The sequence below is a fragment of the Pleurodeles waltl genome, chromosome 2_1 (assembly GCF_031143425.1).
Source record: "Pleurodeles waltl isolate 20211129_DDA chromosome 2_1, aPleWal1.hap1.20221129, whole genome shotgun sequence".
NCBI classification, from domain to species: domain Eukaryota; kingdom Metazoa; phylum Chordata; class Amphibia; order Caudata; family Salamandridae; genus Pleurodeles; species Pleurodeles waltl.
In genome coordinates this window covers 613,778,539-613,850,627 of record NC_090438.1, presented here as the reverse complement: position 1 = coordinate 613,850,627, position 72,089 = coordinate 613,778,539, and positions in this window count along the sequence as shown.

Sequence of the window (72,089 nt, the reverse complement as noted above, 5' to 3'; positions counted from 1 at the left end):
ATCGATACTGAGATTTGAACCTTCAGCCTAGTTAGTGACACAATGGGGCATATTTAAGAGCCCCTAGCGCCACCGGAGTGTCACTTTTCAATGCCCTGCACCCTGCACCATGTTTACAAGGTGGCGTGAAGCCACCTTGTAAATACGGTCCCTTCACACGCAGTCCCTTGCGTGGAAGCGGCATGCAATGGGTGTTGCTGTGGGTGTGCCACAGCAACACCCACTGCATTTCGACGCTGCCTCAGATTTATGAGGCGCAACGAGTAGGAATACTTTTATTCCTCCTCGCTTTTTGCTTTTTCTATGTGTGCTGCATTCTGCAGCACGCATAGAAAGAGCAAAATGCCAGAAAGATTGTTTATGCGCAGGAAGGTGTCTCTTCCTGCACAAAAATAATCATTTCAGAATGACACTTTGACACTTCTGTGTGTGCTGCATGCCACTAGTGATTGTTTATGTGCAGGAAGGGACACCTTTCCGCAAATAAACCATCAAACCCCTCAATTAGGCAGCTCATTTTAGCGCCACCGCAGGGGGAAACCCAGGGGTGCGCCGTATTCTAGTAGATACAGTACATCCCTGCATTTCTAAAGTGATGCTGTGCAGCGCTGCCAATTTTGGTGCAGCACACGCTGCGCCACTGTTTAGTAAATCTGGCCCTATATAACTCAGATCAGGAAGACAGAAGTGACTCTACTCTGCTCTTCATCAAGATGTAACTATAACATTCGTGTCAACCATCTTGCTAGTCTGACCCTTTGAAGTTATTGTGTGGAGAGACCATTGCAATAACAACCTCTCTCTCTCTCTTCCATACCATTGTGGGATAGAAGTGAGAAAGAGAGAGAGACAGATAGTGAGGGATTGAGACAGAGGGGCAGAAATTAAGAGAAAACGATTGACAGAGAGAACTTGAGAGAGAGAGAGGGAGAGACTTTTTTTAGGCTTTGATAAATGAAATATGTAGAATTAGATATTTTTGGGACAAATGAAAAAGAAAAGTGTATTTGCCATTTAAAATGAGTGAGATCACCTTTCAGCATTAGCCTTAATCTTTTGAAGTTTAAAAGGAATTATGGAAGGGAAATGACCACAGACACAGCTGGAGAAGAACCCTCAACTTTTATTCTGAAGGTCTGTAACCTTAATCATTAGGCCACAGGTGACTCCTTCATGTTTTGTTTCCAGACATACCTTTGACATGCAATTCACAGAAGTGTGATAGGAAAGAAAGGTGAATCTTTCTTCACTAGGAACGTTTAACAGAAAAAACACTACAGCACAAGACCTTGACCTTTAGGCAGAAGTGACTCTGTTCTGCTTTGTATCCAGACGTTACTATAACATTTGTAGCAAATATATTGCTAGTCTGAACCTTTGAAGTCATTGTGTGGAGAGACCATTGCAATAACAATCTTTCTCTCTCTCTTCCATCTCTTTATGGGATGGAAGAGAGAGAGAGACAGAAAGTGAGAGACTGAGAGAGAGAGAAATTCAGAAAAAGAGGTTGACAGAGAGAACGTGAGAGAGAGAGAAGGAGAGAAGATTTTTAGGCTTTGATGATGAATGATATCTGTAGAATGAGATATTTTAGGACAAATTAGAAAGAAAAGTGCATTTTGTATTTAAAAAGAGTGAGATCCGCTTTCAGTATGAATCTTAAACTTTTGAAGTTTGAAAGAAATTAAGATAGGAAATGACCACAGCCACACCAGGAGTGGAACCATCACTCATAGTCTGACCCTTTGATGTCATTGTGTGGACAGACCATTGCAATAACAATCTCTCTCTCTCTCTCTCTCTGTTCCACCCCATCATGGGATGGACAAGAGAGAGAGAGAGTCAGAAAGTGAGAGACTGAGAGAGAGAGAAATTAAGAGAAAGAGAATGACAGAGAGAACTTGAGAGAGAGAGAGAGAGAGAGAGAGAAGATGATGAATGATATACATAAAGTTAGATATTTTGGGATACAAATAAAAAGAAAAGTGTACTTGTCATTTAAAATGAGTGAGATCCCCTTTAAGTATGAACTTTAAACTTTTGAAGTTTAAAAGAAATCAAGAAAGGAAATGATCCCGAACACACCAGGAGTAGAACCATCCTATCTCAGTGTGAGGGTCTGTCACCATAACTATTAGGATATAGGTGACTCCTTACTGTGGTGCTTCCAGATATATATATGACGATCAACCAACATTTGTGATTCAAAAGTGTTAGAAAGTGCCCTTTTTTGGATGGTCACCCCCTAATATTTTCTGTCAGATGCTGTGTTTTTGACCTGTTATTGTACTGAGGCATGCTAACCAGGGCCCAGTAACAATGCTCTTTCCCTTTAAGTATGTGTCAAATTTATTAGGCCAATTTGAAAGCACCTTACCAACCCTGTAAGTCCCTAGTAACTGGTACCCAGGGTGGTAAAGAGGGTCAGCAGAGCTGCAGCACTGATTGTGCCACCCTGAACGACCCAAGTAAAAGTTAGACTGCAAGGCTGCCGAGTGCAGGCAGCATCCCTGTTACTGCCCATGGACAGGCCAGTCACCCTTAAGGTAGGCCTCCTCTAGCCCAGGAGTCAGGGTGCACTGTTCTATGAGTGATGGCATATATGCCAGAGCACGCATGCCCCTGTGCTGGCATTTAAACTGCAATGCTGGCCCGAGTAACCAGTGGTTTACTGAATAACATGGGCTGGCATCTGAACACTGCTCCGATGTCCAGCTCTGCAATGGCCAGCAGAATCCTGTTGTGTTTTGTATTAAACACTGTGCTTTTTAACCCTGAACATGATGCCCATGTTTATGATTAAAAATCAGATGCCCAGGTGGCACCCTTAGAGGGTGCCCACCAAGTTATTGAGTCCTGAACTGTTTTGGTGGGCTCCCCTGAGCCTCTGCCACCACAGATAAGAGTCTGACCTGCTGGTGGTCCTATCACCATGCCATGTTGGAGGACAAGATGCCTGGGCAGGAAGGAAGTCACACCTCCTCCCTCTCCCAGGCTGGCTAGTGAGATAACATCAGGGCGGTGAGCTGGGCTTCCCCACCTTTGATGTGTAAGTGGCTGTCCCCCCTGTGGAGGACAAAGCCTTCCTGCATTGCCTGATCAGGCAGGCTGGAAATCAGCTATGCAGGAGGTGTGCACCTCCCTCAAACTAGCTGTAACTTTAAGGTGGGCTAGGAGGTCTGCACAGCCAAGGAATGGTTCTGCCACCGTGGCAGACCCTCAGAATAGTGGGTTCTGGGTAGAACAGTGATGTACTCCCACAGGAAGTCACACTGCAGGGGTGGACTAGCCATAAGGACAGAAGCCCATTGCCAACTTGCCCTCACATCCTTAAACATCCTCTAAACCAGGATTTAAGGGTCTCCCTGGGCATCAGAACTCAGATATTTCCTGGAAAAGTAAAGAGAAGCACGAAGAGACGTCTGCACCAATAACAAGAATGGGACCCTAGCCCAGCATGGAGAAGAGGACACAGCGTGACATGAGTCACTAAATGACACTACATGACCTTGACCATTAGGCAAGAAGTGATTCTGTTCTGCTCTTAATCCACACGTAACTATGACATTCGTACGAAACATCTTGCTAATCTGACCCTTTGAAATCATTGTGTGGAGAGACCATTGCAATAACAATCTCTATCTCTCTCTCTTCCATTTCATTATTGGATGGAAAACAGAGAGACAGAAAGTGAAAGATTGAGAGAGAGAGGGAAAGAATTTAAGAGAAAGAGATTGACAGAGAGCACTTGAGCGAGAGAGAGAGGGAGAGAAAATTTTAAGGCTGTGATAATAAATAATATACGTACAATGAGATATTTTAGGACATTTTAAAAATAAAACCATTAGGCCAAAGGTGACTCCTTACTGTTCTGCTTCCAGACATACCTATGATATGCAATCCACAGAGTGTGATAGGACAGAAATGTAATTGGTCCATCACATGAAAGTTTAACATTCAAAACACTGCTAAATAAACATACACACTGCCAAGTGACACTAGGATTTGAGTGACAGTACAATATATTGTCCATTAGGCCAGAAGTGACTGTGTTCTGCTTTGTATCCAGACGTAGCTATAACATTCGTACCAAACTTTTTGCTAGTCTGACGCTTTGAAGTCATTGTTTGTAGAGACCATTTAAATGGCAATCTCTCTCTTTCTTTCATCCCATTATGGGATTGAAAAGTGAGAGAGTGAGACAGAAAGTGAGAGACTGAGAGAGCGAGTGAGAAAAATTATGAGAAAGATTGACAGAGGCGTCTTGAGCAAGAGAGAGAGAGAGAGAGGTAGAGAAGATTTTTAGTCTTTGATGATTGATATTCATAGGCGGAGATCATTTAGAACAAGTTAAAAAGAAAAGTGTATTTATCTTTTGAAATGAGAGAGATCCCCTTTCAGTATGAATCTTAAGCTTTTGAAATTTAAAAGAAATTAAGATGGGAAATGACCAGGCATACACCAGGAGTACAACCATGAACTCTCAGTGTGAGGGTCTGCCACCCTAAGCATTAAGAAATGTGACTCCTTATTCTGCAGCTTCCAGACATACCTATGACGATCAACCCATGCATGTGATAGGAAAGAAAGATACATCTTCCATCAATAGGAAGGTTTAACAGTCAGAACACTACTAAATAAACATACACACTTCAATGCTACACTAGCATTTGAACCTTCAGCTTACTGAGTAACTGTACAAGACCTTGACCATTAGGCCAGAAGTGACTCTGTTCTGCTCTGCATCCACACGTAACTATAACATTTGTACCAAACATCTTGCTGCTCCATTTGAAGTCATTGTATGGAGAAATCTGCCCTTTTTGGAGGATATGCTATCTTCGCAAGAGGGCAGGGCCCTGCTCTCGAAACTGCACATGCTCTGCCTTCATGCATGAAGACTGAGCAATAGCAGTTTACAGCTTTTGTCCTTCCTGAGGAAGTCTGCTATGTCATTCTGGCAGCCTACAGTTGGGAGAATTTTGAGGCTTAATGTGTGTCCAAAAATGTTGTTCCTCTTTCTGCACCTTTATTTGAGGTATTGTCGCTTGTTGTACAATTATCTCATCAAGGCTTTGCTTTGTGTACAGTTAAAGGATATCTTTCAGCCATATCAGCATTTTTGCAGTGGCCAGGCCAGCCCTCGCTGTTTTTCCAAGTCACACTGCCTTTGAAAACAGGTACCTCTTTCCTGCCATAGGTAGTCACACCTTTTAGGTTAGGCCAACCCATCACACTGGCTACATTCTTTGCTCCTCCTCACCCTTCTAACGAGGAGGAGAGACTCCACTGTCTCAACCCAAAAAGAGTGTTATCTTTCTACATTGTTTGTGCCAAAGAGTTGAAGGAGGACGATCAACTCTTAATTGAGTTTGTTGGGGAAAGAAAGGAAAAACCATGCAGAAATTAACCATTTCAAGATTGATTGTTCTCTGCATTAAAATCTACTGCTCAAATGCTAAAAAGCAACCCCCTGATGTTGTGCTCAGTCTACCAAAGCCAAACCTGCTACCACTGCTTCAGCATGCGGAGTCCATGTCCTGGACATCTGTCAGTGGGCAACATGGGTATCTCTGCACACAGTTACCAAGCGCTACTGCCTGGACAGTTAGGTCCAGCATGATGGGCACTTTGCCTGTACAGTCTGGCAGGATTTTCTGGTCTAAACCCGTTTGCAGTCCCTCCTCTAGGGAGGTATTGCCTAGGTATCAATATTAAGGTACAGAATATGTGGCTAGATGTCTCTATCAGATGAACAAATTACTTATCTTAGGTAACGCCTTATCTGGAAGAGACTCTATCTAGCTGCAGATTCCTTAGGAACCTCTCCATCCACCCCGCTCTGTCTATGGATTCCTCTACTTAGGGTGACCCTTACACATCCCTAGTGTCTGCACAGTGATCCATCAGCATTCTGTTGTGGCTAAGTGCATAGAAATGTTACAAAAAGAAACTGATGTCACCATGCTGGGGTGGCGCAGTGTATGTCATTTTCTGAGTGGCCGACGCTGAGCCGAACATCAAATGACTGGTGTGCGGAGGTATTGTTCAAAAAATTTCAGAGCCAGTCTGATACCTGGGGAGTATTCAAAAGTAAGGAATCTGTGGCTAGATACAGCCTCTACCAAATAAGGTAAGTAACTTCTTCTTCTAGGTTTTGAATCTCATGTTTATTAAATCTGTTTATTAAAAATATGGAGACCGGGGCGTGGCCAAGGCGTCAAGATGGCGGTCGCACTTTCGTAGTGATCCGGACCCCTCCGTCATCCGCCTTTGAAAAAACGCATAATCCTACATCATCTGCACTGCAAAAACAGACCCCGGAGACCCCAATACCGCGCTGAGCTCAGCAAGACTCGTGCCAGCTGTTCCACCAAACCGTAAGCAGCTGAGCCGCAAATAACCATCTGAGGTCAAGATGGCGGACGGAGGACGGAGACGTGAATCAGAACACCGGTAATTGAGGAGGCCGCGGTGCCAGCGGATCGTGGGTACCCCGCGGCGGTCCCTCTGGCGCTGCGGAGGGTCCGGAGGTGAGAGGCGGGACACCGAGTTGCTGGTGGGCACCCGGGGAAGCCGCGGCACGCAGAGAGGGCGGTGACCGGAGCCCGGCAGTGGTCGCGGGCCTCGTGCGCCCGGTAGTGGTGCGTCGGAGCTGTGGGGGACAGGGCGCCTGCCCCCTAAAATAAAAAGGGGACAGGGTGCCAGCTCGGACTTGAAAACGAGGCCCACCTGGGGACGTATCGGAGGCCCCCCGTGGTGGCCTGGCCCCGCAGCCTGCGCCCCTGGGTAGCTGGGAACCAGTGGGCATCGACCCGGGGCCTCCCCCACCAAATTGGAGGACTCACCCGCTGGAGTCTAAAGGCAGGAGAAACCTCTGGAGAGGTGGCGTGCATTGAAACGACTACCGGTTCAAGAAAACAGAGGCACAGCTGAGATGAGGCCCCCTACTGCACCCGCCAGGCACCCCTCCAGGACGGAGCAAACCCCGGGTGGGCTGGCAGACTCAGACCGGGGCGGTGACCGACACTCGCTCTCACTGGAAACCTCTGCATTGCCGGACAAGGCGGCGTAACCTTCAATATTATCTGCCCGTGGGCCCACTCACAGGAAGTGAAGATAATAAGCCCTGCCGAGTGAGAGCAGTGAAGGGAATAACTGCAGGCGTGGGAAGGTGGGGACCGTCGTCGGAGCAGAGTCCTCTTCCCCACACAGCACTCAAACTATACCGGCACATCTGGGCCCGGGGAGAGGCCCGTTCTCCAACTGCGCCCCACCAGGCAGGATAACCGTAACGTTGAAGCCCCTGGGGCTCCTACAGAACTGAGCAAGTACGAACCGGAGGTTATGACCCGGGGTCCCCGACGCCCTGCACTCACAAGGCCGTCCCCCGGAGGTGAGAAGGTCCATCTGTTTTGAGCCCCGGGCGGCGTCGCCCCGGCCCGTGCTGCAGAGAAGTGAATTTAGCAAGCAACGGCTAACCAACTCGCCGAAGGCTACGCGGAAAAGAGAAAGGGACCAAACTACAATGGGCAAAGACAAGGCCACGAGGCAGGCAGCGGCCCAAACACGCATGGACCAGTTCACCACGAGCACAACTGGTCTCCGGATGGAAGACCGTGCCCCAAGTGGAGGGGGTGACCCCCCAAACGGCGTCCAGCGATCTGACAACGATACTCCAGGTGATACAGGCATCCCAAGTGGCTGTTGAAATGAAAATAGGAGAGGTGAGGGTGGACGTAGCCTTGATTCGACAGGACCTCCAAAATGCCACAGCCCGAATCACTGAAACTGAATCCAGAATCTCCACAATGGAAGATGACATGACCGCTCTTAAGGCCCAGGTCTCCGCACTGAACACACGCACTTCTGAACTACACAGGAGAGCAGAGGATGCTGAAAACAGGTCGAGGCGTAACAACCTCCGTGTGGTGGGCCTTCCTGAAACCACAACAGAATCGTCTCTGGCCAGTTACCTGGAGGACTGGTTCTGCTCCTGGATGCCGGCGGACCATCTCACGCCATGGTTCACAGTCGAGCGAGCCCACAGGGCCCTTCATTCGAAGCCCCCGCCCGGTTCCCCACCCAGATCTGTTATACTGCGTCTCTTCAATTTCAAAGATAGGGACGCGGTACTACAGGAGGCACGCTCCAAGGGAAATCTCATCTGTGACAGGGCGAGGGTCCTCCTCTTCCCTGACTATACAAGGGAGGTGCACCAGCAACACCGCTCGTTCATAGAGGTGAAACAGAAACTGAGATCGATGAACATTCAATATCGCCTCCTCTTTCCAAAACGACTCTGGGTGGTCCACAGCAACAAAACTTACTTCTTCGATCAGCCAACCATGGCCTGGACCTGGTTGACAGAGGAGGTCCCCTTGGGTCCCTATAGAGATGGATCTCGACTCCAGCAAGGGGCGGCAGTCCGATCGCCGCGGCTGCACCCGTTCTAGGCGGCGCAAGACCGACCGCGGAGCTCTCCCGGATTCCCCCCCCGGGGCCCTCCGGACGGGGTCGATGAGCCCGCGTCGCTGGGAGACCCGGAGGACCCCCCCAGGGCCGAGACCCTCAAGACACAAACCGAGCCCGATCCGGATCTCCGGAGGACACAGACCTATCTCGTAGCCCAGTACTATGATCTCGCGGAGAGGTCCCTAGACAAAAACATCACTTTGCCAAGCAGATAATAACAACATTAGTCATTAGACTAACATGTCCATTGTATTCTTGATCTTGATCCGACTTTATGGAGGGGTCCACCACCACTGCTACCCTATTAGTTGATGTTCCGCCTCACCAGTTCCAAAAGGGAGGCGCAACACCTGGGCGACTGATGCTTCTGGGGGGAAGTATGGGGTGGAGCGGGAGTTGGGGGCAAGGGAGTTCCAGCCTAGTTTCAAAGGCAAATGTTATAGTTCTTTTATTACTATCACTTATGGGCTTTCCATGTAAAGTACAGAGCAGGGCCAATAGTGATTTAAATAGATACAACAGAGACGCGCGCTGGCGAGGACGTGAACGACATGGGGAGTCCCCACTATCCCCAGGCTCGGAAACAAGAAAGATTGACGGACACCACAAGACGTTTCTAAATACCCATCCACCATGACTCAAACACAGGTAATCTCATGGAACGTTAACGGCCTCCTAGATAAAATTAAACGGACTGCTGTATTCACCTTCATACACCGATTTAAACCGGGAATACTCCTGTTGCAGGAGATGCACCTCCTGGGGGATCTTTGCCCCTTCTTAGCCCGCAGGGGCTTCGACAGGGTATATCATGCCGGATTTATGCGTGGATCTCGGGGGGTCACCATACTACTACACCGTACCTTCCCTCTGACAAACATCTAAGTCCGGAGGGACCGACAGGGCCGATACGTAGCCATCACTGGCAAGATCGAAGGAGTCACGACTAACATAATCAGTGTTTATGTCCCCCCCCACTGTTTCGGAAAACTCTCAACAACCTTACTAACCTACTTGCTGACCTTCCATCCGGGAGTACGATGGTGGGAGGGGACTTCAACGCAACCCCAGACCCAACTCTAGACGTGGCCGGTCTGATCTCAGCACATAGACAAGTAGCAGCTGCGGGAATCACGGGTTGGCTCTCCGCGACGGGGCTCTGTGACGCCTGGCGGGTGTGGCACCCAAGATGGCGACAATTCACACACACCTCTGTGGCCCATGGGTCACACTCCAGAATCGAGCTGGTGCTGCCCCCGAGCACGGACTGCACAACCCTCTCCCATATTGAGATATTAGATAGGGTAGTCTCCGATCACGCCCCACTTCGGTTTGTCATAGGTCCCACCCGATCCCAATTTCACCCCATGTGGCGCTTAAACGCGTGGTACCTTCAAGACAAGACCCTCACAGAACAATTGCGACGGCCACTGCAAGAGTACTTCGTGTTGAATGAAGGGTCGGTGACCTCGGCGGGTACTTTGTGGGCAGCAGGTAAAGTGGTATCAAGGGGTACAGCCAAAGACTTGATACGGAGACAAGAACGTGCACGAACCCACCACATTGAACAACTAGAGCTTCGTGCAATGAAGCTTGAAGAACAGAACACAATAGACCCAAGCGACAGAACAGAACAACAACTAATCCTAATCCGGGAGGAGATCCGAAACCAGTCCCTGGAAGCAGCAAAACACCTGTGGAGAGCCACCACGGTGAGGGTTTATGGGTGGGGGGACAAATCCGGGAAAATGCTATATTGGCTGGTGTCACGTCATCATGCCTCCAGGATAATCCCGGAGGTCTATGACAGGAAACCCTGTGGTAAAACACTCGGAAATAGCGAACACCTTCGCCATGTACTACCAAACACTGTATCAAAAGTCTGCCCTAGTTGACCTGGAACTGGCATGCTAGACGAGGTCCCCTTCTCACAACTACCGGCAATGGAGATGCAAATCCTAGACGAAGATATCAGCGCTGAAGAAATAGGAATATCATCTCTTGGCGCCGGGAAAACGCCGGGACCCGACGGGTTCCCCGCTGAATACTACAAAGCCTTTAGAGAGGACCTAACACCGTACCTGCTAAAACTCTATGCAGAGGTCGAAGAGAGGGGAGCCTTCCCCCGAGAAATAGACGCCGCCACCATTGTGGTGCTCCCTAAATCCCAACCTCCCTCACCATACTGCGCTGATTATAGACCAATATCACTGATTAATACCGAAGTTAAAATCTTTGTCACCATTCTCGCTAACTGCCTAAAAAGGGTCTTACCACAACTAATCCACCCGGATCAATGTGGATTCATGGCCACTCGCAGTACTCGACATTGTATCCATCGTCTACATGTGGCCCTGGCCGAATGCCACCGGTTACACAAGGATCTGGCCCTTCTACTCATATATTTTGAAAAGGCCTTCAACTCAGTGGATTGGGGCTTTCTCTTCTTGGTGCTCCAACGTGCAGGCCTAGGCCCAAGATTCTGTCATCTGGTTCAGACACTATATGCTAACCCCACAGCCCGCGTACAGGTGAATGGTACATTGTCCTCAACATTCGCAGTCCAGCGGGGCACACGTCAGGGATGTCCCTTGTCTCCCCTCCTGTTTATCCTGCCCATCGAGCCCCTGGCCCAGATGATTAGGGTGGAATTGGGGTCACTCCCAAGAAGACAGAATTGCACTGTACGCCAATGATGTTTTGCTGTACATGGAAGACACCAATACAAAGGGCCCACTAAGCCTCTGCATTTTACGGCGCTACGAGCGGGCGTCGGGACTGAAAGTGAATCTCACTAAATCGATGCTGATCCCGCTGGTGCCGCACGTGACTGCTTCGACTGGCAAGACATAATACCGCTACGTCGACTCAGTTTTAAATAACAGGGCATCTGGGTGTCCACCCTGCCCGAACTGGCTTGGGACAAAAACCTGACACCGTTACTGACACGCATAAGGTCAGACTTGCAAAGATGGCAAACCTTGCCGCTAAATGTAATGGGCGCGAAGCCCTTTTCAAGATGATGGTCCTACCGAGGCTCCTGTATATCTTTCAGAATTTTCCCCTGCCGATCCCTCGCTCCTGGTTCAGGGCTCTCGAAAATGCCACAGGCCAGTTCCTATGGAGAGGTGCTAGACACCGAGTAGCGACCCACCACTGTAGGAGAGGAATGTATGACGAAGGCCTAGGTGCCTCAGACCCCTACCTGTATTATCTAGCCACCCAACTCATAGTGATTCACGACTGGTTTAATGGAGGATGGGGAGACCCGGCTTACCGAGTGGAACTTGAGATCTTGGGGTTTCACACATCCTAGGAATACTATATGGGAGACCCCTCCCACGGGGCCTAGGAGAGGTGACCAGAGCGGCCTTTTTGGCTTGGCGCGCAGCTTTAAGACACACCCGATGGAACACCACTATCAAGCACCAGACCCCACTATGGGCAGGGAGATGGCTAAATGCGACAGCGTCATTGGAGGGATTCACAGACTGGGACCGGCTAGGCATTTCCTTGGTGGGTGACGTATGGAAAGATGAAACAATGAAGTCCTTCCGTGACATGCAGACAGATTTCCAACTAAATCAGACACAGTTCTTCAAATACCTTCAACTCAGACACGCTCTGAGGGTCCACTTACCAACCACCGGCCCCCTGCCTGAATTCAACCCTCTTGAGGCCAAACTACATATGGGTAACCTGGGGGGGGGAGGTATCTCCCAAATATATAAAATGTTAATTACCAATGCTCCCGGAGACCTGAACTCCATCAGAGTAAAGTGGGAGTCCTGGTTGGGGGCTTTAGAGGACTCGGAATGGAGGGAGGCCCTGATGGCGCCCAGGGAGTTGGCGGTGTCGGCCAGACTCTGCGTCGTGCAACTCTACTACTTACATGGGGCTTACCTACCACCGTAAGGGTTAAACAACCATCTACCCACATGAGGTCGAATGACCCTTTGGACTCAGATAGGTGTGAGTGTTTGGGTATGAACAAAACAAAATAAACAATAAACAAAACTAAACAATACCATCATTAATCAACATTAGAGTCAGTAATTTATGCACATCCTGACCTATTTGCTATGAATCACCACACCAGTTTAGTGAAGTTCAAACATTTATTGCCATTTAGATTAACAATGCTAAGATCATGTAAACCAAGTGCAAAACCAAATTATAAAGATACATGAATAACACAGGTTAACCAAACCTTCCAAAGAATCTCAGCTTTGACAGAATATGAATTATTAGGCACTTAAGAATCACCATACAGAATAACAGCAATATCAGATGCACAGTTGAGATAGAATACACTGAGTTAACACAGATATATTATTCACAATCATTTATTTTGCGCAGCCAAATTCAGAATGTGACAGTCTAACTAGTACCCTAATTAGATTAAGCATGTTGCTAATTCATGCAAAAACAAGACAAAACTGATTTGAAAAACATCTATCTATGGCGCTAGCAAAAATAGCAGTTGGGTTCCTAGAAGAGAAAAACATGAAAACCTGCAAGAAAGACAAATGCACAAACTAGGTTATACCTCTCCTTAATGGGTTCAGTAGACAGCAAAGTCTTCTTCAGTGGAGCATCTTCTGGTCATCGTTAGTGGACAGTGACATATATGGGAACAGTTCAGTAATATTTGACCTTATTGCATCTGAACTGTAAGTCGCACATAGCACATTATTTCACTAACAGAAATAAAAGTACCTCTGAACACAGCAAAGGACAAAACAAAATCTGCCTAAAGTCTGAGCTAACATCACAATATTAAAGTCCTAAAAAAGTAACTAGATACTCTACCATTGGTTTAGACTATAGGTGGCTTTGGACAGAACCAACTAAAACTAAAGGTCCTTTCTCCATGTTGTAATTCTTGTGTTCTTTTCTCCCTCATTGTTCAGCTACTTTCACTGCCATGCCAGTTTCCACTGCATAAATAAAATGTATCAAACTACATAAAACCACTGAAAGCCATTGTTTTCTGTAAAACACTAACAGGAATTAAATAAATGTATCAAAATATACAGCACCAGAACATTTCTCTTAGACATTAGATCATCAAACAGGATGTTTAAGAAAGAACAGAAAACTTTCCACTGCCATCAGCATTTTCTAAGCATCACATGTACTTCATTCTGAATTAGCGTATCATATGCCTTTTCAAACATTCAGGAAAATGTGCAGTGTACAACATTTCATAAAGCTCAAACTATTTATTTTCTGGACAAGTAATTATTATTGTTCATTACTCTCAGTTAGTAATACATAAAATACATTTTATTAGACAGTCATTTATTTTCATTTTTGAAATATATGTGTCAATTAACAGTGTAGGCCTCATTTTCATTTCAGCCTTGCACTTTTAAATGCACCCGTTTCTTTCAGTTAATCGCACAATTTTATTAGTAATCTTCACACTCTAGCACCTGCCCTGTGCCAAAGAAAATGGTTATCTGTTGTCATTGCCCAGCACTGCAGAAGTCAGGACAGGAGTGTCCTTCACTATGAATATAGATAAGCCACCGAGACACGCTTGGGGAATGCAGCTGCGCTGAAGAAAAAGCCATACTGATTAAATACAAGAACAACAAGCATTTGCAATGCAACGGGTCTCGCGTTTGCTCATGTTAGAGCTGATCGCATTGTAAACTCCTAACCCGACTTTTCATCTATCGGAAAAAGTGCTTTTATGTACGTAACCCGAAAAAGTAAAATTAACTGTGTAAAGCGCTCGACTTCTGCCAAGCGAAATTGCGCTAGGAAAATAGAGAAAAAGTAGTCCACGATCCGACAGAAAACAGCGAGCCTCGCATGTTTTCTGTACTTGGTCGCTGCGCTCGAGGAGTGCTAACCACCGGAAAAGGCATGACGTGTACATGCCTTCCACTAATGAAAGCAAGCAGATTTTACTAGGCAAGCCCACGAACCAATGAAACACACTGACGTGACGTCGACAGGGCTCCGAGCCCTTTTCTAAGAACTAAAGCGTCTCGCTGCGATACGCCTGCGCGAGCGCATGCAACGCAGGCTCGACCCTAAAAAGACTTGTGAAATTAGTGCAGGTAAGAAAGCAGAAATCTTTAGAAGGAGGTGCTGATTTTTGTAAGTAAAATGGCGGCAGGGTGTTTCTTTGTTCTACAAGTATGCTTTGAGACCCGGGCGACACTCTTCTCAAGTGTAAAATGGGGCACTGATTCCTTCCCATTAGCTGCCACAATCAGTTATATAATATAGTCAGGGAATTTAAAGTATAAAGCTTGTAACATGGATCATCACTTTCTGATAAGACTTTCCTTTTGCCGGAGTCCTGCTGGATGTTCATTTTTTTATGAGACTGAAGGACTGTCTACTCACCTAATGTTAGTTGGGTACAGTTGACATAATACATTTGCTGTCGCCTCATAGACAATGGGAACATATAAAGACAGATTGTAGGCTTTATGTAATTCTATAGTCAAATATAAAAACATGTTTTATTATTTTTATTAATTTCCTAGGCATGGGGATTCTGAGCAGATAGGTCATTAAGGTTCTATGCTTCTCTCTGAAAACAGCAGGAAATATGTTTTAGATCATAGTGCATGATTCGCCGCTTACATTTTGGACCATTGCAGAGTGTTACTTTCGATAGTACCTGTTCCCCAGTACAACAGGACAAAAATCTCTGTTTGGTAGCAGGGCAGTTGTGGCTGTTGCTTGTGCCACACCATCTAAATCCTTTCGATTTCAGACAGAGAAACTCTTTCATGGTAATCTCTTGAATAATGCCATTGATTCATATTTTGATCCTGACCATATTTGGCCATTGCTTCCATCTTTTGTAGATTCAATACCGGAGAAAAAATTCCAGCTAAGTCAATCTCCAACATTTGTCTTGACGTGTCTTGTGGTGCTAGTGGCATATTTTAGGAGACAATGGCCCATATTTATACTTTTTGATGCAAAACTGCGCCGGCGCAGTTTTGCGTCAAAAATATTACCGCCGGCTAACGCCATTTTGGTGGGCCGTGCGGGCATCATATTTGTACTTTGATGCACGGTGGCGCAAACAACAGGTGGGAGTCATTATCTTTGACGCACACCGCAGCGTCAAGTCGTAAAAGAAAACGACGTTAACGCGGCGGAAATGACTGTGGGTTGATTTACGACACCGCAAACCGGATATGCGCCGTTTTTATTTTTTTACGCAATAGCATCAAAAATACCAGTGAACACTGCCATTTCACCAGAGGAGAGCCAAAATGGATCCCAGATGCCACTACAGACCCCAGGAAGATGACAGCAGACCAGGAACCAGCCAGGAGGACCCACACAAGAACCAGGACACTTTTAAGAAGAAAAGAAAGTGTTGCTTTAGTGCAGAGGAGCAGGAAATTCTGGTTAAAGAGGTGACGGAACACCAGCACCAACTGTTTGTCACATCAAAGTTGCCAATTAGTAGGAGAGAGGCCATTTGGCAACAAATTGTCGACAAGATTAACAGTGTGGCTGAAGTATGCAGAACTGTCATTGAGTGCAAGAAACGCTGGCATGACTGCAAGCGCAGGACCAAGGAAAAGAAGGCCAGGAACAGGAAGGCAGCACTGCAGACTGGAGGCGGGAGTCCAGCCCACCAGGAGGCCCTGGACCACATGGAGGAGATGGTCGCAGCCGTCATCCCTGAGGAGATCGTCATAGGGATTCAAGGACAGGACAGCGCAGACTACCAGGAGACAACGCAGATGCAGGGTAAGTCGCATGGGGAATTAAAATTCACAAATGTCATCTACAACCGGCGGGGGGGATACCGACCACTAAATGCATGGAAGTCATCTAATACATGGAGTGGCATGGGTAAAGGGGCACGGCAGGGGGGCATGGCCCGTTCTGAGAAGACCTGGGGCACACCATTACACAACACCAACAACAGTCCCATGGGGGCATGCTGTCATGCCAACGATGGAGCAAAGGGAAAGCCACGCAAGGAGGGAAGGCCACTACGTCAGACTGACATCCCGGCACACGTCAGCCAACATACCCCCTACATTAACTAGGGCCCTATTAACAACCTCTAGCCAGACCGACAACTGGAATGTAACTGCGACAACAGTTGCCACTACCACCTCTGCTCTGTGTGCAGCTCAAGTAGCCAATGGCAGTAACCTCCCCATGGATCATACACACCTAAATTAGGGGGTGAGGATGACAACTGCAACAATCCCCAGAAACAAGACAAAGGCCCCAGTACTCTCAAATGTCAATGCCCATAGTTGTCGCAAACAGCCAATGTAAACAACAATAGGAGCTACACAGCACTGAGGACACACCCATGCTGCATATGTCAGGGTCCATCCTGTGCCTGGGTAACAATGCAACATCGCAAATGTCATACTGCTCAGACAACAGCATTGGGGGGGGACACATGTAACTGGTCACTGAAAAACACCCGCACAGTCAGAGGAGGAAATAGGACACTGATACGATTATCAGGGCAATCCAATGTAACACACATTCCCCAACATCAGCAGGACACATTACCAATGTCAACATCCATTTCGGATCATAACATTGCCATGCATAGGATATGCCACATATCAATTACATTTAAGTGGATGTGAAAGATCAGAGATTGGGGCAGGTCCAGATTGTTAAGTGTGCTGCCAGGGCCATCGGTACACCCACAGCCAGTGAAAGGTCTCACCATGAGAATGGATGTACACGGAGGGCTGAGTAGGACAAGAAGGTGGCAATTCTCCATTTGGCATAAACCAACACCTAGAGGCAATGAGGCTGACAAGTCTGATACCTCAATAACATACATGTGACACACAGGTGGGCCATAGGCCTGGAAGAATGCCCATCTGAAGGACTGGAGAAATTAACAAAAAACAAGATCACAAAGTGAATTCATCAAAAGGCAGGCACGTCACATCAAAATTGCCACAACACAGACACACTAATTGTACCCTGTTTCATTGCAGAGGAAGATGGATCTCCTGCCGATATGCCTGTCCCAGATTTCCCTGATGACATGGATGACGAGCCGATAAACATTCCCCAGGAGACTATCCAAAAGGTCCTTGACACCCTCCAGACCCCACCTTCAGTCACAAGGAGGAGCACAGAACAAGCAGCCATCGCAGAGGATCCACCCACCACCCCAATTGTAAGACCTGCCAGCTCCAATACAGCTGAGGACTCTGACGACACTGGCACCAGCTTTGAGAGAACTGTAGTTGGAGTACAGCGGGAGCTGGCCAAGGAGGTGCGGGTGGGGATGCAAACTATGGCAGCCAGCCTTGAGGGGATGCGTTCGTGCATGATGTCATCTGCAGATCAGGCAGCAGCTATGCAAGCCCTAACATCCATACTGCAAGGACTACAAGAAACTGTCAAGGAATTCACCACTGCAGTAAGGGAGTTGCCACAACACCTCGCACCCCAAACCTTCCACTGCATGCACGAATGCAATCATGACTCCCTCAGAGCCGACCTGGCTGCCTACCATCATGATGTGGCTGCTATTCTCAAGAACCAGCAGGCCCTCCTTGCTGCAATACTGCCCTTAAGACCTTCACAGGGAGCAGCGACCGGGATGTCTGACTCCATGTCTTCTAACACTGAGGTGTGTGTTGCCCCTTCACAACCAACAACAACAAGGACAAAGCAGGCAACACACACATCAGAAGAAGAAGACATGGAACAGATCACATTCACAAGGAAAATGACCCGGAAGCACTAGTCCCTGCCACATGGCCCACATTTACCAAGGTCCTGCGCATTGTAACTTGCCAGTCTTGCAACAACTTCACTCAAGCACTGTTCTGCAAACCACTGTATATCTTGTCACCCAGCCCAGTGATTGTCTCTCTCCTACTCATTGCCAAATCCTGTCCCTCTGCACTGTCTGAAACATCAACCCCAGCATGTCAAAAGCATTTCCGTAACCCCTTGTGTTGGATCCCAATTTAAGATGTCACTATAATGGACTCACAGTCATGGACAATGTACAGATAGCACTACAGCACGTTTCAATAAATAGCACTTACACAACAAATCTGTCTCTGGGTAATGTAACATGTCAACTGTGAAGTAGATAACTGAAATGTGCATACTGTCAAATTACGTAGCTTGTCAACACAACCGTCCTGATAATATGTAGTCAGAGAATTCTGCACAATGCCCATAATTGCATCATACTCTGCCCATCCTGAGGGACAAATCGGATGAAGTGAGAAACCATACACCACCATGCTGTGTTGGACAGAAGAATGCTTCCTCAGGGGATAACTAAGTCATCAAGTAGTGGCCTCAAAATGTTGTAAACATGCAAAAATAACACAATAAACAAGCCACACTAATCTAAGTAAAACCTAAAAAAACTGCACAAATGAAGGGGTCTGAGTTAACATACAAATAGGTAATCATGCCGAACTGTGTCACAAATGATGTATGAGGGTCATGAAGACAAGAATACAAGATTGCCAATGAGAATTCATCTTATAAGGGTGTGCATGATCATCACACTGCAGTCAGACCTAAAGTTGTTTCCCCAATACCAAGTCTGGAAGCACTGTTAGTGACTTTGAAAACACACTTATCAACAGAAACACATTGGGATCCATATTAACTGTGATTGGTGGTTGCAACAAAGGGTCAACACTTTGCAAGGTAGCTCCAGGCTAGCTGCCAAACGTACAGCTCAGTTGGGATTTGTTTGTAGCATAGGATACAGATGTTATAGTACCAAATTGATGTACACTGAATCCAAACCCACGATCAAGTACCATTCAACACATACAATTAAGGGTTAACCAAATATTTATTAAATGCTAATCACTGATGAGGAAACTGAGGGAAAAATCTTACCTACCCTAATCTACCCTGACTACTCATTACCCACAACTGTCCCTAACTAACCTAAGCTACACTTACTTATCACATGTAACGAAACGTTCTAAACATCTACCCCCCCACCCCTCTTATGAGACGGGACACATGGAGGACAACACATACTAACCTAAACACATACTATACTATCCTATACAAATATATATATATATATATATTTTTTTTTTTAACACACAAGAACCCCAACACAGCCCCCCACCCACCCACCCACACATGTAATAAGTAAAAATAGAAACAAGCAGGCCCCCCCACCCCACACCCACTAACACTAACTAAACTAACAGCCTATACTAACCTAACACTAAGCCCCCTAAGCCCACTAACTATAAGAACAAGGAAAAGGAGGAAGGGGAGGGAATCATGTCCATCAAAAGAGTGTCTAGAGGTTGGCCCTCCGGAGGGTCTTCTTAATGGACCTAACCCGCCGGTTAATGTGCTTCACGTCCCGGCTCAGGTGGCTCAACTTGCGCAGCACTTTGTCTATCTTATGTTCCATTCGGTTGAAGGCTGTAGGGTCAATAGATGGAGCAGTGGCAGTCTGTGTACCGGTGGAGGAGGTCTGTGTGGGTGTGGTGCCAGGCCTAGTGGGCTGTCCTGCACCAGTGGCAATGCTGGGGCCTGGAAGTCCAGCAGATGTTGGACAAACAGTGGCAGCTGGGGGTGGGGCCACCTGGCTCGTATTGGTGGTTGTGCTGGTGGTGGCTGTGGTGGGCAAAGTAGGCCCACCCTGTGGGAAGGCTCTCCATGCCCCGGAGGCCCGTTCATGGCGATATCACCGGGCCATCCTCCGGAACCCCGACTCCACCAGCAGGATGTGCTGATATCGCATGGCCCGGCGGTGAAATTCACGGACCTGGTCTGGAGTCATGTTAGCAGATGTGAAGACAAATGCAGATATTCTACATTAGTAACTGCATTGTGTGAAATGGCACAGCAAGTTTATCAGACATTACATCTACTGTACTTCTAACAGCTCATATCACAATACAGAGCATTGAATGTCCCTGAGGAAGTATATGGCTGGCCAGACTACAAAGGTCACATCACACAAAGCACATCCATAACCTACAAGATGGGTAATAACTGGCTTTGACTTGCAATCTGAGTTCTGCCAGTTATCATCTAAGAATCATGCTGCATATCCTCCGCCAAGACCTGGGCTACAAATGTCAGTGTACGGAAAGCAAAGCTAAAGCCACATGGTCTGCAAGTTGTAACTGGACTTGCCAGTATAGTACCAAGTGCCAAACCTGAGTGTGTATACTAGTATGCAACCAAACCGTCACTTATTCACATGTATGTGTAACATACTGGTAGCATCAGTACTAGGTACCCCATTCACAAACCCATGCCCGTGTTTGAGGGGGGGTGGATACACAACTATAATTTGCCAACAACATGTACACCGAGGAGTGTATAGGAAACTCCACACATGTTTGTCTCTACAGACACACCACAGGTAAGGTCTATCTACAATTAGGAGTCAGCAAACCCTAGAGCACTCATAGGGTCAGACATGTCAGGAAATGCAGAACTTGGTACACAACATATACTTCCAGAGAGGCCTTACTTACATCAGACACAGAGTTGCTAGAACACCCATGATCATGAATTGCATGCACACCTAGGCCATTGCACTCAGGTTCCACAGACTTGTTGCACTACATGTGGAAGTACATGCTGCTAGGAGGTTCTACCTACTGTTTCAAAATAACGTAGGTAAAAAGGGAAGCAGGTGTCTATTGGAAAGCTATTTGCTGTACCAATCTTAGAGAATGTGGGTCTGACAGGCTGACTAAATTAGGGCTGACTTCCATTGCGACTCTTGGTGATACAAGTGTCATACACTTGACTAACCCCTGTACTCACAGTGGGTCCTACAGGGATGTCCTACAATCCCTACATGATACCATTGGATACGCATTGGCAAATTCAAAACATGTGAGAACTGCATTCCCACTCATGGAACAAGAGAAAAGCTTGCCCAACGCATCACACCTTGCTATGCGTCCAACTCACACGAGTCCATAAACAGCAAACACAACACATAACAGACATATCAACACTTACTTGAGTGGTCGGGGTCCTGAAATGTCGCCACCTCTCCCACAGTGTAGGGTGCCGGTCCACCTGTAAGGTATGGAAGGAAGAAATATGCTCAAAATCTGTGCACAGTGCAACAATTTCATAAACATTTACAATGTGTAGGCTGAATAAGGAAATGGCAGCCATTCAGACATGATGGTACTGCATCTAATATATCACGGCCAACTTGTACATAGCATGGGTCTCCTGTGACAGTTACACACATATCTGCACACATACATTGGCCCTAACTATCATGTGGTTGCAAACATGCCCCGTAATTGGTGAGCACTAAAAAATATGGGGTGTAACCGTCACATCATGTGCATCCAAAAGAGACATCCAAAGCCTGGTTACTTGAGGACTGCATTACCAGTCAAACATGCCTTGTGGCCATGACACATTTATTGCACATAGGTCCAATGTACAGAGGGAGGGGCAGGGACTTTTGTAAGCCATCCTGTTGTTACAGTTTATTCAATTGATGTGGCCCAGCTATGGTGATTTGCACCAACCATGGAGATGTGAGGCCATGTGCATACACTAGGACTGCCATCCATATTTGGATTGTGGCTCAACTAATTCCAAAAAACATCTTAAGATGTTACCTGAAGGCACCTTACACCTTTTCACGATGTTTTCAAATCAAGAACTGACATGTATCCAAAAAGATCAAGGAACACAATAATCCCACACATTCATAGTACTTCCGTGAATGCTTTCCTTCCACACTCACCAGACTCACATGAGACATATGCCTGAGCCACTTTGCTATTATCAATTGACTTGAAGGCAGCACTCATTTTCTGCATCATGTAGTGATTCTAAAGTCAGTCTAGCAATTGCGTCAACATAGTTGGCCTAAATGTTGGTACATCTGTACTTCTCTGTCAATAGTACCCTATATAGACATGATTGGCTCATATTTTGTTAGCTGTTCTGACAAAAAGGCCGCACCAATTTCCTTCATGGAAAAGTAACCTGTAAGTTTCCTGAGCACGTGCTACCTGACAGCTAGCAATTGTGATCCTGCCATAGTGCATCAATGATCCCCTTATATTTCCCCAGCATTACACACAGTCAGCAAGTTAGCTGGCAGACATTGTACTAATCCCCTGATGTCACTACAGAGCATTTAATCGTGCACATTAACATAATTCGTACTCACCAACAGTGCCACCAATCATGATTCCCAGGTGGTCCAAGAGATCCTGCTCCCTGGTGATGAGGTCAGCCCACCGGTGCTTCAGCTGGTGGTCACTCCTCTGGCTGGCATACACACGCTGCAGGTGATGCAGCACCTTTCCCCACTGGATTCTGCGCGCCTCTGTCGGATACCCCTGTATCACCCTGCCCCCTGCCTGGATCATGAGCGGCAAGAAATGCGTCACAAGCCAGATGAACCCCCCCAACTCCTCTTCCCCCATCCTGCCAAGACGTGGCCTACCAGACATACTTAGAAGTGAAATGGAATAGGGGTAAAAGAAATAGAAAGGGGAAAAGGGGGAAAGTAGGGGTACAAAGACAGAAAAAAATTAAAACTAAACACTAAAAGAGCCCAACTATCCCCAAACTAACACTACCCACAACAGACTCCCACAAACAAGAAAAACACAAGATAAATGGACAAATGTAGACAAAACACAGTAGTACAGTATACACCAACAATATTTATTTCACAAATTGACAATATAGATAGCACACAGGACAAAAACAGCACAAAATCTCTGGACAACACTCTCTACACAGCCACACAGTCTAGAACAGTGGTCTTCAAACTTTTTTATGCTGCACCCCCCCAGTTGAAAAATAAAAATCATTGGGCCCCCCCTCAGAATTTTTCACAATTATTTTAGAAAGATGGCAATGTTTAAATAGGTCTAAACCTATTTAAACATTGCAGTTAAGTACTGTTACCTTTTTTAAAAAGCAATAACACGCTTCTGCTTAAAACAAAGGCATGTTTTCTGTATAATAATTCTTTTGGCCAGAGTTTGGCGCCCCCCCTGGGATCACTTGAGGCCCCCCAAGGGGGGCTCGCCCCCCAGTTTGAAGACCTCTGGTCTAGAAGGATCATAGACTGCAAAGTGAAAGTGAAAGTACACCCACTGTACATGATCTGTAAACAGGATATCCTATTACATCACTTCCTGTATGAAAAGTCCCGCCTTTTTCGCGTTGTGCGGAATTTTTTGTTTACCAAAACTGTATTTGCGTCATTTCTTTTGACGCACAGAAGTGAATATTAACCTGCATCCACATAATGGTACATAGACTGTACAAATATCTGGATGCGGGCTAAATTTCACTCCTGTGCGTAAAAAAAAATGACGCAAATACAGTTTTGGTAAACAAAAAATTACTCACAGCGCTAGGGACGTCAAAATTACAGTGCATTAACTGGTTTGGGGCATTTTTACTTGTGACATCATACTGCAGCAGAACATGATCCACTACTCCCTTCACAGTATGTTTACAGTTGGCTGACGCAATAGATGGTCATAAGTGTGGCCTACATATATGTGTTGCACAAATTGTGCATGTTTGGCATAAGGAGAGGATAGCAATGTGACGCACATATGTACAATACCTAAATGCCTTTGGCTCAAATTGTGTGCTTTGGCAACTAATGTGTTGGTTGACCAAGTGTGTGTGTATCACATGAAGCATAATTGTACAAATGGTTGTATGAATGTCACGTCCATGTGTCCAATCCTTAGATGCAAGTCATATTGTAAATGAGCGAGGGCATGTGTTAGTCATACATGTAACAACACCCGTAAAGTGTACTTCTAAGTTTTAGGGTCACGTAGACACCACATGTGACATAGCATGCACCAGATGGATGGCAGACGCTTGTTCATGTCAATGGTCCACATTTTTTTACATCCTATGTCCGAGAGTATTGGTAAGAGCTTCCTAGGCACTACTTGGAGAATCCCACAGTGAGTCATACACATGCATTGAGGAAGTGGGTACCATGTTGTTTGCACAGACAGACAAGGGTGAATCTCAAATGTATGATGACACCACAGTTGAGGCCATAGAAGTGAGCCCCAACTATCAAGTGGCTGTGGTGGACCAGCATACAAGACAGCACATGTCCACATATTTCCAGTGATCAATTGCACATAGGTGTCTTGTTCATGTGTGTGATCTAATGATGATCCTGTATATTTTTTGGGGTGTAATTTGTCACTGTTCAGTCCAGGACTCATCATGAGTCAGTGGCAGCTATTCCTGTATCTACTGAGTATCCTTGGTTGATCAATGCGAGTAAAGTGGATGTGGACATGTGAACCAACATGTGGATGGTCCCACCCTGTCACTAAAGACGTGTAATGAGACAGTCAACAGGGCAACCTTGGTGTGCTGAGTGAGATAATGTCTCAGGTGTCATGTTCCGGCAGGTGTCATTACAACATTTGTACACAGGTTGGCCTGTGCACTTCCCACTGCATCTGGGAACATCATAGCCTCTGTGCTGATTATTCTCGCAGCTATTCACCACACACGGCCCATCACTATGTTGTGCGCACTGTGATTCTCTGTGTGAACTGTCATGGTCCTGACATTTGTGTATTATTCATGGACATTATCAGAGGTTGCTGGTTGTGCTGAAAGCCCCGTACCCAATCCCTGCCTACGGCCCTGGGACACTGTCACACTTTGTCATTCATGCATAAATGCAACCCAGACAAGGGATGGGCCATGAATTTTACTTTTCCAAGAGGATGTAACTCAAATGGTACAGTTAAAAGGCAGATGATGCTATACAATGTATTTGTGTATGCATGGAAGAAGCCCATGCCCAATGCCCCCTGATGAATGAGAGGTTTGCTAACGCAAGTGTGGTACATATGTGGACACAGGGATACTTTAGTGTGACACACACACAGTTGCCAGTCAGGCTGACAGAATGCAACGTGATTCAGGATCCAGCTACTTGACAAGTTACGTAATCAGTGGTCTGACTGAGACTGTTTGGAGGACAAACTAGACAGTTGACATGTAAAACTGTGTATGTCCTGTGTTTTTGAAGGTGACAAATGAACCCAGTGGCTGTGTTACACGGCTTAATTAGTATCAATGCTTGACGGTGTATTTGACATAATGGCAACTCCTATGCTGTTCCAGGCATCATCAGGGGCAGTGCTTTTTTAAATGGGTGGTGTACATGGAGGTGATCACAGGTGTGGGCTGCATCTGTTTCTCACCAGTCCTGTAGTCCTTGCATTCTAAGGGCCAACAGACATTTTCACAGGGGAAGCAATCTACATGTGCTAACAGGGCTTTGAAACTAGTAGACAGTGTATAAATTGACCTGACGACCTCGCAGTCAGATGTTCTATGACAATGGCATACCATAGGAAAGGGTGTAGCACACTGGTTTGCTAATGTTGGTTTGTGTGTGTAGAGGAGGTAATATCAGGGTACACATCTTAGTATTCCAGGGACCTCTTCCGACAGGTGGGTTGTGACCAGGTGCATGGGTGTGTCAGGAGTTAGGAAATGGGCTAACATGTCCTTGGAATGTCATGTGTGCAATGCTGCTCATATGTGTGGCACTTGAGCTGTCTCTGTTCTGCTTCTATGGGACTCTGGTCACAGATGGTCCTTGCAAATATTGGATGCAGTTGGACTTACTGCTGTCAAGGGTCTGGTCAGGCATTCCTGTTACTGATGCCAAAGCACATTGACTGCCTCATGTATGAGGCTTGTTTTCCCCTTATTGAGTGATGGTGTCTTAGTTGTGTGCCATATGCTGCGTTGGACCTTGATTTCAACATGTATGTGTGAAATTGTTGTGGTCCTCTGCTATTGGCCTTCAAAGGAGAAATGTACATGATATATGTCATTAACAGTGTGTGTGTCTGTGACCATTGTATGTTAGGCATTACATGAGCTCTGGGATGTTCCGTGTCCTACTCAGTATCTCAGCAATGCTCCATGAGGCAACACTCTTATTCTGATAAGTAGAGATGAAGGTGTGCAAAAAGGAATGGCCAGACCATGATATGGTGATTAGAATAGGTGTTTATTTAAATTCGTTAACTAAAGTGGTGAAGGTGATCATATTCAAAAGAAATTATTAACGATCTGTTGCCGCCTGCGTATACCAGCGGCCGTGTTCTGTAGTTCCCCCTCCTTTTGCAGGCCAGCATCCTCCTCTTCCTCCTCTTCAGGCATGTGTGGCTATGGTTCCAGGAGGGGAATGTTTCTTTTGATACAAATGTTGTGCAATATTGCACATGTGAGGATGATCCTACAGACCATCTCCGGGGAATATAGGAGGCTACCTCCAGTGATGTCGAGGCAGCGGAACCTTGACTTGAGGATGCCGAAGGTCCGCTCGACAATGCTGCGTGTCCTCCTATGGGCGTCGTTGTAGGCACGCTCAGCAGCAGTACTTGGGTTGCCAAATGGTGTTATGATCCATGGCTGGATGCCATACCCCTGATCAGCTGCAAGAGAAAATGATTGGGATCATGTTGATGTAGCTGGCACTATTGAAATGACCTTTCATGGCAGTTGTTGTATTGTGTTGTCTGTGACTCTTTTGTGTTATAATGTGGCATCCTATGCTTGTAGGATGTACCATCTGCATTGTGTTGTTTCCTTGGCTGAACGAGTGTTTGTCTGCTAACCGTTTGTCAGCAGTATGTTTTGGGATTTGCAGTACAGTGTGCCCTCCCTAGCATTGTGACTTGTCATACAGGTGTCCGTGTGTCTTCACTGGGGGTGAGATGATAGTTCCATGCACAGTTAAAATTGACAGTGTTGTTAACACGTTCATATCAATGTACCCTGGACATCCCATACCTTTAGACTTAGGCAATGGATTAATGTAAAGGTCATTGGGACACTTACATTTTGCAAAATGACATTTGGGCAACCCACTCCACACGTTGTGATCTTTGACGTCTTAACATTAGACTGTACAGTAATTTCCGATGTGTGACAGGTTCAATGGTGACCTAAGAAATATGGCTAGCGATGTCACGACTTCAGTGTGTTCCTGTTCACATGTTGCTGTTGTGGTGTATGTGTTGTGTGTCCTAGAGGGTTGCTGTGCAGTGTGTATATAAGTAGGTTCTGTACTTAGCAACAAGTAGTCCATTGCCATACCGTCCATCCTGGAAGTGTTCATTGATGGTGCAGTGACGGAAGATGTATGAGTCATGTACACTCCCAGGATATTTAGCCAAGATGTTGGTGATTAATCCCTGGTGATCGACTATGGCCTGCACGTTGATGGAATGTGTGTGCTTCCTGTTGCGGTAGAGGTGTTCAGTTGCAGCAGGTGGCACAAGGCGTATATGTGTGCAGTCGATTGCACCAAGGACGTGTGGGAAGCCACTGATGAGGTAGAACCCCTGTTTTGTTTCCTGCTGCTTCTGCAGTATGTTAGGGAAGCAGATGTGGCGGGTGTCAGTCGAATGATGGCATCCAGTACTTTGGGCAAAAAGGCAGAGAATGATGGTTGTGATATTCCGCCAACCAGGGCACCAGTTGTTTAGAAAGAGCCACTTGCCAGCATATGAAGTACGGCAAGCAGCTTTGTTTCTGTTGGGATGGTGCGGGGTGTCACCAAAGTGGGGGCCAACTGCTGTTCAATGTTGCGCAGCAGCTGCTGAATGGCCTGCCAGTTCAACCGGTACCTCTGGATGATGTTGTGTTCCCTGAGGCCCTGAAGGGTGGTTCTTGGGTGGAATATCCTCTCCTGCCTTCTGCGCTGCCTTTGGGGTCCCTGCTGGTGTTGTGGTAGCTGCTGTTGTTGCTGCTGGGCTCTGCGTCTGCGTGCACGCTGAATTAGTATCACCTCCATGGCTCCCTGTTGCTGCTCTGCTGTTTGTTCTGTGTGTTCTGATTAAATACAGGTGTGTTTGCCCCATTTTAACGCCTGCCCTGACCCAGGCGTTAATTTTTGACACAAATCGGGTTGTGCGTCATTTTTTGGCTCCGCCTCCTGGCTGTGCGTCATTTTTGCCCGAAAGCATAAATACGACGCACGGCCCTTTAAGCCATTTTTTGGACGGGAACGCCTACCTTGCATATAATTAACGCAAGGCGGGTTGCCGCATCCCAAAAATGACGCACACGGCGGAATTTTGTCTTCCGCGGGCTCGGGCGTCAAAGTTTAAATACGGGGCAACATTTGCGCTGATTGTGCGTCAAAATCTTTGACGCACAATCGGCGCAGACGGAGTATAAATATGCCCCAATAGTTTTAAGATTTCCCAGATTTAGGTGCTTTGCTACTCAATGCAGCAATGAAAGAAAGGTGGTTAACTCCGCTCAGCAAATTAGTATTGCACGATCTAAGATGCTCAAGGAAAAATGAGAGATCTATCTTCATTTTAGTCCTATCCAGGTGTTTCTTTTTAATCTTATATGAAATTCATAATAGCCTTTCTAAGCATTCGTAGAGTTTGTACTCTCAAGTTATACATTTTGTCTAATGACTGCTTTGAATGAGACAGAAATTTAGGGCCAGTCAACATGATAGAAAATGTATATCCCTAGTGTCCTCAGCAATATATGTAACATGGTTGATCAGGGTCCTGGCAATAAATCCAAATACTTGCACCTGTTTTGGAGTACTGAAAACAGAGGAAAGGTCTTCCCACCATTAGGCTTTTAGTTTAGGAGAAATCACATTTGTGGGTATTTTATAGTTAGGTTAGTCAAATCTCTACCCTAGGGTGGGGGTTATAGATGGGTGGTGGGAGGGGGTGAGTGTGTTTGTGTGTGTGTTAGTTATCACATGTTCACCACTTTGGTGGTCGTGCGTGCATGCGGCAGAAGAGCATTCTACTTAGGAGTGACAGGAATAGGAGGAGTACGTGCAATACCTGACTCAGAAGTGCCAATTTGTGTGGGATCTGCAGTATGGACAGCACTTTCCTCCATTCTAATGTTCCCAAGTGTTGGTGCTTTTGACAGACAAAGTCAGGTGCTCAACCACAGTGTCCATGTCTATGTTTAGTATATGAAGAAAGATACACATATATAAATCCTGTGATGGCTGTGCATCAGTTCTCTGAGGTTGAGTTTGCAACTAATCAGCTCATTGTGCCTATTTCAGGGCCTTGTGATACGGAAGTAGGACAGTCCTCTAATCAAGAATGTCTACTCATAGGGTCTCTGAGTTAGCATTCTGGTTCAATGGTACTACTTTTCCAGCCCCTTGGAGCCTACTTGCACATATAGTGGAGTGGAAAGTGCTGGGTCCATTGAAACTTCCTGGGTACTTTAACAATAGGATCACAAAATTCCATCCATGATATCTTAAGGGTGTGTGAATATTTTAATGAGGTAAAGTCTCTTAATTCTTTTCCTTATTGTAACTAAATAGTGATGTGATGGTAGAAATAAATTTTCATTATCCACCCTTTGGTGCCTCCTTGTGTAATGGTGCTTAGTGTGCTTGGTGTCATAGTGCTCGAGGGTTTCAGTCAATAACCTAACCACTTTTTACATGACTGTTGTGAAGTAATATGTCTATTACATTTCACAAACCGGGTCTAACATGTGGAAAGTTTTCGGTGTCTTGGGTTGTTTTATCTGCTGTTTGCTAGCTTCTTTAGAGAAATCTTGTGGTGCTGCTACGGGATCATGCTACTGATTTGGTCCGATTTCTTTTGGTCTTGCACTCAGGTGGTGGCCATGGCAATGATTAGAGAGTAATCAAAAACATTTTCTTTCCTAGGTATAGTTTTATTCTTTTCTGTGGAGTTAAATGTTGAAATATTAAAGTCCTCCGAAGTGAATGATAGACTTTCCACTATTTCCAGTTCCATTATTTAATCTTGTCTCTTATATCCTCCAGTACTTGTAACTCAAAACTTGCTACGAAATTTACCTCTTCCTCTATGCATACTTCTGCAGTACTCTAGCTGATTTGTCTACACATAGTCACATTATCAAGGAATTTTGGGATACTTGGATCGCTAGCTTGTTTTCTTCATCATATTTAATAGTCAAAGCTCTCTCCTTGTAGCCTTCCTTATCGTTTTTGGTTTAGTTTCTATTTTATTTTGAGAGCATGAACTTCTCTTTATACCAGTCAGAGTATGCTTCCCTTCAGTGGTAATGGTTCAGTCAGTCAGTGCTCCACAATTACAGTTGTGGTTGATATTCTTGTGTGGAGCACTTTGAGCAAAGGGGGCCAACTGTGTAGGAACGACTTCAAACTGTTGCGCCTTTGAACTATTAATAATGGCCTTGCAATTGCATTGTGTTGATTTGAGAAGTTACAGATTGCTATTTGTTAATTATAAATTTGTTTCAGAGTTTTCAGAGACTGCAAATAATTTCACTTGTTTTCCTTTTTTTTAATACCCCTAAGTGATGCTCATTGGTGTCAAGGATACATCTGATGGATGGACGGTGGCAGCACAAGAAGAGTCCTGAAATCACAATGGCCATCTTCTAGGAGCCTAGGTTCTTAAATGACGTTGCATCAATTCACATTATGTGCACACTAAATATACTCTATGGCTTCAGTGCACCTCATGCTCACCCCCACACTATTCCCTCATCGCATCTCCTCCCCCTTACCACTGAACAGGGGTATCTGTGCTACTTCCTAAGCTCAGAGTTCCGGTGAGGTAGCAACCAGGCCACAGCCTGGGATGATCTCAGGACAGCTTCTTCCTGTCGCAAGTTAGGGATTATGGTCTTCCTGCTCAGCAGCAAGAGCGCACTGCACTCCATTCTGTCTTTCGACTGACTTTAGATTTGTTAATCCCCTTTAAGACTAGCAAGAAATCCCGACCTTGGGATACAATCCAGTGGTTTTCGCCAGAGCTAAGAGAATTACAGAAAGATTCCAAAAGATGCAAAAGGAAGTGGAGGGTCAGCTATGATGTAAACAGGCCTATAAGAAAGCCCTGAAAAAATATCAATGCGCTATCTGCAGGGCTCGGATGGAGGATTTCGTGGATAGGATCAGACAGTCCTCAAATTCCTCCAAGGAAATTTATACTATTGCCAACTCTTTTTAAAAACCTGATAGCTCAGGAGCAGGACCTCCTCCCTCTGAAGTGCATTGTGAGCTACTTGTCAATCACTTTCTTGGGAAATTCAGGCACATCTACAATGCTTTATCAGTCCCACTTGACCATAATAACAGCACTAAAGCAAAATCCCTATTCAATAAAACCAAGTCCAAGCTCTCTGCTTTCCCTTAATTGGGTAAAAATGAAATTCAAGCTATAGCAAGCAGAGTGAAATCGGCTCTCTGCTTGAACCTGCCCCCTTAGGTATCCTCCTGAAAGAGAGGGACATCATTGTTTCAGCTCTGACAGACTTATCTAACTCTTCTTTGGATAGCTGCAGCATCCCAGATGTGAGGAAACATGCCATCATACTCCCACTATTAAAGAATCGGTTGTTGGACCCTGAGCTGATTGAAAACTACAGACCTATCTTACTTCTTCCAATTGGCAGCAAAATCCTAGAAAAGGCAATAAACAGCAATTTCTTGGAGTTCCTGGAATCTAAAAACATACTACACCCCACTCAAACGGGTTTCTGACCAGGCTGCTGTACAGAAACAGCACTGATGATGGCTACAGAGGATCTTAAAAAGGTCCTTGATCAGGGCAGGTTGGCAGCGCTTATCTTCCTTGACTTAAGCACAGCCTTTGACAGGTCTCCTATTCCACTCTACTTTGCAGATTGCAAGAAGTAGGTACCACAGGTACCGCCTTAAAATGGCTTTCATCATCCCTAAATGATAGGAGCTTCCAAGTTAACGAGGGGTCTTTTCTCTCTATGAATCATCAGCTAAAATGTGGAGTGCCACAGGGCTCCTCCTTGAGCCCTATGCTTTTTACCCTGTATATCCATCCCCTATCTGACCTAATTTGTTCTTTAGGTTTCACTATGGTATCATATGCAGATGATATGCAGATTATCGTCTCTCCCTCAACACAAGATCCATATCTCAAAAATTAAACTGGTGTCTAGAGCAGTGGTTCCCAACCTGTGGTCCTGGGACCCCTGGGGGTCCACGAAGCCTTCTCAGGGGGTCCGTGACTGCTTAGAAAATTAAAAAATATTTACAAATATTGACAAATTAGGTCCCAATCATACAGTAATGACTCAGTGGTGGTCCCCAGATTCCAATGATGATTCAGTGGGGGTCCCTGGGTTCCATTAATGATAAAGTGGGGGTCCACAGAAGTCAAAAGGTTGGCAACCACTGGTCTAGAGCACTGAATGGCAGTGGGCTGCCTAAAGTTAAACAGGGACAAAACTTATGTCTTGGGAGTTGGCAACAATCCATCACTATGGGACCAACTTAATTGATCCCTGTCCCTGGGTGATCGTCCTCCTCCCAAACCAGTAGTGAAAAGTTTAGGTGTTTTACTGGGTAGACATATTGCCATGGCGTTCCAGGCACAGAAAGTTGCATCTAGTTGCTTCAGCCTCCTTAGAGCACTGAGTAACATTCTTGAGTGGCTTCCTGTCAATGCACGCCGAATAGTGGTCCAAGGCCTAATATTGTCTTGCCTTGACTACAGTAATTCCCTAGATTCAGGCAGCACACTCTCTGTCATCAAAAAACTGCAAGACATTCAAAATGATGCTGCTCAAATACTATTAGGTATTTCACAACCCAATCAGCCCGCCCCGCTCTTACCATGCTTCACTAGCTGCACGTAAATTGAAGGATACAAATCAAAGCGCTTTACATTGCAGATCATGCAAAATAAAAAGTAGGCCCACATATCCTCCATCACCTTATTAGACCATATCAGGCCAATAGAGAACTTAGATCAAATAATTTGTGTCTTCTCGCAGTCTCCAGAATTAAAAGAGCCAGAGGTGGAACCTGCTTATTCGCCTACCTAAACTCTGGTATTTCTTACTGACCAGCCATAGGCTAAACAACAATCTTCCAAACTTCCGAAAGCAACTTAAAACCTACCTGTACCCCTTAACGCTCACTACTTAAGCAAGGTTTTTTAGCTCTGGGAACCCCCGTCTCGGGTAGCTATGCGCTCAATAAAACCTGTGCATCTGTCCTGGGCTCTTAGTGGCCTTGGTACTGGCAGCTGTCAATAATACTTCAATACATTAAAGGAAACAGAAGCACTGACTTATTCACTCCACTCCAAACGTCGTCCCGTAAACACCGGTCAGCATGTTGTGGAAGTAAAAAACCGTGGCAGAAAAGGGGTGGACTTTTGTACATTGTTGATGAAAGACCAGCTGTATTTGCATAGACTGTTCTCTGAATATTCAGCGGTCATTAATGCTGTGCAGAGCATTTCAGAACTCATTAATAAGTAGATATTTTATTCCGGTTTTGCTAAAACCAGCCTGACTCATTTTTAAATTCTAGAATCTGCTTTGGTGCTGACTTGGTCAACTATATTTACTTGTCCTCCAGTTGATTTAATAGTTAATTATTCTGTGATCTAGAAGGTTCATACATATCTATTCAGTGCATATTTAATATTAATTTCATTACCTATGGACATTGTTTTCAGACAGATAACAATAATGCCATGTTATTTGTTTTCTCTTTGTATTTTTTCCGTGCAACAGAGGCACAACAGGAGATTGCAACAGATGGCGAGACCATCATCCCAGTACACATGATGAGACGTGTGATCAAAAGAGCAGTTCAACATTTGCCTGCAGGAAGCTGCTCTACTTTATACTTGAATCATTTGTCTGATTTTTATTCATTAGCTAGCACTTACTAAAACAAGGATTGCATAAGTGTCAATAAATTAAGCTGTTTTCCTTACCCGTTGCTCTGAACGCATATCTAATGCTAAATATTTAATTAATGCACTTAAGCAAGGACATTTGTATTTTGCTTAATGTGTGCGAAATCAAAATCAAGTCTGAGTTTTATCTGCAAAGCAAAGAACCCTTTTTCTCCAAGACCACCTAATATGACCATTTCCAAAAAATCGTATTCTGTGTCATATTTGAGGTCTGACTCTGCATCTGTCAGTAGAGCTGATGATCAACAGGAAAAGAGCTTTAAAAAGAACTACTGAGAAGGAGCTGTGATTCCCCCACATGTTGACCTTCTTCCCTTCTAGATTTGATTGGACAAATTAGTGTTTCTGTTGAAAAACAGTGCTTGTATTGCACAGATTATGCTCAAAGCAGTTGCCCAGGGTTGTTTATGGTGGCAGGCCAATGATCAAGGCTGTATACATAATTGGTACATTGGAAGTCGTTATCATAAATCTGGTCTGCTTAGTATTATTATTATGTCAGAGGGAAAGTATATGTTATGATGTCCTGAAGCCTCTTACCTCAGTCTCTCAACCAGGGGAACAAGTACCCTTTTTAGCTCTAAATCCTCATGTAAATGAGGCATAATAGTCCAAGGCTAACTCAGGAAGGTGATATGGCTAACAATATTAAAGCTCAAACTAACAATAAATTGATGTCCAGACAGAGGCCCTCATTATATCATTGGCGGTAAACCCCACTTACCGCCATGCTGACTGCCGCCAACATACCGCCACTGTGGCGGATATCCGTTCACCATATTATAACACACACACACCAATTTACCACTATTCAGCCACAGACACAAGTCCGCCACACCAAAGGTCAGTGATAAACTAGTGGTATCAAAACCCACACCGTTATGCCAACAGAACAACACCCATCACATTATAACCCATGAATCACCACAGTGGACATTCAATGTCGGTAAACCATTGGCGGTACATACCGCTGCGCTCAAAATACACACACACATACAAAACAACACTACATTGGTCAATTTAAAAAACACACACCTAACACCCATACACAGACCACACCCATACACTCACACCACTATAAAACACACATCCACATTACCCCTAACCCCTTACAAATACAAACGATTGGCACAAGACAGACACCTCGACTACAGACAAAACCAGAGCCACACACCACCTACACCTATACACCACCCACGCACCCTGTACATCACACACCCCAACACATCACCCTACACACCCTCACCTACACAACTCACACAACACCCATGGCACCACAAAGACACCCCCAGATTCCCAGAGGAGGAGCTAAGGATCATGGTGGAGGAAATCATCCGGGTAGAGCCTCAGCTATTTGGAGCACAGATGCTGCAGATATCCGTTGCTAGGAAGATGGAGCTATGGCGGAGGATTGTGGACAGGGTCAACACCGTGGGACAGCAGCCCAGAACAAGGGACAACATCAGGAAGAGGTGGAATGACCTACGGGGGAAGGTACGTTCCATTGCAGCAAGACACCAACTCTCTGTACAGAGGACTGGCGGTGGACCCCACCTCCTCCCCCTCAACTAACAACATGGGAGGAGCAAGTCTTGGCAATCATGCATCCTCAGGGCCTGGCCGGAGTATCAGGAGCACTCAACTCTGGTAAGTCAACTCTATACTACTATCACCCGCCTACCTGCATGCCATCACATACCCCCACTCTCACCCTCACTCCCATCACACACCACCTCCTACACCCCCACCATCACATCTCACCCATCCCAATGCCAAGCCCTGCATGCCATACCAATGCATGGACACCACTCACAGACCTGCATGGACACCTATCACTAAAGCATGCACACTAGAGAGAACTAATCATCCCACCATACACCAACGTACACAAGTGAAAGCTGCCAGGGCAAATACAAACAAAGAGGGCAACTCACTGATGCACAATATGTCACACACAGAAACAATAACACTGCATTTACATCCCCACAGGTATCCCAGCCAATGTCAGCGGTGAAGAGGTGCCAGCACTATCCAGTCCCCCAACTGAAGAGGCCCACAGTGATGACAGCAAATCTGGTCGCCTGGATCTGGATGACCAACCTGGCCCATCAGTGACCTCTGGACAGTCGGTTACCCAGGCCCAGTCAGAGACAACCACAGAGCCTCCCCCATCTGGAAACAGCACCACAGCACCCACCCAGTGTACCCATACCTCTGTCCCCAGGACACGTCAATCAGCAGTGTGTCCACCACTACAGGGACCCCAGGGCACAACTCATACCCAAGGCAATCAAGGACCTGGGGTCAGTGGCAGTGGGCACACGGTTCAGGGGACAGAGGCATAGGGCAACAGGGATACTGGGAGGAGTGCTGTGCGCCGGGGGAGGACAGGCCCAGGGAACCGACTCTCCAGGAGGCACTTGCAGAGATCCTGGGAGCCTACCAACATTCCCAGGATACGCTGGGCCAGATCCTGGACAACGTGCAGGTGAACAGGCGGCTGAAGGAGGAACAGTACCAGGGGATCAGGGAGGACTTGCAGGCCATCAACACCACCTGGTTTCCATAGCAGGGGGGCTGGCAGACATGGCCAACATTATGATGGAGGCAGTCTCACAACAGTGGGCCTCTGCCATTAGCCAGACATCTGAACTGCCTCCCACCTCCGCTGCCGCTAGTGGACAGGAGGCCCCGCCACAGGACCAACAGGCCACCAGCACCCCTCGCCCTGCAGAAGGTGAACCACCCCGCAAACGTTCCCTGCGATCCAGGCAGAAGCCAGAGACTATTGCCAAGACCCCACCAGGAAATGAGACTCTCCTGATTGTCACCCTTGTATCCCACTCTGTCACCCTGTCCACATTGAACTGCCATTGCTCCCCTTCCTATGTCCCCTTGGACAATGCACCTGTGCACCAAATAGACTGAAACAATACCCTGGACTTTCCTCCATCATCACCCCATCCCAAAGCACTTGCCCCTCTTCTTCTTAGCCCTTCAATAAACACCCTTAGAAAAAATACAAGTATGGAGTATTTTAAACTTATTTAAGTTATGTATTCGTTTAACCAGGTTCAAACATTGCAATTCAACTGTACAGTAATGTTCACATAGGAAAGACCTGTAGTTGGCTGCAGTGATCACACCAGGAGCCATAGTGGGGTACCAACATCTGCAAAATGAGTTGCCAAAGGGTACAGTGAGTGGGCATAGAAGGGGGAAATAACAGCATGCCAGTGCCAAAGATAATCTAAATAATGACAATGAAATGTGAAGTAACACTGTCTTACCTGTGTGTCATTGGAAGTATTGTCGAATCACTGCAGTTCTGTTGTCCTCATCCTCATCCTCTTCCTCCTCATCCTCACTGTCCACAGGGTCCACTGCTGCCACACGGCCATCTCCAGCCTCCTCCTCCTGCAGAAAAGGCACATGACGTCTCAAGGCAAGGTTGTGCAACATGCAGAATGCCACGATTATCTAGCAGACCTTCTTGAGTGAGTAGCACAGGGATCCCCCAGTTAGATGGAAGCACCTGAACCTGGCCTAAGGCCAAAGGTCCATTCGATTATCCATCTTGTTCGCCAATGTGCCTCATTGTAACGTTCTTCTGCCCTTGTCCTGGCATTCCTCACAGGGGTCAGTTGCCATGATAGATTGGGGTAACCTGGGTCACCTGCAAATATCGAGGGACAACATTTAGGCAAACACTATCCCATATGGCCCACACCATACCCATACACCAACATCTACTGGGTGGGAACCAGGGCTCACCTATTACCCACACCCGGTGCCTCTGTAGTTGGGCCATCACATTTGGGATGCTGCTATTCCTCAGGATAAAGGCATCATGCACCGACCCAGGATACTTAGCATTGACATGGGAGATGTACTGGTCCGCCAAGCACACCATCTGTACATTCATGGAGTAGAAACTCTTTCGATTTCTGAACACCTGTTCATTTTCCTGGGGGGGGGGGGGACAAATGCAATATGTGTTTCCTCAATTGCCCCAATTATGTTGGGAATATGTCCCATTGCATAGAAGTCAGTATTCACTGTGGCCAAATCCTCCACCTGGGGGAAAACAATGTAGCTGCACATGTGTTTAATCAGGTCAGACATCACTCTTGTCAGCACTATTGAGAACATTGGCTGTGACATTCCTGCTGCCAAGCCCACTGTCACTTGGAAAGAACCAGTTGCCAAGAAATGGAGCACAGATAGGACTTACACAAGAGGGGGGATCCCAGTGGGGTGATGGATAGCAGATGTCAGGTCAGGCTCCAGTTGGGCACACAGCTCTGTGATTGTGGCCCTGTCAAGTCTATAGGTGAGGATAATGGGCCTGTCCTCCATTGTTGCCAAGTCCACCAGGGGTCTGTACACGGGGTATGTCTATATCTCCTATTCATCCTCAGCGGTTGCAGTCTGAGGGACAAAAGAGTGAGGAGCCTGTCACAAACTGAACATCGGAGCCACAACAGTACAATGCATGATGTTAATTTGTAATGGTTAAGTGGTATTTGTCCTGTATGACCTGTTTTAAACTGTGACGCAGTTATTATCCAGGGCCTTCCCCCGCTCCTGAAATGGCATCCACCTATCATGTGTGGAGGGAGAGGTGGAAGTGAGGTAATTCCGCTGACGGGAACCGCCGTGCAACTCCTCATTGGTTAACATTGGGCCCCATGGGGTACAGTGGCCAATGGTGATGTACGCCGGCGGTGATGGTTTGCACTGCCGTGGACGTGACCGCCATTTTCTATCTGATCACTCACTTGCTACCTAACCTTCCATAGGAGAGGACCTACAATGCATGTGCTGCTGTGACCTGTGTCTGGAACCTACCATGGCTTGTGTGACTGGGGAAAGGGCCCCTGCCTTCACCTCGGCGGAGCGACTGGTAGATGGGGTCCTACCCCAGCACCGACTGCTGTATAGGCCTCCAGACCAACAGGTGAGTACACTGTGATCACGATGCATGTGGCATGAATGCATGGAGTGGTGTGTGTGAAGGCCTCATGTAGGCGGGTGGGTGGATGTCCCCAGGGCGGTGTGCAGCTTGTGTGCTGGGCCATGTGTGTGCAAATGGCGATGTGAAGTGGTATGGTGGGCCATAAGTGTAACAGGCAGGACGGTCTGACTGATACCATTTCCTGTGCGTATTTCTCTGCAGGTCAGCGCCCATCAAAAGAAGGGTATATGGTGTGCTATCGCCAAGGACGTGCGGACCCTGGGGGTCTACGGCAATTGGAGCACCCACTGTCAGAAACGGTGGGAGGACCTGAAATGCTGGGTATGGAAGATGGCGGAGGCTGAGGATGGCTTCCCAACGAGGAAGGGGTGCCGTTGAACCCTGACCCCCCTGATGGCCCGCATACTGGTGGTGGCCTACCTGAGCTGGATGGGAGCTTGAGGGCATCACAGCAGCCACAAGGGGGTGAGTTCAGTGCCCATCATTACAACTCACGCATGGTAGGGTGGTACCTGGGTGGGGGATGTGTGACAGTGCGTGCCCCTAGGCCAGGCCTGACATTGCAGAGTAGGTCCCAAGTTGGCCAGGGTTCTGAAGTGATAATCCTGCTACCTAGCTCGTAGGCATCCACAACTGGTCAGGTCTGTGTGGGTCCCAGGTGTGCTACTTTTGGCAGTGTGTGCCCCTCCCCATGCCTTGGTGGCTAGCATTATAACTGGTAGTACAATGCATAGTGTGTAGGGCTGTTCCCTGTGTGTGATGGTGGCATGTACGCCAACGGTGGTGTTGGTGCAGTCAGTGACCCAGTGTATCCTTTGTCTCTTCCCCCCCCTTTTTGTTTTGTCACCCTGTCCTTATGTACATTAGCATCATCTGGCAGAGGAGCAGAGGCACGGGCGACGGAGGGAGCTGCATCCCACAGGACCCAGAAGGCAGAGTCCACCGACGCTGAGGGCACTAGTGGGGCAGAGGACGAGGGGAGCACCCACTAGACTTCAGCTAATAATTTTGCATTGCGTTTCTAGTGTCTTGATGTGCACCAACCAGTTTCGATAGACTAGACCACTTTGATGTGCACCAACCAGTTTTGATAGATTAGAGCGCAGTGCATTGCGAATGTAACAGCAGAATTTCTATTGATTTGTACGTTTAAAATGTGAGCTTAAATATAACAAACATTTAACCTTTTGAATTTCTATGTTTTTATAAATTCTATTTCGCAACTATAACGTTCCTGTAACTTTTAGTTTTTTTAGTGAATTTCTCTTTTTTTTAACATAAAGTAATTTTACCTACTACACGCTAAGCTAACCCCCTAAAACCACACCAACCCCCTCCACGCACAGCCGAAGGCCACTTGTGGTGCTGGGTTTGGAGCTTAAAGGGGGCAACATTAAATATATATATAAAGGGAGGCTGCACTGGCCCCTCGGACCACCATTTCCCTTGGGCTACATCACAAAAATTGTTGGAGGCCACCATGACCCCCTCGAGCCTCAGGGACCACCACCTCCCCGGGGCTACATTACATTATTATAAGAGAAGGATGCTCTGACCCCCCCTGGGTCCCAGAAACCAACACCTCCCCGGGGCCAAAGAATTATTTTAAAATAGGAGGAGGGCCATGTGCCTCCCTCCGCAGGCTGATTTCAGCACAGGAGAGCCCAACGCCCAGAGACCCCATCTCCCAGAGGCCCCCATCATGGGTGCCCTGGCCCCACCTAGGACGCCCTGTAATGACCCATAGGGACTGTGGGGGGAGTCTCAAGGCCCCCGCGGTCCCACTGGCTCCCGCCTCCTTCTGGAGTCAGCATTGCTCCAGCACGTAGGGATCTGCTACAAATAGCAATCATTTCATCTCTTTCTTTGCCTGCATGTCTGTGGGCAGGGAAAGAGATAAAATCTCTGCTTCTAGCAAGCGGGAGCATTTTTTTAAATCACGGTTGCTGGAAGCAGACTGTTTGCTTGTGGGAGCTGTCAAAACTCCCACCAAGCAAAAGCAAACAGCTGCCTCCAGAGGGTGGGTTCCTTGGAAGGTAGCAAGAGCAGGCCTGGGGATGGCTGTCTCTAGGGCCATATAAGGCTCTAGGAGGGGTGCCACATATTTCAATATTGTAGCCCCAGGAAGGTGGTGGTCCTGGGGCCTGGGGGTGGTCCACGGGGCCCTGCTATTCATTGTTTTTTCTTGCCCAGGGAGGTGCTGTCTCCTGGGCACTGGGGGTCCACACGGCCTCCACATAGTTTACTAATGTAGCCCTGGGGAGGTGGTTGCCCATGCAGCCTGGGGGAATCCGCGGGACCCATCCTATTGATTGTTCATTCCTGCCCAGGGCAGGTGTTGATCCCCTGGGCCCGGGGGTTCTGCGCGGTCCCTCAATACTATAATATTCAGCCCAGGGGAGGTGGTGGTCCCCGAGGCTTTAATAAGCCCTAGGAGCGGGACCCCATGTGACCCCCTCCTTTATTTAGTAAAAATACCCCAGGACCTGCCCCACCCAGAGGCAATATAAATAAGAAACTCGGAAGACCGTGTTATTTTAGTTTTTTTAAGATCTGCGGATCCAGCTGAGGATGTTGCCAAAAGTTATAAACAAAAATACTTTTTAGCCCTGGTGGGGTCCCAGGGGTACCCTGGACCAAGGCTAGGGGTTCAGGGTACTCCCACCTTGGCCCCTTTTCTTTTTTTTATTTTTTACTGTTTTTTGGGACCCAAATGGCTGTGTGGGAGGGAAGGGTGGAAATATGGGTTCTGAGACTTGGGTGGCTGGTGAATCTTGCCTCTTTATGGAATATTTGGATGATGCTGATGATGTATAGAACTAAAAGAAAAATTTAGTATATAAATGAACACTATTCCAGGAGTGGAGGATGAGGGTGACAATTGTACTTGTCTTGACAAGCATCGATTGATTGTTTTTCTTTCTTCTCCTTTATTCCAGGGTCTTCTGATATAGTGCTGCCTCCAGAGCCCTCCAAAAGAAAATAGGAATTGTGCAGTGAGTATAGGAAGTTCCTCTTTAACTAATCCTTCCCATCACCAAAATCACCTGAAGTGTATAATATTATATTCTCACTGTTGTCTTTTCTCTAAAGTGTCATTGAGAGGTCATAGGGAACATGCCCAAGGTAATATTGTGAGAATTTAGGTAAGTAAGAATTAAAAAAATATATATAATGTGCGTCTCAAGAAAACTGAGATCGAGGCTCTATTTAATCTGCTTCAACACTTTGGGAAAGAGGGGTGTTTATACGGGGCTCTCCTTTGTGACCCCTTTGTGTATTACCACTCGTACCTCATACACACACCCTTGCATTTATAGGCATTTCTTTCAGTGACTGCATGCATCCCAAACGTGCCCCCTTTCCATTAATTTGTGTTATTCTTTTCTTGTATATGAGGCTCCCCCACCCCGTTCTGCTCACTCACAGCACTAGCCACAACTCTCCTGAACTTTGGTGGGTTGTAACAGTGTCTTAGAGGAGTCCACCATTTACCCTCAAACCACTTCTCAGCCGCCTCCTCCTGTTCCACGGTGTCTGCTTCTCTCTCCCCTTCTTCCTTTAGATTGTTGGTGTTTCTCCCCTCTTCCTCCTCCTGTGCTGTGATGTTCAGGTCGACATTCCTCTCTGTTGTCTCTGTTGGACATTCCTTCTCCTGCATTGTGATGTCAGCATTGGCGTTCCTCTTCACTTTCCTCTTTTGTCTCATTCCCCCTACTTGGGTGTTCCTCCTCTCGTCTACTTCCTGCTCCGCATCACGTTCAGCTGCTTTCCCCCTCTCTGTTCAATTGACCGACTTTTCAGGTATATTGGCCTCGCCCCTCCTTTCCTGTTGAAAGAAATCCTTCATTAGTGTTGATGTCTCTGTAATTCCTGCCCATTGTTTTTCTCGTAGCTGTCCACTTTTCCGGGTCCTGCTGCCTTCCTGCTGATTATGTGGAGAAGACGGATGTCACATGTCTCAACCAGGTAAGGATTGTGTCTTCTCACATATCTCCTCCCCTACTTTCTTCCTTTGAAGAAATGAATCTCTTGGGAATCGAGTTAAAACATCAGCATTGCCCTGTTCTTGTCTGTTACACTGCTGTATTTTAAAATAAAAGGGCTGAAGAGCTAGGAACCATCTTAATATGTGCAGGTTTCTACCCTTATTAAAAGCCATCCATTCAAGAGGATCATGATATGTGTACAGGGTGGATTCACGGCCTTCCAGATAATATCGTAGGGCCCGTTTGATAGCTAAGGCTTCTTTTTCCACGGTCAAATTTATTTTTTTCTCTGAGAAATTGTTTCCGGCTCATATACAAGATGGGTTTCTCTTCTCCTTTCTCATGTTTTTGACACAGAACTGCATCCAAGCAAACCCATAAGGCATCTGTTCGGAAAATGAAGGGTTTCAAAAAATCGGGGCTGTGAAGGATGGGGTCTGAAGTAAGAACGGTTTGTAAGGCTTGACAAGCCTCAAGGACTTCTTAGGAGGGATGACGTAATCATAAATCAGCTTCTTTGCCCTTTTTTAGGAGAGCTATTAGAGGGGTAGCTAATTGAGAGAACCTGGGTGTGAACCTCCTGTAGTAACTCACCAAACGAAGAAAGCCGTAAGATCCTTTTTTTGTTTTGGGAAAGGTGATCTTGAGATGTGATTTTCTCTTTCTGAGGTTGAATGAGGTCTTCTTCTAACAAGTACCCTAGGTATTTCACATTTCTGACAGCTAAGTGACTTTTTGCTAGATTAACCTTGAATCTTGAGACCTATGGATGCTAAAGACTTCAAAACGCACTCAAATGTCAGAGGTCGGTTTCCCATGAAGGACTGTATATAGGACTGTATATGATGATGTCATCAATATAGGCCGCTGCATAGGAGTTGTGTGGTTTTAGTACCATTTTCATCATGCATTGAAAAGTATCAGGGGCCCGTGTAGTCCAAAGGGAAGGACAGTAAACTGACATAATCCCCCTGGAGTAGGAAAAGGTGTTTTTTTCCTTCTCTTGGTATCTAAGAGGAACCTTCCAACATCCCTTACATAGGTCCAGGGTACTGATATATTGGGTGTCTCCCAGTTTCTCTATCATCTCATCTACTCTTGGGATTGGGTATGTGTCAAATGTGGAAATCTTATTCACCTCCCTAAATTCAATGCAAAAATGAATCAACTCAGGGGAGTTCCATTAACTTACAGAAGGTTCAGTGACAACCATGTGCAGCATGAATTGTACCTCTTCCTCAGTGGCCTTTTGACAGGCCTCAGGTACTCTATATGGTTTCAGTCTTCCTTTGTCTCCCGGTTTAGTGTGAATAGAGTGTTCTACTATGTGAGTTCTCCCTGGTGTGGTGGAGAATATATTCCAGATAAGGTGTTAGTTTTCCTACTAACTCCTGCTTCTGGGTAGGGTTTTATCCAGGGTCAAGAGACAAGACAGGTTAATGTCTGGATGGTTTATTGTCGGGCTGTATTGAATAGTATGAGAAGAGGTCCTTCCCATTTTTTTAACACGTTAAAATGATAGATTTGTGATCCCTATTTGTCTTTCTTTATCCCTTCTTTGCAGGTAATGGGGGATACTTGTTCCGAAATGGTGAAGGGTCCTTGCCCTCGACATAACATTTTGTTTTCAGAAGATGGTAACATGAATAGTATTTGATCTCCTGCTACAAATTGGCAAAGTTTTGCCTGCTTATCAAATTGGGTTTTCTGTGCCTATTGGCCTTGTTTGAGATTCATTCTGGTTATCTCTCTTATATGGTTTAAATGGGTTATCAATCCCATTACATATTCTAATAGGGGTTCAGAACCGTCTTTCTCCTGTTCCCTGTTCTTTGGCCATGTCTAACAGTGTGCAAGGTTTACAACCAAATAAGAGCTCAAACTGAGAGAAGTAGTTACTGCTTTGTTCCTGACACTGGATGGAGAATAAAGCTAAGGGTAGCATTTGCTCCCAGTTTCTTGCTTCAAGATCCAATAATTTTTTTGAAGTGTTTTTTAAGGTAGCTTTATATCATTCCACCAAACTTTTGGTTTTGGGATGATATGCCACAATATACATTTTTTACCCCTAATTGTGTACAAATCTGTGTAGGAGGCTGGCCCTCTATGTAGTGTGCAGAGCTAGGCGCACTGTGCAGGGGGTCCAGGCAACCACACTTTTGTTTCCAGAGGTAAAAACTAGATCACCTAATGCTCTAATTTTTATGGGAGCTTGCTCAATCTTGGAGAAGTGCAAAGCATTTGTTGTACTCACAGCATTAATAAATCGAGGCAAAACTCAAAAGAATAACTCAAGACAATTTACAAAACTACTTCAGATTTTTATAAAATTTTTAAGACCACAATCATCCAAATTGGGTAAGTACTTTTTAAGTTATGCATTTTTAAAGTTTTAGCAAAGTTAGTATTTCTGTGTGTAATTGCGCACCATGGGAATCAATAGAAGAATACTTTGAAAATTTGCAATAAATCAGGCAATGAGTTTACCAATGTCTCCTTTTGCAGGTAAGTCAAGATCATCGTTGGGTACCACGGTCCAGCTGGAGAAGTTCAGGCGACTGCTGGTTCTGGTGGGAGCAGCTGCAGAAAGTCGGTGGAGCTGGTGCCAGGCCACTGCGGGAGACCACTTGGAAAAGCACTGCACAGGTGGACTTAAAAGTAAGCCCGGTGTGTACCCCTAAAATGTCGAGGTCGCAAGGGGTGGGGGACCCTTAGGACACAGCTGGAACTTCGGTGCAGGGCACAGGGTGGCCGGGTGCATAGCGAATCGGTGAACCAGAGCTGTGTGCAAAGGTGCCCTTGGAAGCAGGAGGTAGGTTAGTTTGAGGGTCGCTTGCAGGTCAGCAGGAGCACTCTGGTGGTCCTGGTAGTTCCTGAAGTCCCTTGACTGGGGCTTCCTCCTAGTCCTTTTTCAGTCCAGAATGGACTGTCCTTCTGGTTGTCTGGTGTGAGGTGACCAGTACCTGGGCCTACTTCATGGTCTGGCCACTTGCGGTCAAATGCCATTAAACTTGGCATACTGGTAGGTTTTGTTCTCATGGTCCAATGGTTAAAGTTTGGTTCAGCTGTGGTATCCGGTTCCTTGGTCACCAGTCAGTCAATGAAGTGACCTTCACTGGGTCTTTGGTTCCTTGGGGTTGCAGAGTGATGCCTTCACTCTGGAGGAAGATCTTTGGTGATTTCTGAAGAGTAGAGTTCCTCTGGGGGTTTTCAGAGACTGTCCGATGTCCACGCAACCCCTCAGCGGCAGTTGTTGAGTCCTGGGTGCAGCAGGCAGGGTTATAAGCCTTTTCTTTGTGCAGCAGGATTTCAGTTCTCAAGCCTTGGGTATTCTTTGTTGCTGGTCTTCTTTTGTCCTTAGAATCTGACTTCTTGGTGGAGGGATGCCCTCTAAATACTGTGTTTAATGGGCTTTTTAGGGCCATTGGGTCATCTAACTTAGGGTGCCTACACCCACTAAGTGAACACTTCCTCTGGGCAGAGGTCACGTCCCTACACCTGATTGGCTATTTTCTTTCCATGCAGGATTGTAGAAAATGAAATGGAGGGGTCACCTCACATGCAACACCTTAGAGGGGGTCCAGGACTGACCTCATGTCCTTTGTCTGGTTTCCGGCCGTTGGTCCCACCAAAAGTGCCAGTTTGAACGGGGACAGCTATCTGCTGCTAGAAGCATGCTTTTGAGGCTGGCTAGGAAGGCAGTGATCATTTCTGATTGAGGGGGTGTTAGCACCTCCACCCAGGAAGGGATTTGTTCTGAATCCCAGAGAGCAGGATCTTGCCACCCAGGGATTCAGATACCTGTCTGATGGTGGCAGGCTGGTTGTGACTTGCCAGCAACCATGCCAGGATAGTTAGACCCTTGGGTACATTTTGTAATGAATCCAGTGCTGGTACTAGCTTGGATGTATCATTCTGTGTTGTTGGATACAAAACAACCCAGGGTTCAGAGCGGCCATCATGAAGCTGTGAAACTCGTATTGACCAGTGTCCAGCACATGCACTTAAAATGGATGCTCTGTTTGTTTACCAGGTTTGGCAAGGACACAGTAGGGGCATGTTGCTCATGCAGCTGTGCCCTCACATACAGTATAGCACACTGTGGCATAGGGCTAGAAGTCCTTCCAGAGGGGTGTCTTACCTATAATGCATGTAGTGTATAGTGGACAGGGCACACAGGCTATGTGCTATGTCGAGTTTGTATTTTGGGATTGCACCAGGACACTCAGCCTGTAATGGCAGTGCTGGATGCACCTGAAAGCATGGTCCTAGAGAGTGGTACAATCTGTGCTGCTGTCCTCGGGTGCTTCCCCTTAGTACCCATGCCCAGGGTACCTAAGTATGATTTACTAGGGACTTCCACTGGAAGCTAAAGGTGTTGCCAATTGAATCAATACTTTTGTAATTCTTAGGGAGAGAACTCTGGCACTGGGGACCTGGTTAGCAGCTTCCCAGTGCACTCCAGTCCAAATTGCATCCAGAAACCAGGCAACAAGTGTGTGTGGGGGCACTGTAACAAGGTGCCATTTTCCCATAATCCATTTAATCAAATTTTATGCATATGGGGTCCATTGATCAGTAATTATTTCTTGGTGAAAGCTTACCCGAGAAAAGAGTTCAGTCATTGCTTTAAAAATACAGTTTGTTCTAGGATGTTGGAATGGAATAGCCTCTATGTATCGTGTGGCATAATCCACTATAACCAGAACATATCAATACCCACTATGTGAAGGAATTAGTGGGCTGATAATGTCCATTTCAATCCGGGAAAACAGTTAATCAATTAAAGGCAAGGGACACAAAGGAGCTTTTTGGGGGCAGGGAATGATTATTTAGCAGGTAGACTGGACATTCATTACACCATTTTTTATATGACTATAAATACCAGGCCAAAAGAATCTTACTAATATTGCCTTTTTTGTCTTCTCTGGTCCAAAGCATCCCCTCAACAAGTGGCTGTGTGCTAAAAACAAGACCTTATCTCTGAAGGGAATGGGTATGAGCAACTGTTTGGAATGGGTTGTCCCCTCTTTCTGATACAACAACCCCTGTTGTGTAAATAAATGAGGGCCTACTGCATGTGAATCTTCTTCCTCTTTAGCCTTGTTCCAGGCTTTTCAGAACAGGGGTTCTTCTCTCTGTGCAGTTCGAAAGTTCCTATCTGACTCCCATATAAATTCTTCCTGATATACTGGTAACCTTCTTGAGAACTTTTGTTTGTGAGCACTCTTTTCTTTTCTACTTGTCTTCTGTTTGAGAAGAGGCCACTCTGCATTTTCCACTTGGGAAAAGAAGCATTTTTCCATCATGATTCTCCTTCTTACCAGTTTTCTTGTGCCAAAGATTCCAAGTTCTGGAAGTCATTGCCCAAAATGAGTGGGTCAGGGAGCTGGGGTATCAGCCCTACTTGTAAAGATACCACTGGGTCTTACTCATGTTGTACATTGATGGTGGTGAGAGGATACTTCTTTTATCCTGATGTACACTCTAGAAATTGACCATACCCTTCAATCAGGAACCCTCCAGGGATGGCTTGAGGCCTAGGGATACTCTGATTGCATTTAGTGTCTAAGAGGGTCATAACTGGGTCTCCATTCACTTTCATGGTACAATGATAAGTCAGCTCGGTTGCTGTATTGGTGTAACATGATGTTTGTGCCAGGCTAATATCCATGGGTTCTTCCTTCTGGGGACGTACTTGGGTGATATGTCCCCCATCTGCCACATTGTAAACACTGAGGTCCTGATTGCAGAGGCTTTGGACTGGGACCAAGCACTGTTGGGAGTGTTTCAGATTTTCAGGGACCTTGAGGTTTAGCAGGTTGTGCACGTCCGGTCGTCTTACCCTCCTAGCTGCTCTCTTCTTTTCTTTTGGTGAAATCCCTTGCGTGACTATAGGCACTCGCAATCTCCACAGCTGTCTCAAGGGTAATATTGCTATGTTGCCTCACCCACTTCTGCATGGGAGGATGTAAAGATGCTAGGAACTGCTCTAAGTAGATCTACTCCAAGATCTCTTCCTTGGTGGCTACCTCTGGTCGAAGCCATCTATCGGCCATATCCCTAACCCGATAATACAGGGCTTGAGGAGGCTTATGAAGTCCTTCTCTAATTTGCAATAGATGGACTCAGTATGTCCGCGACCCATAACCACTCCAGAATGCTTTTCTTTATGTCCTCACGAGGGGTCATTTCTCTAGGATTGGTGGTCACAGTAAGAAGGGGACCTAAGTATTAGCTCCATCATCCATAGGCCAAGCAATCGCTTGAGCCCAACTTTCAAAATAATTGAAGAAAAAATCAGGGTCCTCCCCCACCATGTACTTTTCTAACATAACTGAGGGAAGGGCGGTGTGCCCTCGTTGTTGGCCCAACATATTCTCTAGACTACTGATTCCTGCATCTTGTGACTGGGACGCTTTGTCCATCTTTCCAGCCTATTCCATCAGGGCTCTTTGGAAGGTCTTTCTATCCTCTTTGGCAACAGACAAAAAGTGTTCCATAACTTTTTCCATTCTCTGGTACTCTTCTGCCATTTTGGGACATCCAAGCCTCTATTTCCTCCAATCCCACTTCTGTCACCACTTGGGTGTTTGGTGAATCTTGCCTCTTTATTGAACACTTGAATGATATTAAGGATATCTAGGAATCAAAAAAATTATATATGTATATATATATATATATATATATATATATCTATGTATATATATATAGAGAGAGATAGATATACATATATGTATATATATTTATAGATATACAGATATATATATATATATATATATATATATATATATATATATATATTAGACAAATGGACACAATTCCAGGACGAAAGGATGAGGGTGGCAATTTTGCTCATCTTAGGTGTCGACTGATTGTTTTTCTTTTTTTTTTACCTTCTTACAGGGTCTTAGGATATAGTGTTTCCCCCAGAGTCCTCCAAAAGAAAATAGGAATAGTGCAGTGAGTATAGGAAGTTCCTTTTTTACTTTCCCATCATCAAAATCACTTGAGGTGTACAATACTATATTCTCTCTGTTGTCTTTTCTCTAGAGAGCTGTCAAGAGAACATAGGGAAGATTCCCAAAATAATATTGTGAGGATTTAGGTAAGTAAAAATAAATATAAATATATTTATAATGTGTGTTCCAAGAAAACTCAAAATCAAGGATCTATTTTATCCACTTCAACTCTTAGGAGAAGAGTGGGTGCTCTCTGTAGTAACCCCTTTGTTTATTAGCACTCATACCTCATATGCTCCTTGTGTTTGTCGGCATTTCTTTTAGTAACTGCATGCAGCCCAAAGGTGACCCCTTTCTGTTAGTTATTGATATTCTTCGCTTTTGTATGAGGCTCCTCCACCTCTGTTCTATTCACTCATTGCACTAGTCACAGCTCTCCTACCTCTAAGCACTCCTCAGCTGCCTCCTCCTGCTCATCGCTGTTGGCTTGTCTCTCCCCTTTTTCTTCCATCTCGTCGGTGCACGATGTCCAGGTCTACTTTCCTCTCTGTTGTCTTCTCCTACTTCACAATGTCGCCTTTCCTCTTCACTTTCCCCTTCTGTATCACTCCCTCGGCGTTGGCGTTCATCCCCTCTTCTACTTCCTGCTCAACGTCACTTTTGTCTGCTTTCCCCCTCTCTTTAATTGGCCAGCTTTTCAGGCATGTTGGTATTGCCCCTCCTTTCCTGCCCAAAGTAGTCTTCCATTAGTGTTGATGTCTCTGTAATTGCTGCCCACTGTTTTTCTCGTGGCTGTACGCTTTCTTTTTCCAGGTCCGCTATTTTTCCTGCTGATTATGCAGAGAAGACAGAGGTCAGGCGCCCGAACCATGTAAGGAATCAAGTTGGAAGAGGGTCTTTTCACAGGCTGCCAACACCTCTTGTTTGAAGTGTTATTAGCCAATCGGATCTCAGCAGATCTCCCTGGATCCTCATCCCTAGATATATACATTTCTTTTCACTTTAATATCTTGAAAACCACTGAATGGATCTACACTAAATTTAAAGAGCGTAATCTGTAGGCCAAAAGATACGTTTTTGTAAACTTTGGTGTAATTCTGTTTAGCACTTCGGGCTGCAGGCGTGTCTAAAAAGTCTATGTGAGGTATATTAAAGTTATGCTCCTAATTTAAACATACCAAACCATAGAAATTCACCTGTCAGAGTAATCTAAAGTAACTATAACTTGTGCCCTAAGGTAACTATAACTTGCGCCCCCACCATGCACAGTTTTTTTGTGAATAATTTTGCAACAAATTTAATAGTGATATTATCAATGATGTTATAAAAGTTGTCATGATTGCAGTAATATCTGGGGTAATTATCAGTGCATGGCAAGGGCGCGAGTTATAGTTACCTCAGGGCACAAGTTATAGTTACTTTAGATTACTCTGACAGGTGAATTTCTATGGTTTGGTATGTTTAAATTATGAGCTTAACTATAATATACCTGTAACCTTTGGTTTTTAAGCAAATTTCTGTTTCTTAATTCTATTTCCTCACTGTAACCTATGTTTTTTAAGTGAATTTCTCAGTTTAAAAAAATATATAAAGTAATTTTTGTTACTATATGTTAATCCAACCACTGCCGCGCATGGCCTTTGAAAAAACCCCTAACCACACAACCCCATGCTGCACACAGCCCTTAGTGGGAGTTGGCCGTGGCCTGTCTCTATAGGTGTGAGAATAAGTGTGAGAGGGTGTATCTGGGGGCCAATGTGGGTGTGAGAGTGTCTGTCTGGGTGTAAGATGGGGTGTGAGAGGGTCTATCTGGGTGTGAGAGTGGGTGCCTCAGTATCTTAGTGCGGAGTCCGTTTCTGTGTGGGTCTGTGAATGGGTGCATGAGGATTTCAGTGGGTCTGTGAGTGGGTGCATGAAGGTCTGAGTAGGTCTTTGAATGGGTGCGTAAGTGTCTGAGTGGGTGTGTGAGTGGGAGTAAGCAATTAAAAGAGAGAGAGAGAAAGAGAGGGTGAGATAGAGAGTTTTCAAACTTGGAGAGTCCGTTTGCAATAACTATCTCTCTCTCTCTCTTCTATCCCACTCTGGGATGTGAGAGAGAGAGAAAGTGAGAGATTGAGAGAGAGGGAGAGATATTGAGAGATAGAGATTGACAGAGAGAGCTTGAGAGAGAGCGAGGGAGGGTTGTTTTAGGTTTTGATGAATTATATACTTAGAATTAGATATTTTAAGAAAATTTGAAAAGAAAAATGTATTTCTCAATTAAAAATAGTTACCTTTCAGTATGAGCCTTCAACATTTGCAGTTGAAAAGAAATGGCTGTGGAGGAAAATTACTACAGATACACCAGGGGTTGGACTCTCCACTTTCAGTGTGAATGTCTGTAACTTTAACTACTAGGCTACAGGTGAATTCATATTGTTGTATGCCAAGATATACCTCTGACATGCAACCCACAGATTCCACCACTAGGAAGGTTTAAAATAGTCAAAACACTAGGAAATAAAGAGACACACTGCCATGACTTACTAAGATTTAAACTTTGAACCTTGTGAGTGACAGTCCAAGAGCTTTACCAGGAGGGCAAGACTGACTCTGGTCTGCTCTGCATCAAAATTTAACTAGAACATTCAAACCAAAGATCTTGCTAGTCTGACTCATGGAAGTATCTGTATGAAGAGACCATTGCAATAAAAATCTCTCTCTCTTCCATCCCACTATGGGATGGATGATAGAGAGAGAGAGAGCGAGAGAGAGAGAGAGAGAGAAAGAGAGAGAGTTAGTGATTGAGAGAGAGTGAGAGATTGAGAGAAAGGGAGAGAAAAAGAGAGAAAGAAATTGACAGAGAGAACTTGAGAGAGGTGTTTTTTAGGCTTTGCTGAATGTCAAACGTAGAATGAGATATTTTAGGAAAAAGTGAACAAAAGTGTGTTGTATAGTCCCCTTTTTTAGATGGTCACCCCCTACTTTTTTCTGTCAGATGCTGTGGTTTTTGACCTGTAGTGTACTAAGGCCTGCTAACCAGGTCCCAGTACCAATGCTCTTTCCGTAAAAGTATATGTTGGATTGCATAGGCCAATTGGCAAACACATTACCACCCCTGTAAATCTCTAGTAAATGGTTCCCCGGGTACCCAGGGCAAGGGTGGTAAAGGGGCTTACCAGGGCTGCAGCACTGATTGCGCTACCCTGACTGACCCAAGTAAAAGAGAGACTGCAGAGCTGCCATGTCAGCCTGCACAAGCAGCTTGCTGCTCGAGTGAGACTCTGTCCTCACCAGGCGCATGCAGAATCCCTGTTAATGACCATGGACAGGTCAGTCACCACTAAGGTAGGCACCCTCTAGTCCAGGAGGCAACATGCACTGTTCCATGAGTGAGGACATATGTGCAGGAGCACATATGCCCCTGTGCTGGCATTTAAACTGCAATGCTGGACCGATTAACTGGGGGTCCTTTGGATAACATGGGCTGACATCTGACCACTGCTCAGATGTCCAGCTCCGCAATCTCGTTGTGTTTGGTATCAAACACCGCATTTTAACCCTGAATCTGATGCACAAGTTCAGGATTCTAATGCAGCTACCCAGATGGCACCCTTTGAGGGTGCTTTCCAAGTTATTGAGTCCTGAACCATTTTCGCAGGCTCTCCTGAGCAGGAGCTGGTGGTGACATTTGAAAGTGGTGGGGCCTAATTGTTCGGGATGAGTGACATGTATCAAGTGAGCCCGACTGGCATGAGGGTGTTGAAAAAAGAAAGAGCAAATGGTGCCTTTCTAAACTAAATGTGAGAAAGCAAGGTTAATAAGACAATTGCGAAACTGTAGTCATGACATCAATAAAGAGATTTCATATGATAATGATGTAGGTAGCTGCCTATGCAGTTTTACCACAGAACTTCGGGCCAGATGTAGCAAAGTTTTGCGAGTCGCAAATGGCCCGAATCGTTATTTGCAACCCAGCAAAATCTGAAATGGGATGCAAAAATCCCATTTCCGATTAGCATACAGCGATGCGACCCAGCACTGACTCACAAAAATTGCGACCTGATTTTGCGACCCGCAATCAGGAAGTCGCAAATTGCGAGTCGCAAACCATATGCAAAAGCCAGTCGCAAAAAGCCCGTTTTGCACACCCAGATTACCACTGATTCAGAGCAGGTGGTAACCAGAAGCAAAGTATAAAAGGAGACCCAGAAGGCATCTGGGTGACTCAAAATGGCTGAACTGTACGTGATTGCATGAAGGAGGAGAGTCCAGGCTGCCCAGCAGAGGAGGAGGAGGCAGAGACAGGAGAGGATATACCGAACCAGGCAGACACTATTCCAACAAACTAAGGAGGAGATTTATGACAAACATAGACTGAGCAGTGCTGTTATCTTAGAAATAATTGAACTGCTGAAACCTCAGCTTGAACGACAGACAATGCGCGGCAGCGCCATCCCCACACATGTACAAGTGCTATGCTCACTGCACCTCTTGGCCTTGGGTAGCTATCAGGGGGTGATTGTAGTGGCAAGTGGGGTATCCGAAAGTGCCCTCTCACGATTCTTCAGACGTTTCCTAGATGCCATACTCGCACACATGTCCAGATATATATACCTTCCCAGGAATGAGGCAGAAATCAACAGCACCAAGTTGGAATTCTACAGAATTGCCAACTTCCCCCATGTAATAGGGTGTGTGGACGGGACACATATACAAATTTGCCCACCTGCAAATCTGGAATATGTGTTCCGCAATAGGAAATGTACCCACTCACTAAACATACAGGTGGTATGTGACGCCCATAATGTCATTACTGACATTGTAGCTAAATATCCAGGGAGTACTCATGACTCATACATATTCAGGCACGGTGGGATACACCAACGCGTAGAACGTGGGAGGTTTGGGGTTGGGTATCTATTAGGTATTGGTGACTACACTCTGAAGCCTTACATACAGGTCACTGTGTAACCCTGTGATGCCCTGCTAAATTTGCCTTTTTTGTCAAACAGGTGACAGTGCATATGCCCTGAGACCATGGATACTCACCCCATACCTAACACCTGGCAATCAGAACGAGAGGCGATATAACATTGCACATCGGCGGACCAGAACTGTAGTCGAGAGGACCTTTGGCTTGTTAAAGGCAAGATTCCGATGCCTCCACAAAAGTGGAGGTGCACTCCAGTATGCCCCAGAAACAGCATGCATGATAGTTGCCGCCTGTGCCATCCTACACAACATTGCCACCAGACGTGGGCTACATCTCACCCCTGAAGACACAGACACGGAGGATGAGGAGCAAGAGCTACCACACCGACATGGGGATAAAAGCATCGCAAATGAGGGCAGACAGAGACGGAACCACATTGCAACCCAATACTTTGGCAGGTACGTGGCAACTGTGAGCACACTCACTAATGTCAGACACACATAGCCCAGTTGTGTAGTGAAACAAACAAAACCTTTTTATTGCTAAACTATGATGTCATTAGAAATGTGCAGTATGCCACAGTTTGGAATTGTAAACAGTCAAATCAGACACATTAATTGGCTGTGCCTCAGTTATAGGACAAGTCAGTGCCTCACAGCCTCCTCCGACTGCCGCCACCATGGCTCACTCCTGGTGGGTCCCCTGAGCCGTGCCGTGCACTGCTACTCCGCAGCACACGCGCATCAGTGGCAGACACACTGCTGATTGCAGAGCCCTCCTCGCTGTCCTGCGGGGTATCCCCTGCGCCCCTTGCAGCCTGTCTGGTCTCCATTATGTCAACCGCATGGCTGATGTGGCCAAGTCCCAGTGCCACATCACAAGCAAAATGACCCAGTTCGACCTGCAGGCTGACAGTGCCCCTTGACAGGCAGGTGGTGTTTGTAGCCAGGCGCCCAATGGATGCTGCAAGTCTGTCGAACCGGGCTGCAGTGTTGCGTTCCCTGTGCCGTGCCTGTGCCCTGTCAGCCACCAGTTCCCTGACCAATAATTCGATGGACTGTGTCAGGTTCCCCAGATGTGTGTTCATAGTTTGGAACTGATTGTCCACATTAGCCAGCCCATGGGCCATAGTGGTCTTCAGTCTTGTTAGGTTCCTGTAAATTGACCTCAACTGTCTGTTTTGCAGGGGCTGACCCTGTACTAGTGATGCCTCAAGTTCCGCAAACTCAACATCTGCGACATCCTCACTGTGCACAGACTGCACTCTGCAGTGGCATCTGCGCACTGCTCCTGCTGCTGGCTGTGTGTGCTCTCTGTAGGCCATGGCCCTGGTGCTACCACTGCTGCCTCCATATCCAGCGCAGGATCTTCCATGGACTCTGGTGGCATTTCCATGGGTGGTGGTGTCCTGCTGTGCCCTGCTGTGTCAGTGGCAGCCTCCTCCTGTGGGTCTGGCCCATGTTCCTCTCCCTGCACGTGTTCACTGATGGGGGGGGGCCTTGTGGAAGACCTGTGGGACATAGGGGATACACTGTCAGTCTCGCACATCTGTTTTTTGACTCATAATAAACATTTGCCAATATTTGGACTACTGTACTACATTGCCCATAATGCACCATTCTAGAGGTTGCTAGACTGGAATGGAGCTAGTCTGATGGTGCCTGCTGCTGTGTACTGGGATTGTGTGTATAGTGCATTTGTGGGTGTCAAAGCATATATCATGGTACTCACTTTTTGATGTTCCAGGCGCTGAACTGTCCACATCTCCTATGCCCAGTACAGCCTCCGGCTCCAGTGTTGTCTCCACCATGGTTTCCAGGGCTGTAGGTGGTGGAACCGTGGATGGGCCTCCTCCAGTGCCCTGCATCTCCCTCATGCGTTCCGCAACCCTCTCCTTGGTCCTGGAGCAAAGGTCATACCACCTTTTCCTGATTTCATCTAGGGTGCAGTGGCTTACTCCAATGGCATTTATTTTTTCCTGGATGTCTTGCCAAATCTTTTTCTTTTGAGTGTCAGGGACACTCATTGCTGCCTTGCCAAAGAGTTGGTCATGGTGCAGGCAGCACTCCTCTGTTAGTACCTCCAACTCCTTGTCAGAGAACTTTAATTTTCTCTTCCTGCCAGAACTGGCTGACTCCTTCTCCATTGTTGCTGCAGCTCCTCTCACCTGGGTGTGGCTCTGCAGTTTGGGCTGGGTGTGCTCCTCCCTCCTCCCAGTTCTATTTGGTGACTTCCTGGTTCTGATGTCATCACCGAGAGCCAGGAGGTGGGTTTCCCAACTGTTATGTTCCACCTGTAGGCAATTTGTGAGTCAGTCACAATTTGCGACACCGGACCACACCCTTTGCGCAAATTGTGACTTCGCTAAAAACAGAGGTCGCAAATTGCAGTGCGACACCTCTGCGACTCGCAATTTGGTATGGCGAGTCAGAAATAGCGATTCGCATGGAGTCGCTATTTCCGATTCTCAATTTTTTACCTACCTACATCTGGCCCTTCATAAGAGACTTTGAAATAACAATGCTGGGTACAAATCATTATAGTAGGCTGCATGCGATACAAACCATTTGTCAGGCCATAAAGAGAGCACACAGGGGTGAGGCCAGGGCTCCGGAAGAGCTAGAGGGCCCGTAAACAAACCATAAAACAACCCCCTGCCTCTCCAATTCCACTTCCTCTCTGCACCAGCCCAGCACTTGTTTGTTTTGCCTCACTTTCCAAAGCTACTTAAAGACCCGTCCAAGTGATTTTGGCGCAATGTGGGTTAAAATTTATTGTGATTGTGAAGGGTAATGTGTTCAGCACAAACAAACCATACGAGCTGAGCTGCTGCTCGTTATGTTTGTTGGTGGTCCTTTTCACGTGGTGCAAGTTGCAAACAGATCGAGACTCAGGTCCTGACAACCAAACATCATCCATGCACACATTCATCTTTGGCGAACTGCTTTCCGACAGACATGACATTGCAAGTGAGCAGTCTCCAGTTTGCTGTTTGGCTTTCAGAGGAGCACTGCACCATACTGATTTATAAAGAGCGGCCAGTCTGCACCATTTATAGCTCACTGATAATTTGCCAAAATCAGTTGTACACTTGAGAGCAGGAGATCAGACTACCTGACGGTCGAAAGGTGGATTTAAGATGTTAAGGACTGGACAAAAGGAAGGGTCAAGAAATGCGACAGGCTCAAGAAATGTGACTTAAACACACAGGGGGTCATTCGCCGAGGTACCGCCGTGCTGAAGACCGCCACGTGTGTGCGTGTAAGTATGTAAGTATGTAGGTGGTGCCTGCGTGCGTGTCGTGTGGGTATGGGTGAAGTGCTGTTGGGGGTCGGGGTGATGGGGGGGTAGGGGAGGGAGTCGGGGTGGTGGTGGGGGGTGAGGGAGACCCCTATCTGTGCCAGGGAATTCCTTCCCTGGCACTGATAGTGCTTACCGCCATGGTTTTCATGGCGGTTCAGACCGCTGGAAAACCGCGGCGGTAAGCCGGGTCAAAATACCGCCGGTGGTATAGTGACGGACGCCGGGCTGTTGTCTCTGCCCTGGCGGGCGGAACGGAGAACCTGCGGATGACCATGGCGGTAACCGCCATGGTCATAATACGCTGGGGGAAGACCGCCAGCCTGTTGGCGGTCTTACCGCCGGTTCTCCTCCTTCCGCCAGGGTTGCAATGACCCCCACAGTCACAGACAATTAAGTTGCCTGAGGCCTACATCCAATGCATATATTATGGGGACGGGGCATGAATTATTAAGGTAAAAATCAAAAAAGATCTCAAGTAGTATTAGAGCTTTCTTATTTCACTGAGTTGTTTATAGCAGTCAGTATCAGTTTTAGTGGTTAACGTAAAAATACAAATTGTTTACCAACTATAAGAATAAAAGGCTGAGTCGACTTCACCTGAAAACAAACATTTTAGTCCATGGCCCAAGAACTGCTGCTAAGATAGCACAATGCATAAATTTTGCAAATGTATAGCCTATCTGGTAAAATTACACAATATTATCTCCATAAACTGCAAAAAACAATCTTATATTTGCAAATGGGGCTGTAAGACTGTCATACACCGAGCTGTCCGAAGCATAATGCATAACATTCCTGGGAAGGAGTGTCCTGTCATATCACAACCTGCAGAGGGTACTGTGGGTGTGTCCTACCTTAAATTTGTTTTGATAATTTATTTTTTAAGGGGACACATAAGGGTAAACAACCATGTACCTTCATGAGGTCGAATTAACCTTTGGACTCAGATAGGTGTGAGTGTTTGGCTCTGAACAAAACAAAGTCAACAATAAACCAAACCAAACAATACCATCATTAATCAACGTTAGAGTCAGCCATTTAAACACACCATGACCTATTTGACCTTAAATCACAACACCACTTTAATAAAGTTCAAACATTTATTGCTCTTTAGATTAACAATGCTAAGATCACGTAAATCAAATGCAAAACCAAAATATAAAGATACATGAATAACACGGGTTAACCTAACCTTCTAAAGAAACTCAGCTTTGACAGAATATGAATTATTAGGCACTTAAGGATCACCATACAAAATAACAGCAAAATGACAGCAATATCAGGTGTACAGTTGAGATTGAATACATTGAGTTAACGCAGATGTATTATTCACAATCAGTTATTTGCGCAGCTATGTCAGAATTTGACTTTCTAACTATTACCCTAATTAGATTAAGCATGTTGGACTTCATGCAAAAAGAAAAAGAAGACAAAAACTAATTTGGAAAACATCTATCTATGGCACTAGCAAAAATAGCGTTTGGGTTTCTAGAAGAGAAAAACATGGAAACCTGCAAGAAAGACAAATGCACAAACTAGGTTATACCTCTCCTTAATGGATTCAGCAGGTGGCGGAGTCTTCTTCAGTAGAGCATCTTCTGGTCATCTTCAGTGGACATTGACAGATAGGGAAACACTTCAGTAATATTTGGCCTTAATGCATCTGAACTGTAAGTGGCACACAGCTCATTTTTCACTAACAGAAATAAAAGCACATCTGAACACAGCAAAGGACAAAGCAAAATCCCTCTCAAGTCTGAGCTAACATTACAATATTAAAGTCCCAAAAATAACTAACTACTCAACCATTGGCTTAGACTTTAGGTGGTTTTGGACAGAACCAATTAAAACTAAAGCACGTTTCTTCATGTTGCATCTCTTGTGTCCTTTTCTCCCTCATTGTTTCAGCTCCTTTAATTACCATCACCAGTTTCTGTTTGCATAAATAAAATGTTTCAAACTACATAAAACCACTGAAAGCTATTGTGTTCTGTGGAACACTATCTAGAAGGAACTAAACAAAATGTTATAAAAGTTACAACACAAGAACATTTCTCTCCGACATTAGATTATCACACAGGATGTTTCAGAAAGGACAGGAAACTTTCCACTGCTATCAGCATTTCTAAGCATCACATTATTTAATTCTGAATTAGCTTAACATAGGCCTTTTCAAACATGCAGTAGAATGTGCAGTGTACAACATTTCATAAAACTCAAACTATTTATTTTCTGAACATGTAATTATTATTTTTCATTACTCTCAGTTAGTAAAACATAAAATACATTTAATTATACAGTAATTTATTTTCATTTTTAAAATATCTGTGCCAATTATCAATGTAGCCCTCATTTTCATTTCAGCCTTGCACTTTTAAACACACACTTTTCTTTCAGTTAATCACACAATTTTATTAGTAATTTTCACACTCTTACAATTCCTCCTCTGATGACTATGGCGGTCATTCTGACCGCGGCGGGCGGCGGTTGCCGCCCGCCATGCGGTCACCGCCGAATGGCCGCTCAGCGGTCAGGAGACCGCGGATACCATTCTGGCTTTCCCGCTGGGCCGGCGGGCGACCGCCAAAAGGCCGCCCGCCGGCCCAGCGGGAAAGCCCCTGCAACGAGGAAGCCGGCTCCGAATGGAGCCGGCGGAGTTGCAGGGGTGCAACGGGTGCAGTGGCACCCGTCGAAATTTTCACTGTCTGCAAAGCAGACAGTGAAAATCTGTATGGCGCCCTGTTAGGGGGCCCCTGCACTGCCCATGCCAGTGGCATGGGCAGTGCAGGGGCCCCCAGGGGCCCCACGACACCCGTTCCCGCCATCCTGGTTCTGCCGGTGAAAACCGCCAGAAACAGGCTGGTGGGAAGGGGGTCGGAATCCCCATGGCGGCGCTGCAAGCAGCACCGCCATGGAGGATTCCCTGGGCCAGGGGAAAACCGGCGGGAAACCGATGGTTCCCCTTTTCTGACCGCGGCTTTACCGCCGCGGTCAGAATAGCCCTGGAAGCACCGCCAGCCTGTTGGCGGTGCTTCCGCTGCCCTCCGCCCTGGCGGTCAGAGACCGCCAGGGTTGGAATGAGGGCCTATATGTCATCACAAAGCTAATTTATTAATTCATCTATGTTAGACTGAAACTTAGTCTCTCTAATACAGCTATTCTTTTTTGTATTTCTCCAACTTTCAGTTTGTCTTAAATCATAAAATTGTTTGCTTCTCAGTTTCTCAAGCCTCAATTCTTCCCTCCTCTGATAATTTTTCATTCGTTTTCTCTCAGTCAGTTTGTACAGTTTGTAAAATCCGATAGTACAAATGACACAGGTCATTACAATCAATGATGGGCTTAGAATGTTTCCCACAATCCCTTTACTAAGGTCACTCAGCCAATTTCTCACATTTGTCACACTTTTGCGAACATTTTCCCACAACCCTGGCTCTTTCAGATCATTGAAGTCTGAATTTGAATCTGTCAGGTTCTTAATAGAATTTCTGATTCCTTTTCTATTGTCAAGCATGTATGCACCACAATGTTTCGATTTCAACATCCGGCAGACTCCACCTTCTTTTGCTAAAATAATGTCTAACGTAAAACGGTTCTGAAGAACCAATGAACGAACCGCAGCCATTTCACTATCCATTAAAATTACAGCTCCATAAAAAATCCATTAGCATGTTATCCACAAAAGTAGACAACTTTCTAATTTTCAGAGCATTCAGAACAACTCCTACAGAAGGAATAATTGCTCCAAATAGCTTCCCAATTATTGCAGAGTATGTTTCTCTTTTTGGTGTTGGCCTTTGCAATTCATTTGAATTATATGTGTCATCTGTGTTGTCAATTTGGTAAATTTTCGGGAATACAATTCCCAAATAGCAAGTCCATACCATCCCCTTGGGAGACGATACTAAGCATTCTTTCCACAGATGTAATAAAGTCCAGGAATGACAGGGTCCTGGCCATTTAGCATTAAGTCCCATGTATTCTTGAAAAGGAATACATGTCTGCAGTCACTCGCACCAACAACGTTAGTGTCAATCTAGATTGTGGTCTATAAATGCAAAGCTTTCCTACATGTTGCACTTCTAAAGCTAACTTCCCTTGGGTTTTAGTTTCAGTAAATGAGTAGTCAATTCTAAATGTCCTCTTCACTAACCCTTTCTTTATCATCTCCTTCAAAGCTTTTCTCCTGTCATCAGTTTGATCTAAAAAGGACTTTTCTGCAGATGAAAGCAAGAACGTGAAGTTGTTCTTATGTACATAGGTAGTGTCAAATCTTAGTGTAGGCTCAAAGAAACCTCCCACAAGTCAATGTTTCTTTCTTTGGCAATGTTACTCAAATGCTGATTAATCAGAACAAAAGAAAACACCATGTCTAAGTTAGAGTAGAAATACTGAATGTATTCCTAGTTATAAAGGCGTGTTAGCAGAAGACTACAACTAATTCCATATGTTAGTGGCAAGCTATAGTATGTTACTCCTTCTTGCACTGATGAAGGAATTTGAGTACAAAAAAGCACTCTCTCACATTCATCGTCTCAACATATTCATAAAACAAGCGATAGAAAACATTAGAAGAAAGATCTCCATGTGAGTCGTCTAAATGTAAGTATTTCTCATCCCTATTAAACTTTTCTAACTTTGAAAGTGTAGTAGTCTCTACAGAACTAATATATCTATTTTCAGGTGTGTGATGAATACTCATGATCACAATCAACAACAATTGCATAAACACACAAAATTCCCAAAGCAATACACATACCCTTACAACACCTATTAGTTTTCACTCTATTGTGATTGTTATCCATCCTGTAAAGAATCAGAAAGTAAAACAAAAAGAAAAATATTTAACTATGCAGCCTGTGACAGGGCGCGAGGATCGGAGCTGGACCTCACCTACCCCGGGGGCACTGCTCAGAGTGCCACAGTAGTTTTTCAACCCCCTAGACCACGACGACCCCGCGATGCAGGAGGCAGGGCATAGCATACCTGGAAGCTGCCAGGAGGAGCAGACGGAGGAAAAACAGACGCACGAAGAGGAAGAGTCAGACGGAGGAACCGAAAGGAGTGAAATGGAGAAAGAGACACGGACAACGAAAACGGACAGCACGGACCAGCAACGAGGGCACTGCCACAAGAAGACTGAGAGGAAGATCGATATATGAAGAAGCCGACCACATTCCAGGAGGAGCGTGGCCCAACCAGGTATGTATAACGAGCTAGGGAAAGGGAGGGGGGAAGAAAGCCACAGAATCGGGGAGCACTGGTTGTTTTGTGTGTTCCATTTAAAAATAAACGTACACCTTTAAAAACCACTGGAAAAAAGACAGGAAAAAACACTGGGTGATGGGGAAATTGGGTGGTGCACAAAAGTAAACAGTGACAAGACTAACCAAAGAGACAGTATACTAGAAAGGAGGAAAGCTAAAAGGCTACAGAACAAATAGAGTAACAAGAATAATGAAAGAATAGTAACAGAAGGTAAACTAGGTATTAACCAAGGCACTAAGGCCCTCAATACGACCCTGGCGGTCGGTGGTAATTTGGGGAAAGGTACTGCCAACAGGCTGGCGGTACCTTTTCCCAAATTATGACATTGGCGGTTTGGCTCAAGCCAAACTGCCAATGTACCACTCCGACCGCCAGGGTGGTAACGACCACTGGGCTGGAGACTTTGGTCTCCAGCCAGGCGGCCGTCACAATCCCACCCTTGGGATTATGACCCCGCCTACTGCCATGGTTTTCGTGGCAAGCGTACCGCCACAAAAACCATGGCGGTAGGCACCGACAGTGCCAGGGAATTCCTTCTCTGGCACTGATAGGGGTCTCCCCCGTCCGCCTGCCCCTCCCCAGAGTCCTCCCCCACACTCCCTCTCCCTCTCCTGCCCCCGGCACATTTACACACCCACACGCGCATACATATACACACATACACACACGCATACCCAGATCCACCCACGCATGCACACATACATACCCACACACCACAACACACACCAACATACTTTGTCGCACACACGCATTCACAACATACAACATACACGTACACTCACATTCACTCATTCACGCACTCATTCAACGCGACTCACACCTGCATGCACACATACAAAAACAGACACACCTCCCCACATACACACAACACCCCCCACACACGCACACAGCACCCCCCACCCCTCTCTCCTGTCGGAGAACCTGACTTACCTGCTTGCAAAGGGTCCTCCGGCTGGAGACAGGACGCAGCACTGCTGTCAGCAGCAGCGTCTGCCAGCAAAACACCGCCAGGCCGTATCATTGCTCATGATACGGTAGGCAGTATTTTGCTGGCGTGGCGCTGCTGCTGACAGCAGCGCCACCTTACCACCGTCGGCCACCATGAACGTTGGTGGTATTCCGCCAGCCTTCTGGCGGAATTCCATTGATGGTCATAATGCGGGTGGCTGGCTGGTAGCCACGGTAACGGTATGTTGGCGGCCGTCGCTGTGGCGGTAGGCAGCATTTACCGCCAAAGTTGTAATGAGGGCCTAAGTCACTAAATAACAAAGGGGCACAGAGAAGATCAAAGGAAAATAGTAAGAAACAGTGAAAAGAATAGGCTGAAAGAAAAGAAAGAGAAAAAAGCTGAAATCATTCAAGCGTACCTCTTAAAAAGGGTTTATTATTTTTCTCTCTCTTTCACGCTGTGGACAATCTTCTGGACCCCTGATACATCTCCACCTGAAACAGAAAGAGAAGATATAAGGAACTGGGAAGAAGGAAAGGAAGGATACACCCTACAGACGTACAGCCAAAGTAGAAAAGGATTAAGAGAGACATTCATTGAGCAAGAAAATCAAAAGCCTTAAACATATTTTGCCTACTGACGTATCCATTTGTACTTACCTGTCACACAGCCCCAAAAAAATTTAACATAGTTTTCTTTGCTGTTATTTACAGCTTTTGGACTCTTCTCCAGAACTGTTGTCAAAAAAATGGTTTAGCAGTTTGTCAAAATTGGTTCAGTTTGTCAAAAATTGGTTTCAAAGTCTCTCTCTCAGTATACTATAGTCTGTTAAACAGCAGTTTTCATGTGCACTTGTAGCATGTAATGCTCTTCTTGTTCAGCTGGCACTTTAGTTTCAAATTTCAGTTAAAAAACGAATTCAAGTTCCAAAATCTTGATCTGGAAATTCAAGATAAAAACAAAAAGACAAAAATTCTCATTGCCACTCATCTGTTGCACAGTATGCCCAGTCAGAAACAGAGTGTCTTCAACTTGCAACTTTTTCTTTTTGATCTTCAATGTGCACTTATTTCTCCTGCACTCAGATCTTCATCTGTGTTGGCTCTTGTTGTTCTCTTTGGCTCTTCATTTATTGTCTGCAGTACATCGGGAACTTTTTTATTTCTCTGTATTTCAAACCACTTATCTCCTTTCACAGTTTTCTTTGATGGCATCTTTTACAAAACTGGACTTATAGCTCTTCTTGCTTCGGCAGGATGTTCACTTTGACTTGATGTACCTGCACCATTCGCCAATTCAGGAGGAGGCAAATCTGTAAGACTGAACTCCCTCATCAGCTTCTTCTTCAGGAAACGTAATTCGTTTCAACTGATCTGCCCACTCGTCTGCTTCTGGGAGAGTTCTCCTCTGAGTTAACTCTCCTGCTTCACTTGCTGTTGCTTGAGCAACTTCAGGAACCTCTATTTCATCTCTCAGAGGTGTACTTGGACCTTAACCAGTTTGCACTGTCTCTGTTTCTGGTGCCACAGTCTCCCTTCTTGCTTCTTGAGACTGCTCAATAGTTGTCGGTACTCTCAACAACTCATTTTCATCTTCTAGTGGATAGGGCACTTTCCTCGTGTGGCTGGCATGAATCCAGTTCGGGATCCCAGCGCACTTCACAGCAGTCGTAGTCACAAGTGCGACTTGATACAGACCATTCCACCTAGGTTCCAGACAAGTTTTTCTCACATGCTTCTTGACCACCACCCAGTCGCCAGCCCGCAGACTGTGACACTGGTCGTGGGATGGTTGCACGCTTATCGCTTCCACTTGATGAGAGAAAGAGTGAACTACATCAGCTAGATTCTTGCAGTAATCCAGCACCATATCATCTGTTATATTTATAGGAACATTTGAAGGCAACCTAATTGCTCTATCCATAAGGATTTCATGGGAAGAGAGTCCTGTCTTCCTATTAGGTGTGTTCTCATTCTCATCAAAACCAAAGGCAACGCATCTGGCCATTTTAGATTCGTAGATGCACACATCTTTGCAAGTCGTGCTTTCAGTGTGCCATTCATTTGCTCTACCAATCCAGATGGGTCAGGTTGATAGCTACAGTGCAAATTCTGCTCAATGTTTAAGGCTGAACATAGTAATTTTATCACTTTGTTATTGAAGTGGCTTCCTCTATTTCATTCTAAAGAGGCTGTAAATTCGAACCTTGCTATCAATTCTCTGAGCAAAAGCTTTGCTACTCTGGGACTATCATTTCTACATGTAGGGTTAGCTTCAATTCAGTGACTAAAAATACAAACAATCACCAACACCTTTCTCAGACCACCACACACAGGCATCTCAATAAAATCCATTTGCATTCTGTTAAATGGCCCTCCTGCTCTTCCAATGTGACTCAAATTGAAAACTGTTCTTTTTCACCAGTTATTCTGTTGGCAGGTGACGCATCTGTGAGAAATTGCCTTGGCAACCAGTCTAAATTTGGGATTAAACCAGAGAACTTTTTAAAAGTTCAAATCATTGCATCTCTGACAATATGTGCTTGAGCATGATAATGTCCTGTCATTTGCTTCAGTAGACAGTTTGGCAAACTACCTGTTCTTCAATTGAGACCCAAAGATCATCTGCATCTCTTTGAACACATTTTAATTTGATCCATTCTGTCTTCTCTTCATCAGACACATTTTCTTGGAGAGATTTAATTTAATCCCACGTATCAATTGTGGTTAACAGGTAATTTGCATTTGTTTCATAATTTTCAAATTCTGTCATTCTTCATTAATTGAAATAAAATACAATGTGCAAAATCTAGCAACCTGATCTGCATAAGCATTTCCTTTTGAAACAAAATCATTTGATTTCTGATGTGCACTGCATTTGACCACAGCAATCTTCTCAGGTATTTGTAGGGTTTATAACAAATCATGAAGTCTATCACCATTTCTAATTGGTGAACCAGAAGAGGTCATTAATCCTCTCTGTGACCACAAGTGGCCAAAGTCATGGACAATTCCAAATCCATACTGGCTATCCATAAAAATTGTAACTTTAAGCTGTGCACTAATACAACAGGCTCTTGTAAGGGCAACTGATTCAGCAACTTGTGCAGAAAATACTCTTTGAAACCATGAAGCTTCGAGTATACCAGAAGTTGTGCACACAGCATAGCCAGATTTCAATGTTTTCCACATTATCGCTTAAACAGGAACCATCAACAAAAATAATTTCATCATTCTCTTCTAGCGGGCTATCTTTAATATCAGGTCTGGAGGAATCACCTGCAAAATAGCTGTAACCCTCTATTTGGAAACATTTCTCGCACCCTTTTCTATTTGGTATCCCAAATATTTCACTTCTTTCTGACAGTACTGTATATCACTGGGGACACTTTGGCCCTCATCTTGACATTGGCGGTAAAAACTGCTTACCCCCATGCTGACGGCCGCCAACATACACGCAGTGGCGGATATCCGTTCGGCATATTACAAAACACACACACCAAACTGACAGAACACAGCCACACACACAAATCCGCCAGCCCAAAGGTCAGTGGTAAACTGCCGGTACCAACATCTATACCGTTACACCTGCAGAACAAGGCACACCACATTATGACCCACGAATCACTAAGGTGCACATTCTACGGTGGTAAACCATTGACGATTCACATTGGCGCGCGCAGAATGGACACCCAAATACTAAACAATACAACATTGGCCAATTCAAACAACACACTCCTGACACCCATATACACACCACACCCACCACTCACACTTCTATAAAACACACATCCACATTACCAACAACCTTTTACGAATACAAATCATTGCCATCAGACAGACATCAAGACCACTGCGACAAATACACACACACCCATACATCCCTCATGCACTACACTGTGCACACCCAATCACACCACCCAACACCCACACACTTACACACACCACACAACACCCATGGCCCCACAAAGGCACCCCCGTTTCACAGATGAGGAGTTGAGGATCATGGCGGAGGAAATAGTCAGGGTAGAGCCACAGCTGTTTGGAGCACAGATACAGCAGATATCCATTGCAATGAAGATGGAGCTATGGCAGAGAATCGTGGACAGGGTGAACGCCATGGGACAGCATCCAAGAACAAGGGACAACATCAGGAAGAGGTGGAATGACCTACGGGGAAGGTGTGTTCTGTGGCAGCAAGGCACCAGTTCGCAAAACAGAGGACTGGAGGTGGACCCCCCATCCCCCCACAGCTGACAGCATGGGAGGAGCAAGTCTTGGCATTACTGCATCCTGAGGGACTTGCTGGAATAGCCGGAGGACAGGACACTGGTAAGTCAACATTTACCACTTATCATCCCCCATACCTGCACGCCATCACACCCCCTCAACCTCACTCCCATCACTCCACTCCATCCGACACACTCCACCTACACATATGACTAACTCCAATGCCCAGCCCTGCGTGCCATACCAATGCATGGACAGCACTCCCAGCCCTGCATGGACATCCATCACAAAAGCATGCACAGCATAGGGGAACTAACAATCCCACAATACATCACCATACACATTCAAAGGTGGCAGGGCAAAAGCAACCATAGAGGGGAAGATAGGGATGTACAGCATGTCATAGGCATGAAACATAATTCATCACTTACATTCCCACAGGTGCCCTAGCCAATCTCAGCTGAGAGGAGGTGCCACGACTATCCAGTCCCCCAACAGAAGATGCCCCCAGTGATGACTCCAGGATCTGGATCAACCACCTGGCCCATCAGGGACCACTGGACAGTTGGTCACCCCTGCCCCCTCCCAGTCCACCACAGAGCTTCCCCCATCAGTTACCAACACCACAGCACCCACCCAGCATACCCACACCTCTGTCCCCTGGAAACGTCAATCAGCAGTGTGCCCAGCTGTACAGGGACCCCAGTCCACACCCAAGACAATCAGGGACCTGGGGTCAGTGGCAGTGGACACACCGTTCAGGGGACAGAGGCACAGGGCAACAGGGACACTGGGGGGACCGCCATGCACCAGGGGTAGGACAGGCCCAGGGAACCAACTCTCCAGGAGGCACTCACTAATGGCCTGGGTGCCTACCAACAATCCCAGGACACAATGGGCCATATCCTGAACAACATGCAGGAGAACAAGCGGCTGCAGGAGGAACTCCATCAGGAGATTTTGGGAGGACTTGAAGGCCCTCAACACCACCATGATCATCATAGCAGGGGTGCTGGCAGACATGGCCAACATCATGAGGGAATGTACTGCACTGCAGTGGGGCCCTACCCCTAGCCAGTCTATTGACCAGCCCACAACATCCGCTGCAGCCAGTGGCCACGAGGCCCCGCCACAGGACCCGCAACCACCAGCACCCATCCCCCTGCAGAAGGTGAACCACCCCGCAAACATTCCCTGCGAATCAGACAGAAGCCAGAGACACTTGCCAATACCAAGACCACATCCAGGAAATGAGACCCTCCTGATTGTGCCCCTTGTGTCCCACCCTGTCACCTTGTCTACTTTGAACTACCATTGCTCCCCTTCCTATGGCCCCTTGAACACTGGACCTGTGCTACAGACAGACTGGAACAAAACCCTCGACTTTCCTCCACCATCACCCCATTCCATTGCACTCTGCCCTCAATTCTTTAGCACTACAATAAATACCCTTGAACACATTTTGAGTAACACTGTTTAATGTGTCTTAAATGTGCATTTTTGGGAACAGTCACATTGAGTGCAAATGATCTGAACACTGTGATAGCTAATAAATAATAACCTGGAACTGTCTGTAGTGATCACATCAGGACAATATTGTTGTATCACCAACATCTAGAAAATGAGAAGTCATAGGTTTTAGTAAGTTGAGATGCAAAGGAAGTGAATGCCATCATGCCACAGGCACACAGATAAATCAATAATCAGAGTAATGGTCAGTTCCACTGTCTCACCTGTTTGTCATTGGAAGTATTGTCGTATAACTGATGTTCTGTTGTCTTCATCCTCATTCTCTGCCTCCTCATCCTCACTGTCTTCAGGGTCCACTGCTGCCACAGGGTCATCCCCAGTCCCCTCCTCCTGCAGAAAAGGCACAGATAAATCCATAATCAGAGTAATTGCCAGTTCCACTGTCTCACCTGTTTGTGATTGATAGTATTGTCGTATAACTGATGTTCTGTTGTTCTCATCCTCATCCTCTGCCTCCTCATCCTCACAGTCCTCAGGGTCCACTGCAGCTACAGGGTCATCTCCAGTCCCCTCCTCCTGCAGAAAAGGCACATGTCGTCTGAAGGCCAGGTTGTGCAACATGCAGCATGCCACTACTATCTGGCAGACCTTTCCGGGTGAGTAGCACAGGGATCCACCTGTCAGATCGAGGCACCTGAACCTGGCCTTCAGGAGGCCGAAGGTCTGCTCAATTATTCTTCTGGTTCAACCATGTGCCTCATTATAATGGTCCTCAGCCCCTGTCCTGGCATTCTTCACAGGGGTCAGCAGCCACAATAGGTTTGGGTAGCCAGAGTCACCTGCAGCTATTGAGGGACAACATTTAGCCTTACACAATGCTTTGGGGATAACATTTGAAGGCATACACTGACATACAGTGGGTGGGGGATCTGGCTCACCTATGTGCCTCTGTAGTTGGGCCATCACATTTGGGATGCTGCTATTCCTCAGGACAAAGGCATCATGCACGGACCCAGAATACTTGGCAGTGACGTGGGAGATGTACTGGTCCACCAGGCACACCATTTGCATATTCAGTGAGTGGAAACTGTTCTGAATCCTTAACACCTGTTCATTCTGGCAGGGGGACTAACTCAATATGTGTACTGTCAATCGCACCAATTATATTGGGGATATGGTCCATTGCATAGAATCCTGCCTTCACAGTTGCCAAATCTTCCACCTGGGGGAAAGCAATGTAGCTGCACATGTGTTTCACCAGGGCAGGCAAGACCCTTGCCAGCTATATAGAAAACATTGGCTGTGACATTCCAGCTGCCAATCCCACTGTCACTTGGAAAGAACCAGTAACCAGGAATGGAGCACTGATAGCACTTGCACATGAGGGGGGATCCCAGTGGGATGACGGATAGCTGATATCAGATCAGGCTCCAATTGGGCACACAGCTCTATGTTTATGGACCTGTCCAGTCTATAAGTCAGTATAATGTGCCTCTCCTCCAGTGTAGCTAAGTCTACTAGAGGTCTGGAAACAGGGGTTTGTCTTCTCCTCTCATTCAACTGCAGCGGTAGGTATCTAAGGGACACAAGAGTGAGTAGGCTGTCACAATTTGAACAATGGAGGCATAACCTCAGTGTACATGTTACATTTATGTGATTTGACAGTAAGAATGACAAGGTTTGTGCAAATCTAGGCAGTGACGCAGTAAAGGTTTATCTGATGGTTGTCCATCACCATGACATGGCAACCACCTGTCCTGTATTTAGGGACAGGTGGAAGTGAGGTAACCCCACCCATGTTGTACGTTGTGG